Below are 72,089 nucleotides of genomic sequence, written 5' to 3'. Positions count from 1 at the left end.
TGTATCAATTTGGAGTATCTGTAAATACATTTGAAAATTAATGTTACTTTTTCCTTTCATGTAATGTTACGTGGGAAACCATCTTCGGTTTCGTGGAGGGAGAACAGGTGGAGGTGCGGTGGATCGATATTGTCACAGAGACGTAATCGTGAGTAACACATTAATATACTTGAATGGGTCAAATATGATAATGTTTTCCTTTATGTCACAGAAGCAAGCTGTGCTGTGTGATTATTTATAAAAATATCTTCTACGAATGTTTAAACAACAAGATTGCAACACAAATGTAGATAAGGGTGGCCACATGGCCATCCAGGAAGGAAACCGACCACACCCCTGCCCCTCCCCCTATCTGTTGCCTCATGACTAACTCCAAACCTTTCACCGCCCGACCTGTACCTCATTCCTATTCCAAGTGTCGTTTGCTCTTTATGTGAATAAATTCTTCCTGACATCTGTCTTCATTGCTCCTTTCGTACTTGGAGCCGCTGCCCCTACTATGATTGCTTACCTCCGTTGCGTCCCCAATCTTACATTTGCACATGATTTTTAATTGTCGGAGTCTTGAAGAGTTTTGCCATTTTCAAAGTGCTATTTGGAGATCACCACTGAAGATTTCAAATCAGGTACACTTGCAGAAAGGCAAGCAAACTTACCATCCGCTGATATTTGAATATAAATATTGAATGCCTTTCTGTTTGCCAGACACTGGTAGCGCAATAACTCAGATCCATTCATCAGGGAGATCCACAGAACACACTTGTGAATTTATCACCCAATATTTGCAAAATCTTCAGCAGGATATAAACCCCAGCGCACTGATTGCAATCAAGCTTTCAATGCATGTTTAAGGAATGTGGAGCCACTCAGCATGCCAATGCAGCACTTACATCAGTACTCTCCACGATGAGTACAAGAAAGGACAACCTTGAATTCAACACAATATGAAAGCTGCATGTGGCCTTCCTGTACCATATATTGCATTGCCTCGAGTAGTTTGAAGATAATTGTTGTAACTGCCAGCTTCTGTTAGACCTCCAAGCATAGGACGACGAGATGACCTAATCAGCTCGGTGCCCGAATGAATTTTACAGTGGGAACCACGGCTAATCCCAGACCGGTATCTTAACCCAGTGACTTTTGTAACTGTGATTAATGGACTTGACATCTTTATTCCCAAGCTTTTTGCTCAACCTCTGGCAAACATCTAACCACTAAATACCACAGCGATCATGGCAAAGTAAATTCACTTGACAGTGGTAGCAGTCTCCCCCCCACCCACCCCCCCACCCCCAAACCCCAACCCCCAGTAGCACTACAGCAGAATGTGAAATAACCCTGGCTAGATGATACCACTGAAATGCTACAAAATATTTGGAGCTGATGAACATGGATCAAATGTGAGCAACTCTAATATTGCATCCCATTTGAAGTTATTTTAAAACAGATAAGCGATGTTTTAAATATTTTGGGATCATTTAAGATGCTTTGTACAGAATCCTCAGGCTATAGAATCAATTCAGATGCTCATGATGTGCTAATGAACCACACGCCAAGGAAAAACAGTTTCTTGGGATAATGAATAAAGACTGAAATAAATAAGTTCGGTTCCAGAAATTACTATTGTGGAACCTTACTTCTCGACTGGAATTGAGGGGGCTCCTCCCGACCTCACCCACCCTCTCTCGGTGCAGATAATTGAAATTGGAAGATAATTAAGAGTCCCTGCGGACAGCAACAATTTGTGTTTCATGCCTGTAAAGGAGGAGAACTGTTCCAATCCTCTTTACAAGAACATAATTGGACAATGTTTGCCATCAAGACACATAGATAGATATTACAACAGGTCACAAAAAGCTTGGTCAGAGAGGTAGGTTTCACGGCATGGATTGAAGGTGAAGGTACAGGTAGAGGGAGATCCAACAATACTTTAGTTTCTGATTAGTTGCCAATCAGGTCCCCAGCATGTTCAGCTACAGGCAGCATGGGGGCAATTTTCCCTGGATATTTTAGGTGCAAACTAGTCTCCGAGGTGACCAAGATGTGATTTTCAGCCAAAGTGCCAGTTTAGCCTGCGTTTGATGCACGATACCATCATGGGAAAGGAATTTAAGCTTATGCTAAAAGCCCAGAGGATCATTAAAGCACCTGATTGATATTTAAAATGCCTGTTAGTGTTCATTAATGCAGCCGCACAAGATTATGGATGGTGCTAAGGTTTGGCCTAATGACCTTTCCTAATAGTGAGCAATTGATTTGGGATACATAAGTTGTCGAGATTTTGAACACTAGTTAAAGGTCCATTTCCTTTTCTTGTTCACTTGCTGCTTGAGCTTTGAAGAGGACTTTTAAAACACATTGGGAGAATATTAAGGGCAATGGGTTCAGATCGCAGGGCGGGGAAAGAGGGGAGATGTGTGTGGGGGGGGATTCCTTGGGGTATGGTGTGCCTCTGTTGGGCATAAGAAACACAGTCGGGTGGTATCTAGCATTGCCCATGGGATTCAACTGGCAACTGGACACTTGGTGCCACACTCCCCCACTCCAAGAACAGGAAGAGGCACTTAAGTAGCCATTAATTGGCTACATGAGACCACCAATTGGCCTGTGCATGAGTGAAATGTCTACGCTCATCCCCAGAAACTACCTGCAAAGATGGGTTTTGCATTTCGGGTAGGGGGGGGGGCGGGGGTGAGAGATGTAGCATGCAGGGTACGGTTGCTAACTGGTGAAAGTTCGAAGGTAGCTAAAGGACTTGGTAGGTACCAAGGTGTGCTGTTTAAAAGACCCACCTCAGTGCTCTGGGACTTTTTCTCAATTGTAATGGAAACAATAAGGCTCCCAAACCCTCGCCCAGTACACCCCCTCAACTCCCACATAGCCCCATGACCTCCTCATGGCCATCCACCATGGCTTCTCATAACCATATCAAGTTATGCCTATCCAACCACATCCAATGGCCCTTAATGGCCTCAATGCAATCTATGGCACTTGCATGTCCAGTTGCGCAATTATACACTCTGTAAGGAAACAATGAACCCTATAGTGACAATAAGGTGTTTTGAAAAGAACTGTAATTCATTAATAATTTCCCACTTTATTGAACAAAATCTCCTTTCACTACAGGCCAATAAAGGTGTCAATCATCCAGACCCTTTGAAGTATGAATAGCAGAAAGTGAAAGCACTTGAATATAATACAATTTATATAAATAAACATTATGCAATTGACAGAATAGATCAGAGCCAGAGCTCTCAGTCAAGCAATGATTTCCCTGGGATGCAGCTATTTCAACACTTTCAAGATGCCTGAGCTCTTATCCATGAATGCATAAAGGCTGTGGTTACATTGTAAGCATAAATCACTGAGGTAAACCAATTGTACACTCTGCCAGACTTTCTAATACGTCTATTTTTGAAGAATTCTACTATTCTACTATTTGCTAATAACCTGCATGAAGGTTAATTCTGAATGATAGTGCTGGGATAGAGCAAGGCAATGCCTTTACATTAACCCTTTGCCTCCTCTCCGGAATGCCAATGTTATTCTCACTGTCGTGGATATAGTTTACTGAAATGCATTCAGTAAATAGCCTGCTGTTAAACAAATTCATTTGACATTAACTTTACTCCCCCTAGGGGCAGCACGGTGGCATAGTGGTTAGCACTGCCGCCTCACGGCACTGAGGTCCCAGGTTCGATCCCGACTCTGAGTCACTGTCCGTGTGGAGTTTGCACATTCTCCCTGTGTTTGCGTGGGTTTCGCCCCCACAACCCAAAGATGTGCAGGGTAGGTGGATTGGCCACACTAAATTGCCCCTTAATTGGAAAAAATGAATTGGGTACACTAAATTTTTTTTTTTTTTTAACTTTACTCCCCCTGCCCTCCCACTTAAACACTGTCCTTTTAGGTAATTCAGCTAGCTTGGCGATCAATGTAATATTTGGAAAGAACACAGAACATTTTTGAACGATCTGAACACTTTCCTTCCACAGCCCATCAGAAGCAAAACGATGACCTCTAAAGCGCCCTGTTTCGCTTAGATGAGGGTGAAAGTCAATACACAACAAAACACTTAAATGCTGTGAATTTTCATCCCTGATCAACAAAAATCCTTCTTTGACACTTTGCATCACTACAATAGTTTAGTTGGCTGGACACCTGGTTCATGATGCAGAGCAAGGCCACTGGCAGGTTCAATTCCGGAACCGGCTGTGGTTATTCATGAAGGCTCCGTCTTCTCAACCTTGCCCCTTCCCTGAGCTGTGGTGATCCTTGGGTTAAATCACCACCAGTCAGCTCTCCCCCTCAAAGGGGAAAGCAGCCTATGGTCATCTGGGACTATGACGACTTTACTTACTATATCACAAGTATATGTCTTATATCTATTTATACCATTCACAGAAGTCCTTCTACAAGCATGAAATGGCTGCAACAGTCTCCATTCTCTTACATTAAAGAGGTATAAAAACGAGCAGCCGGAAAGTTGTGCCGAACCAGGGCTCCAATTTATTAGCAAGAACAAGAATGATCTTTTATTTTTGTTTTACAGGCTGGAGTTTAAAATGTGTTTTTTTGAGGAGAAAGTGGGACCTCCAGAGACAAGCAGGCCTTAAACATATGGGGCAAAACTCCTAAATAGGTGACATCCTTCATTTAGACCTCGGGCACGCGATGGTGGTGACATCAGGAGGCTTGCTAGGTTATGTCAAAGTGGGTAACGTGTTATTTGGGACTGCAGCTGGATTTGGCGCCTATCAGATCACTAGAGGCCCCAAGAACATATTGAAAAGGGAACATGGACAGATATTTAACAAATAACAGTAAAGGGGCACGGAGCTACTTCTTCTTTATTTTCACAGTTGATACAGTTGTGGTGAATATTCCTACAATGACCTTTCCAATTGATATCATAGCTGTGCATTTTGATATACAAGGTTAATGTCCTTCAGATTGGGTTGGTCATGGGGTGTATGGGGGATGCAATGCAGACAAGCACCGAGGCAGTCTTGGAGAGTCCAAGTGTGCTGTTAGGTTATTTTTCCTATAATGGGAAGCAGGGTTGGTGTGCAGCCAGTTATCCATCTAGTCTTGGCTCATCCCTCGAGCCCTTAGGTCATAAGGTGTACAGCATCAACAGAATCCAGACTGTTCGCACTTTTTCTCGTCCCACTGCCTCAGCAAGCCAGACATTTCAGCACTTCCCCAATGGCGTTTTAACACAGCCGCTGTATTTGCATTTAACTTCCAGGTTTACCCAGCAATCACGCTGATGACAGCCGGCAGTGGTTTTTTCTGCAGAAGTGTTTAAAGATTCCAGGGAGGTTGCAAATGTCAGCCATCACCTGATGTGAACCTCGGGGCACCCATTCATGCCCAGGAAGCTTATCCCATGTCTGTAAACCCTGTGTTGTGGCTTTTGCTTCCTGCGAGCTACAGGTTCTGAACTCATCCCCTCTGTGGAGCGGCAAGTGGGTGAGGAGAAGGTTGTTGCTGCTTCCCTTGTTCCTCAACTGAGATTCAAGTTACTCACAGTGCAGATTTGAAGATTGACAGCTGAGGAGTTCAGATCAAAGGCAATGAACTCCAAAGCAGTAGGCATAACATCAAATTATTGGAAATCACCTCCAAAGTCTCTTCGAACAAGTGAGCAAGAAAGAGAACATAGAACATAGAAAATACAGCACAGAACAGGCCCTTCTGCCCACGATGTTGTGCCGAACCTTTGTCCTAGATTAATCATAGATTATCATTGAATTTACAGTGCAGAAGGAGGCCATTCGGCCCTTTGAGTCTGCACCGGCTCTTGGAAAGAGCACCCTACCCAAACTCAACACCTCCACCCAACACCAAGGGCAATTTGGACATTAAGGGCAATTTATCATTGGCCAATTCACCTAACCCGCACATCTTTGGACTGTGGGAGGAAACCGGAGCACCCGGAGGAAACCCACGCAGACACGGGGAGGACAAGCCTTTCTTATGGGCAACAAAACGGATGTGAGACCTCATTACTTAAAGCATTCCTTGCCACTCAACCTCTAAAATCCCATTGCTACCTCACTCTGTTTGCACAGGCGAGCTCCAGGGAACAGAGAAAAGCCATGGTCACACAATTAAATTCAGAATTAAAGAAACAGATGACTGGAACTTTAAATATTTAAATAGCTGACCTCCCTGTCCACAGGGGGTATCACACACAATGTAGAATGCACTCAAGCAAAAGAAAGAAGTCAATGGGTTCCTGCCAGCTTCCAGAGGCACTGACAATTTCAGCCCTTTGAACTCGCCCCCACTCCCCACTATCAAGGTAAAATTCCCCTCAAGAATACAGAGCGAGCAGCCGTTCCTTCACGAGCACAGAGCTACACCTGGAGCGAAATTCTTCACACCCCTTGGGGTGTATTGCAGCAGAGGCCAGAAGACATTTTTGGGCGACCCTGTAGCGAGATTGAGCACTATGCTGCTTTGCAGTTACCAGTCTGGTCAGTGCGTGTGCCCACCCATCGTGTATTGTGAATTCCCAGCTCTCACTCCTTGCTTATCTACACACTCTGTGATGTGTGTAATCATGCTGGTATTTCTTCATTGATTGTAACCCTCTTCAGGCATTCGTGATTTCTGTCGCTGCATTGTACCATGAGGGAAACGGGCACCATATTAGCTTAAGTACCATGCGTGCCGAAATGGGAAGATCAATTGAGGTGAGGCTATTGCTGGAGTACAGTATGCAATTCTGGGCGACACATTATAGGAAGGATGTGATTGCCCTGGAGGGGGTGCAGAGGCGATTCACCAGGATGTTGCCTGAGATGGAACATTTAAGCTATGAAGAGACGTTGGATAGAATCATGGAATTTATAGTTCAGAAGGAGGCCATTTGGTCCATCGAGTCTTGGAAAGAGCATCCTACCTACGCCCACACACCCACCCTATCCCTGTAACCCAGTAACCCCACCCAGCCTTTTTGGACACTAAAGGCAATTTAGTGTGGCCAATTCACCTAACCTGCATGCCTTTGGACTGTGGGAGGAAACTGGAGCACCCGGAGGAAACCCACACAGGCACGGGGAGAATATGCATAGACAGTGACCCAAGCTGGGAATCGAACCTGGGACCCCGGAGCTGTGAAGCAACTGTGCTAACCACTGTGCTACCGTGCTGCCCTTGAGTTGTTTTCACTGGAGCTAAGACTGAGGGGTGACCTGATCGAGGTGTACAGGATTATGAGGGGCTTGGGCAGGGTGGACAGGGAGCAGCTGTTCCCCTTAGTTGAAGGGTCAGTTACGAGGGGACACAAGTTCAAGGTGAGGGGCAGGAGTTTTAGAGGGATTTGAGGAAAATCTTTTTTACCCAGAGGGTGGTGACGGTCTGGAATGCACTGCTTGGGAGGGTGGTAGAGACGGGTTGCCTCACATCCTTCAAAAAGTACCTGGATGAGCACTTGGCCCATTATAACATTCAAAGCTATGGGCCAAGTGCTGGTATATAGGATTAGGTAGGCAGGTCGGGTGTCTTTGTTGTGTCCGTGCAGACTCGATGGGCCGAAGGGTGTCTTCTGTGCTCTATTATTCTGGGATTCTGTATTATAATTGCTATTTCGCTCTCACGGCAGGCAACAGAGTTTGTTCTTCCAACTTCCCGAATCAAGCAATGTACAAGCCATTCTAGTGTTAACATGGCTTGTCACCTTCAAACAATCACGTTTTCAATGCATTTGTTTTCACAAAACTCAAATGAAAGTCAAAGCTGAACTCAATACTTCTCCTTTACAACTTCAGTTAATAAGACAGTTGATTTGAGGTTGTTATTAAGGTGACAGAAAGGGGTTGGCCATTAAAGGGTGCAGAATTGAACATGCTTTAATTGCTCATCTTGTATGATTGGTAGGATCAGAGGTGGGCAGATACATCATTGTCCTGATGTCACGAAGGAGCGATACTTCTGAGTACTCTGTAATAATTACTACTAAATTATAACAGCAGTTTTACATTGAGATTAGTTCGCATTTAGTTTAAATGAAGATCTTCCTGTTCTTGCTTTTCTTAATTACAAAGCTCTCAAAGCTCTCAAAATTCAGTGGCCCTCCATGTGACAGATCTGAGCAAATTAAAGGCAGCGTGATCATCAAACATTTCCCACACGGGAAATCTTTCAATATCCGACAGTCATTTCTCTCTATTTCTAGACAACCCATAATATTACCAGAAACTGAAGTAAAATCTTGGACTGCAGAGATTGTGAGTTACATTATCGATAGTTATTATCCTTTTGTAATTTATACGGTCATAATGGGAAATATTGCATTCATTTTTACTGAAGCAAAATTGATTTACTGTGATCACTTGGATAATCAAATCGATGATGTGAATGTTCATAGCCAAACCAAGGCTATATTTAATTTCCCAGATGCACAGAACAGCACAGCATCGTGAAACAGGACAAGTACTTGGCTCTACGCCACAGCAGAGTCTAGATAAAAGTATTTACAAGAAGTGAACTCCAAGTGCCAATAGAACAGGGGTTACTCGAGTACCGCTATGACCTTCACTAATCCGGGCGTCATGTAAATTATTTTAGTCCTTGCTTTTTCCCTTATTTTCCTGGATCCTGCCTGCCTCCTTGGCAGGACCATCGTGCGCAACAATTACCCGCCTTTGAATATTCTGTTGTCTTGACGACAATCTCTTAGGGAAAACAAATCAATCAGTCACTATCAAGTGCAGTCAATGAAGACCTTTCCTCTCTGTCATCAAGCACATTTCAGAAATTGGTTCAGCGTGTCGCACTCTGAGGGGGGAAAAAAAGTAAGAGTGGCTAAAATACAGGATCATTTCTTTTTCTTGTGCTATTTGTCCCCGACCACATTATACTTTCACTTATCTCTGCAATGTCTGCCCTGTATCATCACAGTCTTTGAGAAATGTGAGGTGCACATCCAGCCCGTTAGATCCAGCTGGCACAGCTCTATCATTTATCTGACATCTGTCCCTGTTCAGCAGAGCAGAAACACAGGCCCGATTGTTTTGGCCTACTGTTCTTGACTGTGGTGATGACTGATATAAATGACGGACAGCACGTCAATAGAAAAAAGCCTGTTTTAGCTTCATGTTGTCTGCGCCTGTAAATCTCTGGGCCTTATCAGCGGTGTGCAAGTGGCTCATTAAGGGGAGATCAGCAACTGTCCATCTCCCGGCAGCCTCTTGTCAGTGACATCTTTCAGATACCTTCGCACATTGCCTTTAAAATGTCTTTAAGCTCAATGTGAGCAGAGATTAACCATTAGATTGTGCAAAGACATGATTGAAGGCCCATCCCTGGAGGCTTGGGGCTGGAGTTAGCCCAGCTTAATTTTTGCACAGCAAAGAAGTGTTGCAGAAGAATAAAGAAAGAATTTAACCTGTTATCACAGCATCAGTTGGCAAAACTAACAGGAAGGCCTCACACAGTAAAATGCTAATAATATGTATGTATCATTTTAGTAGCTCTGCCTAAGCAGTAAGGGGCCTAGAAAATGTACAAATTCTGGTAATTAGATAGAGCTGCATTTAGAACAAAAATCAGAGGCTGACAATTCATAGTTACAGTTCAATAGCAATGTTGCCACAATTGCTTGTTCATGGCAGACCTGGATGTCAATGCAAATAGTTAGAGTGGAGGCAGCAAAATAAATTGGTCTCCTGTGTAAGTAAAGTGTACATTCATTGGCAGCTGGTTAATATTATCAATATTTCTAATTATATCTGTATCTATTCTGATGATTTTTTTGTTCCAATCTTAAACACATATTTGAAGTAACATCGTCCTTTGCTGAAGTATGTGTTTGTGGTCATCCAGAATTCTGGCCCAAATGGGTTTTCCCTTTTGGCAAAGTTGGATAGATGAAGCCAGGTGATGACGCAAGGATCATTGGACACAAGGACACAAGAACAAAGAACAGTACAGCACAGGAACAGGCCCTTCGGCCCTCCAAGCCAGCGCTGATCGCGTGTCTTATCTAGACAACCGCCTACATCCTTCTATACCCCGTCTGTTCATGTTTCTATCTAGATGCGTCTTAAAGGTCGCTAACGTATCCACCTCAACCACCTCACTTGGCAGTGCATTCCAGGCCACCACCATCCTCTATGTAAAAAACATGCCCCGCACATCTCCACTGAACCTATCCCCCCTCACCTTGAACTTGTGCCCCCTTGTAATTGTCATTTCCACCCTGGGAAAAAGTCTCCAATCGTTCACCCTATCTATACCCCAAATAATTTTATAAACTTCTATCAGGTCGCCCTTCTGCCTCCGTCTCTCTAGGGAGAACAATCCCAGTTTGTTCAATCTCTCCTCTTAGCGACTACCCTCCATACCAGGCTATAACCTGGTAAACCTTTTCTATAGTCTCTCCAAAGCCTCCACATCCTTCTGGTAGTGTGGTGACCAGAATTTGGGCACAGTATTCCAAATGTGGCCTAACCAAGGTTCTATGTAACTGTAACATAATTTGCAAGCTTTTATACTCAATACCCTGTCCTATGAAGGCAAGCATCCCATATGCTTTCTTTACCACCATTTCCATCTGTGCCGCTACTTTTAAGGAACTGTGGACCTGCACGCCCAGATTCTCTGTGTATCTATCCAAATAAGGCGCTGATGAAAGCTGCACAGTCTATTTTCCTAAAACCACAGTGATTCCTGTATTATTATTTACATAAGAACATGAGAGGTACAAGCAGGAGAAGACCATAGGGCCCCGTAAGCCTGGTGCACTGTTCAATACGAATATGGCTGATCATCAGTCTTAACTACACGTTCCTTCCTGCTCCCAATATCCCATGATTTCCTAGGCAACCTAAAATCTGCCGAACTCAGCCTTGAATATATTCAATGATGGAGCATTCACACCCCTCTGGGGTAGAGAATTCCAAAGATTCACAACCCTTTGAGTGAAGAAATTTCTGGTCATCAGATTGCCAAATGATTGCCCTCTTATCCTGAGGCTGCGGCCCAGAGTCCTAGATTTCCCAAGCCACGGGAAACAACCTCTCAGTGTCCACCTTGTCAAACTTCTCAATTTGGCATGTTTCAATGCGAGTACATTTCATTCTTCTAAACTCCAGAGATTTGAGACCCAATTTTCTCAGTCTCTCATCAAAGGACAATCCTCTGCTTCCAGTGAACATTCACTGCACCACCTTCTGTGCAAGTATATATTTCCTTAAAAATGTACAAAACTGCAAACAGTACTCCAGATGTGATCTCACCAGAGTACTTTACAATTTCGCAAGACTTCTTTATTCTAGTATTCCAATCTCTTGCAATTCAGGCCAACATGGCCATTTGCCTTCTTAATTGCTTTCTCTACCTGCATGCTATCTTTCTGTGTTCCTTGTACAAGCAAACCCAAATCGCTCTGAATGTCAACCTTTACAAGTTTCATGCCTTTTAAAGCATATTCTTCCTTTCTTACTACAAACGTGAATAACCTTGCACTACCCTGCATTGAACTTAATCTGTCACCTTGCTTCCCACACACAATCTTTATTGTGGTCCCTTCAATGTTTGCAATCCCACCTGGCTTTGTATCATCAGCACACGTAGATACATTACTCTCGGCCTCTTCATCGAAGTCATTAATATAGATTGTAAATAGCTGAAGCCCAGGCACTGATCCTTATGGTACTCCACTCGTCACAGCTGGCTAACTAGAAATTGCCCCACTTATCCCATCTCTCTCCTTGCTGTCCATTAAGCAATCTTCTATTCGTTACCCCCAACTCCATGAGCCCTTATCTTGTGGATTCACCTTTTGCCTCCTTTATCTTATTGCATACCTTTTTGAAATCTACTGGCTCCCCTTTATCCACCCTCCAAGTTTTTTTTATTTGTTCATGGGATGTGGGCATCACAGGCTGTGCCAACATTTAATGCCCATGCCGAAATTGCCCTTGAGGGGGCAGTTAAGAGTCAACCACAATGCTTTGGATCTGGAGACACATGTAGGCCAGACCAGATAAGGACAACAGATTTCCTTCCCTAAAGGATGTTAGTGAACCAGATGGGTTTTCACAACAATCGACAATGGTCATCATTAGACTTTTCATTCCTGATTTTCATTGCATTAAAATTTCACCATCTGCAGTGGTGGGATTTGAACGTTCACCAGTCCAGTGACAGTACCACTACGCCACCACCTCCCCTTAAGTTACAATCTCAGGAAGCTCTAATAAACTTGTCAAACACGAGTTCCCTTTTGTAAAACCACGGTGATTTTGTTTGATTATACAATGCCAAAATCAACATGGTTTTTACAAAAGGGAAATCCTCCAAACGTATCCCTGTGTTATGATGGTCCATCTCCGGCTGCAGTCACTCTAGGATCAACATTCATTGCACATTAGCCAAAACAAAACATGTAGCAACATTTTGTTCAGTTCCCTGTGACTAATTGCCTTGAAAAAGTGCACCTCAGCCACTGAGAATCAAGAGCTTAATGTCAACATGCAAAGCCAACCACAGGAGCTGATGCACCAGTCAGGTTTGGCGTGTTCACACATATTACAAAGAACATTGCCGTTCTCACGAATTATATTATTAGTCTATCAAATGTAAACCAAGTTGACAGCCTCAATTTCTTTACAAACCATGAAGCCATGTTTGTATATAAATGTAGGTGATGCTTAACAGAATTTAGTCTGTGTGTTAATAACTATGTGGTCAGGAGTGGGTATTCCACATGAAATCTACAGTGACAGCTTTGCCGTAAGTGCAGATGTGCAGTATGTTTACAGATGTCTTTTGCATTTAATCTGTCATCTGAGGTAGGTGCACGAACCATTTGAAAATGTGAACAATTTCTCCCATGGAGCAGGAGCAGTAACTGATTTTTCAGCCCAGGGGGTATTCCCAACCCTTCATCGATCTGATTCCTTCCCTCAGCAGTGGGAAATTGGGCTATATGTTCTGTCTGGCTCTCCCATCTAGACACACTGAACTGGAGTACGGATTCCAACCCCCCGCCCCCCCCCCCACCTCGAATCACGGATGAATTCTTCAGGACACTCTGCAAAGCAAAGCCAGGAGAATAATCATAAAGGCAGTAAAACAAGTGCATTGTTTTCATATTCTCTGAATTATTTATTAGTTATAAAAAAATATTGGAGATGTGGTAAAATAAAGTCTGTTTCACTTTATAGAGTAATCGACTCCCTACAGTGCAGACAGTGCAGAGGGAGACAGTTCGGCTCATCGAAACCTCACCGATCCACCGAAAGGTCCATGCCCCTGTCCACCCCGCCCTATCCCCGTAACCTAACTTACACATCTTTGAACACTAAAGGGAAATTTTAGCATGGCCAATCACCAATTCTGCACATCTTTGGACTGTGGAGGGAAACCGGAGCACCCGGAGGAAATACATACAGCCGTGGGGAGAACGTGCAAAATCCACGCAGTCACTCGAGGCCGGAATCGAGCCCAGCTCCCTGGCGCTGTGAGGCAACAGTGCTAGCCACCGTACTGCCCTTACAGTTAGTCTTCCAGTTTAAAAAAAATTTTTTTTTTAATTTTTTTAAAAGGTTTTTATTTAAAACAAATTTGTAACATTTACAGAGAAAAAAAAGGCCATATGCAAAGAGCCTTAACATAGTGAAAACGAACAGTGGGAAAGAATAAACATGTTAATAAGGCACTTCCCCTATCAGCTCTGTTTGCCCATGCCCCACGTGTTCAACTAAACTAATGTGGCTCTAACCCCCCCCCCCCCCCCCCCCGGGTGCTGCTGCTGTCGGTTTCCCCCCCCCCCCCCCCCCCCCCCCGGGTGCTGCTGCTGTCGGTTTCCTACGCTGTTCACTGCAAGCAACTTTCTCCCCCGGGGGATCCCTGGTCACCACCACCCCCCGTTGCCCACTTAAGTCTTCTCTGCTCTGCTTCCCGGCTGCCGCCCCCCCCTCCCCCCCCCCCCCCCCCCCCCCCCCCCCCCGCCCCCCGAGGCTTGACCTGCCAGGTCAGCCCTGCGCTTGGCCCTAGCCCGCCCCTTCTCCTACTCTCCCTGGCGCCCCCTGACCTACGCTAGCTACACTGACCCCTGCCCTTGGCGCCTGACTGTCTCCCGCCCGCGTGCTCGGGCCCTCCCCCCACACACCAAGGACCCATTAACCTGATTGTACCTCCCCGTGCCCTTTCAAGTCCCTTAACCAGCCCCTAGCCCATCCCCCCATCAGAGGCCCCGATCTCCCGCCAAAAGATACCAAGTGCAGGGCCCCCTTTGCAGGGCCCCTCTCTCCCCCCCCCCCCCCCCCCTTTCCCCCCCTCATTGCAATCTCCCAAAAACACCCTAAGCAGTGCGCCCTCCAGCCCCCGCTCTCTGTCCAGGCTGAAATCAATCTTAGATAAAATATTACAGTACAGGATACTTTAACAGACCGCCGCCACACAAAAGCTCTGTGAGCCCAGAGTCCTTTCGTTCAAGTCCAGCTTCTTCTTTTAATAAAAATCCACTCCTAGTCAGAGAAAGTTAGGTTAACAGACCGCCGCCGCCACTGTACTGCACTGAAAAAACTAAGTGCCCGTTAGTTCAAGTCCAGCTTCTTATCTTTAATGAAAGCCCAAACCTGTTCTGGTGTCTCAAAGTAGTGATGGAGTTCCTCAAACGTAACCCAAAGCTTTGCAGGATACAGCATTCCAAACCTCACCTGCTTTTTGTAGAGGGCTGCCTTTACCTTGATGAATTCTGCACGCCTCTTGGCCAGCTCCGTTCCCAAGTCCTGGTAGATGCGCACCTCGCAGTTCTCCCATCTGCTGCTCCTCTCCGCCTTGGCCCATCGCAGCACACGTTCCCTGTCAGCCAGCCGGTGAAAGCGGACCACCAAGGCCCTCGGCCGGTCGCCCGTCCTGGGCTTCCTTGCGGGGGGCTCTATGCGCCCCATCCAACTCCTGGGGTCGAGGGAAGGCCTCCGGTCCCATCAGCGCCTCGAGCATACCCATCACGTATGCACCCGCATCCGATCCCTCACAGCCCTCGGGGAGGCCAACGATCCTCAGGTTCTGCCTCCTGGCTCTGTTCCCAAGCTCTTCAAGCTGCTCCTGCATCCTCCTCTGGCGAGAGTTCAGCTCCTCCACCTCGTGCTCCAGCTCCGTTACCATGTCCGCCTGGCTGGAGAGCTTCACCTCGACCTCCCTGAGCGCCTTCTCTTGGACCGCCTGCGCCTCGACCATTCGGTCCATCACCGCCCTCATCGGGTCCAACGTGTCCCTCTTCAGTTCGGCGAAGCAATTCCTGAAGAACTACATCTGTTGCTCCCTTGGCCAGTGAACCTCCGCTCCCTGGTCCCTGCCGTCCGCCATGCTTCGCCACCCAGTCTTGGGTCCCCGCTGCTCCCGCTTCGATCCTTGCCGCTCCACTCAACCACTTTTGGTCCAGCTGTCCATACCCCGGGGGGGGGGGGGGGGAGCCTATTCCCTATCGTCTCCTCCACCGATTCAGGTCGCCATGTCCCAAAAAAATCCTTTGGAACAGGTCCGTTTGCCCATCGCGGGCGGGAGCGATCCAACCTGCGATCTGCTTCCTCGAGGGCGCCACCGGACGAGTTCTTATTCTTCCAGTTAAGATTCATCATGGGAAAGGGCTCGATGTTTGGCCTGTGCCAGGGCAGAAATTAAGTGGGTGGTTGTGGAATTTTGTGCCACTTGCATGATTGCCAGCTCCCCATGTCCATCCTGTGCCCTGAGATAGGATGTGTGTGAGGGGGGTTGGGGGCTGACAGAGCTATCCACCTGCAGGCGGTTTGTAGCCAATTGTCCCACTTATAGGCCGATTAAGGCTTATGAATGATGGCTGACTGGGATTTTCCTGTTAGCCTCCAGGTTCTTGGAGACAGCGGGGGTCAGTTCAGTTGCCTGGAGGTGGCCACTTAGTGGCAAACTGTGTTCATTGTATCAATTGTGATTCAGTACAAAAGAGCCATGATGTGGAAATGCCGGTGTTGGACTGGGGTGGTGTGGTATTATCAGGTATTACAGTACCTGAGAGGCTGAAGTACCATTGGTTAAACCTAGGGGTTTACCATAGGCTGTATAGTATGGTAGCTCTGCCCTGATAGGCGGGGTATAAGAACCCCTGCTGTCCCAGCAGCCCTCATTCTGTACCTGAGCTGCTGGGGAACAGTTCTAGCTTATTAAAGCCTTCAGTTGTACTACAACCTCATTTTAGTAGTTATTGATCGTGCATCAATTTAATAAGCTAGAACTTAAGTAGAAAGGATGGAGCTCCGAATCAAGCCGGAGTGTCTGCAACTCAATCCCCACGCGATGAACTCAGCGGCAATTTTTAAGCACTGGCTGGCGTGTTTTAAAGGCTACCTTGAGACGGCTGGAGCACACCCTCTGGGGAGCAGAAACTGCACGTCCTGCACTCAAGAGTAAGCCCAGAGATCTACACCCTCATCGAGGAGGCGGAAGATTTTGATGCAGCAATCAAACTTTTAAAAGGACACTATATTCGGCCAGTAAACCAGGTCTACGCTCGTCACCTGCTGGCAACAAGGCGACAAAACCCCGGGGAATTGTTGGAGGAATTCTACCGCGCGCTATTAGTGTTGGGCAGAAGCTGTGGCTGCCCGCAAGTTTCGGCGAGCGAGCACACGGAACTCCTAGTCCGGGACGCCTTTGTAGCAGGTATAAGCTCTTCAGAAATCTGCCAGCGTCTTTTAGAGAAAGACACCCTGGGACTTAGGGAGGCACGGGCCCTTGCAGGGTCCATGGACGTTGCCTCCAAGAACGCCCGATCCTATGTGCCCCACCGCACGGCAGCCCCCTGGGCAGCGTGGAATCCTGCAGCGGCCGCCCAGAGACCTTCCCCATTTCCCCGCAGGCCTGCGCTGTAAGGCGGCCTGCCAATCCCGATGGGCCCCGCTGTTTCTTTTGTGGGCAGGCAAAGCACCCCCGCCAGCGCTGCCCGGCCCGCACATCCATCTGCAGGGGGTGCGGCAAAAAGGGCCATTTCGTGTGGGTCTGCCAGGCATGAGCGGTGGCCGCGGTCTCCAGTGGCGACTCCGGACTGCCACAGCGAACTTCTCCACGGGCCCCATGCGGCCAGCGGTCGCCGCCACCCCCGTATCCCAGGCCCACGTGCGGACACCGGGCGCCGCCATCTTGTCCCTCGGACACCCGCTGGACGGATGGGTGCCGCCATTTTGTCCACCCCCTGACCATCATGTGCGACCAATGGGAGACGCCATCTTGGATGCCCCAGGACCCCAGCTCGGCCGACCACGCACTGCCTGAACGAAATGCACAACTACTGCGTCTGGCCTCGGTGACCCTGGACCAAACTCGACCTCGAACACTCTCAACAGCAACTGCAACCGTCTTCATCAACGGCCACGAGACGTCCTGCCTGATCGACTCTGGGAGCACAGAGAGCTTTATACACCCTGACACGGTAAGGCGCTGTTCCCTCTTTATCCACCCTGTTAATCAAAGAATCTCCCTAGCCTCCGGTACTCACTCTGTAGAGATAAAGGGGTTCTGTTTAACAAACCTCACAGTCCAGAGAAGGGAATTCAAAATTTCCGCCTTTATGTTCTTCCCCACCTCTGCGCGGCTACACTCCTGGGTTTAGACTTCCAGTGTAATCTGCAAAGTCTGACCTTCCAATTCGGCGGCCCTATACCCCCCCCCTTACTGTCTGCGGCCTCGCGATCCTTAAGGTCGACCCGCCTTCCCTGTTTGCGAACCTCACCCCGAATTGCAAACCCGTCGCCACCAGGAGCAGACGGTACAGTGCCCAGGACCGGATCTTTATTAGGTCAGAGGTCCAAAGGTTACTGAGGGAAGGGATCATTGAAGCCAGCAACAGTCCCTGGAGAGCTCAAGTAGTGGTGGTAAAGACCGGGGAGAAGCATAGGATGGTCATCGACTACAGTAAGACCATCAACAGGTTTACGCAGCTGGACGCGTACCCTCTCCCCCGCATATCCGACCTGGTAAACAGGATTGCGCATTATAAGGTCTTCTCCACGGTGGACCTCAAGTCCGCCTACCACCAGCTACCCCTCCGTACTAGTGACCGCAAATACACTGCCTTCGAGGCAGACGGGCGGCTCTATCACTTCTTAAGGGTTCCCTTTGGTGTCACTAACAGGGTCTCGGTCTTCCAGCGCGAGATGGACCGAATGGTTGACCGGTACGGTTTACGGGCAACGTTCCCATATCTCGATAATGTCACCATCTGCGGCCACGACCAGCAGGACCACGACACCAACCTCCGAAAATTTCTCCAGACTCCTAAAATCCTTAACCTAACATACAAGAAGGATAAATGCGTGTTTAGCATCGACTGTCTAGCCATTCTAGGCTATGTAGTGTGAAATGGAGTTATAGGCCCCGACCCTGAACGCATGCGCCCCCTTAATGGAGTTCCCCCTCCCCCACTGGCCCAAGGCCCTGAAGCGCTGCCTCGGGTTTTTCAGTTACTACGCCCAGTGAGTCCCCAACTACGCAGACAAAGCCCGTCCCCTGATCCAATCCACAACCATCCCTCTGTCGACAGAGGCCCGCCAGGCCTTCAGCCGCATCAAAGCAGACATTGCAAAGGCCATGATGCACGCCATCGACGAGTCCCTCCCCTTCCAGGTAGAGAGCGACGCGTCTGACGTAGCTCTGGCCGCCACCCTCAACCAAGCGGGCAGGCCCGTGGCCTTCTTCTCCCGTACCCTCCATGCTTTCGAAATCCGCCACTCCTCAGTCGAAAAGGAGGCCCAGGCCATAGTAGAAGCCGTGCGACATTGGAGGCATTACCTGGCCGGCAGCAGATTTACTCTCCTCACTGACCAACGGTCGGTTACTTTCATGTTTGATAATGCACAGCGGGGCAAGATAAAAAACGACAAGATCTTGCGGTGGAGGATCAAACTCTCCACCTACAACTACGAGATCTTGTATCGTCTCGGGAAGCTAAACGAGCCTCCTGACGCCCTGTCCCGCGGCACATGTGCTACCGCACAAGTGGACCGCCTCCGAGCCCTCCACGAGGTCCTCTGCCACCCGGGGGTCACTCGCTTTTTCCATTTTGTTAAAACCCGCAACCTGCCCTACTCCATCGAGGTGATCAGGACAGCCACCAGGGACTGCCAAATCTGCGCGGAGCGCAAACCACACTTCTACCGACCTGAGGGGGCACACCTGATTAAGGCTTACCGTCCCTTTGAACGTCTCAGCATGGACTTCAAAGGCCCCCTCCCCTCCACCGACCCCAACACGTACTTCCAGAACGTGATTGACGAGTACTCCCGGTTCCCATTCGCCATCCCCTGCCCCGACATGACCGCAACCACTGTCATCAAGGACCTACATAGCATTTTTGCACTGTTCGGTTTCCCCGCGTTCATACACAGTGATAGGGGGTCCTCCTTTATGAGCGACGAACTGCGTGAATTCCTGCTCAGCAAGGGCATCACCTCGAGCAGGACGACCAGTTACAACCCCCGGGGAAACGGACAGGTAGAGAGGGAGAACGGAACCCTAAGGTCCAGGAACCTCCCAGTCGCCCGCTGGCAGGAAGTCCTCCCAGATGCCCTCCACGCCATCCGGTCACTGCTTTGGACGACCACCAATCAGACACCTCACGAACGTCTCCTTGTCTTCCCCAGGAAGTCCTCCTCCGGGACCTCGCTCCCGACGTGGCTGGCAGCACCCGGACCCATCCTGCCCCGAAAACACGTGCGGGCGCAGAAGTCGGACCCGTTGGTCGAGAGAGTCCATCTCTCAACCATGAGAGATGGTTGCTACGCTAGCCCCCAGTACGCCTACGTGGCGTTTCCTGATGGCTGACAAGATACGGTCTCCCTACGGGACCTGCCGCCCGTCGGAATCCACGTACACCAGTCCCACCAATCCACAGTAGCATTATGGATAGCACAATTGCTTCACAGCTCCAGGGTCCCAGGTTCGATTCCGGCTTGGGTCACTGTCTGTGCGGAGTCTGCACGTCCTCCCCGTGTGTGCGTGGGTTTCCTCCGGGTGCTCCCGTTTCCTCCCACTGTCCAAAGATGTGCAGGTTAGGTGGATTGGCCATGATAAATTGCCCTTCGTGTCCAATATTGCCCTTAGTGTTGGGTGGGGTTACTGGGTTATGGGGATAGGGTGGAGGTATTGACATTGGGTAGGGTGCTCTTTCCAAGGGCCAGTGCAGACTCGATGGGCCGAATGCCTCTTCTGCACTGTAAATTCTATGTAAATTCACCACAGCACCTTACAGGAGGATCAGTGCTCCCGCCGCCCCTGCCTAGGCCCCCCACCCACCAATGCCCCCTACAGGCGCCCCCTTCCCAGGTCAGACGTTTTTCCCACCAGCTCCGTCTAGGGGTGACGAAGCTGCCATGGAGGATGAAGCCACGCTCCCGGAGTCGCAGACGCCCGGACCCCCACCAGAATCGCCACTGAGGCTCAGACGATCCCAGAGGACAACCAGGGCACCCGGCCGACTGATTGCTTCATTTTAATGAATGTATGTACCCGCCATGCTTGTAAATATTCGCTGTAAGGAGGTATCACGGTACCTCCATATCTGATCATACCATGTTGTTACATTTTGTTGTTACTGGCCACCACCTCCACCGGACTCTTTTGTGAATGTGGTATTATCAGGTATTACGGTACCTGAGAGCCTGAAGTACCATTGGTTAAACCTAAGGGTTTACCATTGGCTGTATAGTATAGTAGCTCCGCCCTGATCGGTGTGGTATAAGAACCCGTACCATCCCAGCAGCCCTCATTCTGTACCTGAGCTGCTGGGGAACAGTTCTAGCTTATTAAAGTCTTCAGTTGTACTACAACCTCATTTTAGTAGTTATTGATCGTGCATCAGGTGGGCACAGTAGGATGTCTTACAACACCAGGTTAAAGTCCAACAGGTGTGTTTGGAGTCATTAGCTTTCGGAGCACAGCTCCTTCATCAGGTGACTTCAATCAGCTGACTCACAATCACCTCTGCCAATACTGTCATGGATAGATATATCTAAGACAGGTAAATTGGTGAGGACAAGGTCAAATAGGTTTTGTCCTAATGATGGTTTACTTCACTGCCACAGGTCCAGTTTCACAGCTGTGTCCTTTAGGACGCTGCCACCTCGGGCAGTAAAGTTACTGCTGAGCCACTCTTTATGAACATTGAAGTCCATCATCCAGATTCTGTGCCCTTGCCACCCTCCATGCTTCCTTCAAGTGATGTTCAACATGGCGGAATCTTGATTCATCAGCTGAGAGAGATCGATATGTGGTAATCAGCAGGTTTCCTTGTCCATATTTGGTCTGATGCCATGAAACTTCATGAGGTTTGGAGTCAATGGTGAGGACGGCCGGGGCACTCATTCTCCACCGTACCAGTTAGCTGTAAGGCTTGTCTCTGTAAGTATGATTATGTCAAGTTCCTGAGCGGCTTAGGGTAGTCATAGCAGGAGAGCTTGCCCCCATGATATGCTCCTCCTGTGCTATGTGGAAAATCATGGAAGCTTCAGTTGTCCCCGGTGACCATGTGTGTGCAAGAAGAGTGTCCAACTGCAGCTACTGGCTAACCGCATTTCAGAGCTAGAGCTGAGGGTGAATTCACTGTGGAGCATCCGCGATACTGAGCAAGTCGTGGAGAGCACGTTCAGTGAGGTGGTGAAGATTGAAAAGGCATGAGTGACCACCAGGCAGAGCAGAGGACAGCAGTACTAAGAAAGAAGTAGGAAGTAGTAGAAAGCAGAGTCCCTTGTGGCCACCCACTTTCTAACAGTTGTACCGTTTTAGATACTGTTTGGGGAGATGACTGTGTAGGGGAAAACAGTGGCAGCTGACTTCATGCCATGATGTGGGGGTCTTCTGCACAAAAGGAGAGGAGGAAGAATGGCAGGAATATAGTGGTCGGGGATTCAATTATACGGGGAACAGACAGGTGTTTTTGCGGCTGCAAGCAGACTCCAGGATGGTAAATCCCTGGTGCCTGAGTCAGGGATGTCAATGAATGGCTGCAGGGCATACTGAAGGGGGAGGGCAGACAAATATTGTGTTAAACACTGGTACCAACGATATAGGCAGAAAAAGGGATGAGGTCCTGCAAGTAGAATTTAGGGAGCTAGGAAACATATTTACAAAAACAGGACCCAGAAGGTAGTTATCTCTGGATTACTTCCGGCGCCACATGCTAGTGAGTATAGAAATAGGAGGTTAGTCCAGATCAAGGTGTGGCTGGAGAGATGGTGCAGGATGTGGGCTTTAGATTTCTGGGACATTGGGACCGTTTTGGGAAACAGTGAGACCTGTACAAGGTGGATGGGTTGTAGCTCAACCAAAATGAGACCAGCACCCTTTCAGGGAGATTTGCTAGTGCTGTTAGGAAGAGTTTAAACTAACTTGGCAGGTGGCCTTAGAAAAGGCTCAGCAAGGGGAGACGCACAGGCAAAATTGGAAGAAACAGCAAGTGATGCAGGAAGGCATACAAGTCATCGGCCAATTAAGTCACAAGGGAGTTTGACAAGATTGCATGGTATTTATTTCAATGCACGGAGTATGATGAACAAGGCAGGTGAACTGAGGAGACAAATTAAAACATGGGGGTAGGATGCCATTGCTGTTACTGAGACTTGGTTGAGAGAGGAGCAGGATTGACAGCTCAATATTCCAGGATATAGGATCTTCAGGGAAGGAGGTAAAAGAGGAGGGGGTGTCGCAATTTTGTCAGGGAATCAATTACATCAGTAAGGAGGGATGACACCTTAGAATGCTTTCAAATGAAGCCAAATGGGTAGAACTTAAAAACCAAAAAGGAGCAATCACATTGCTGGGAGTGTTCTTGAGGCCCCCTAACAGTCCGAGAGAAATAGAAGAGTAGATATGTAGGCAAATTTCGGAGAAGTGTAAAAGTAATAGGGTAATGATAATGGGGGATTTCAACTTCTCCAATATTAGCTGTGGCAGTCATAGTGTGAAAGGTTTAGAGGAAGCGGACTTCTTAAAATACATCCAGGGGGACCTTTTCAACCAGTACGTAGCAGCTCCTACAAGAGTGGCAGCGGTCCTGGACTGAATTTTAGGTAACAAAGCCAGAAAAATGGTTGAAGTATCAGTGGGGTGTATTTTGTGAATAAGGTCCCACATGGGAGATTGAAAGCAAAGGTAAGAGCCCATGGGATCCAAGGATATTTAGCAAATTGGATCCAGAATTGGCTGAGTGACAGGAAGTAGAGGGTGATGATCGAGGGATGTTTTTCTGACTGAAGCCTGTGTCCAGTGGGGTCCCTCAGGGATCAGTGTTGGGGCCCTTCTGTGGTTTTTATAAATTATTTAGACATGAATGTAGGAGGGTTGATCAGTAAGTTTGCAGATGATACGAAAATTGATGGGGGGTAAACAGTGAGGAGGATAGCCTTTGATTACAGGAGGATATAGATTGGTCAGATGGACTGATCAGTAGAAAATGGAATTCAATTCGTATAAATATGAGGTGATACACTTGAACAGGAAAAAATGAAAATGAAAATCGCTTATTGTCACAAGTAGGCTTCAAATGAAGTTACTGTGGAAAGCCCCTAGTCGCCACATTCCGGTGCCTGTTCGGGGAGGCTGGTACGGGAATTGAACCATGCTGCTGGCCTGCCGTGGTCTGCTTTAAAAGCCAGCTCTTTAGCCTTGTGCTAAACCAGCCCCTGAACCAGGATAAACAAGGCAAGGGAATACATGATCCACGGCAGGGCCATGGGAAGCACCGAGGATCAGAGGGACATTGGTGTGCATATACATTGATCCCTTAAGGTAGCATGTAGCCATGTAAAATGGCTGCGTTCCGATTAATCTGGCCAAAACCCAGTTTAAAATGGCTAACCCGAAAGACTGCTGGGAAAAGCAGCCAAGAAGACACAAGCAGGCAGCTGCAGACAGGTTTGCATATTCAGTTCTGCGAACGTAGCCCAGATCGATACTCAGGGCTATCAACAGCCCATCAACCCAGGTTTCCGCAGTTGCATTCAGGAATGTTTACACCTAATCTACTCAGACATCCACAGTTAAATCGGCTATCCCCGGGAAAAATTGCAACATATTAGCAATTGAATACCGGGCCAGACCTGTCGGCGCCTGCAGTGGCCAAAACAAAGACAGGTGAGCGGCCACCCCCCGATCGAGGAATCGCCTCACCATTGGACACATCGACCCCAGAGATTGGGGACAGAATCCAATCACTTGGGACTCAGGGTCAAGGGCCGCCCCGGGAGGCGGGAAGCCCCTGGGCCCTATAAAAGTGAGGGTCCAAGTTCAGATCTCGCTCTCTCTCATCTTCGCCTGCTCAAGACCTTCGCAAGACCAGCCACCGGCAGTGTAAGTTTGAATCCAGCGATCGCTATCCGGTAGAGACATCTAGCCACCGACCTGTAGCAGCCTTTTGAATCCCGCGGGCCAGATTTGATTGGACAAGCCATTCGTTTCCCTGACCTGGTGGGCTCTTCCTAAGTTAAGTATTGGCCAGTAGTGATAGGTTTATTATATAAATAGTAGTATTAGGGTATTAATATCGCTTGTTGTATATAATAAATGACCGTTGTTTTAATCCTTACTAAGCGGTGTGCTGTGTTATTAATCATAACCTGAACTTGAACCACGTGGCGGTATCATAAAGATACCTGGCGACTCATGAGCAAAGGTGACCTAAACAGAGCAAATAGACTAAAGCTAAAAAGAGCAACATAATTGGCGACTCCGCCGGGACCCGACTTAGAAGTGGAAAACCACTCCAGGAGAACCCCAACATTTTGAATTAGAATCCAATCGGAAACAAAAAAAAAAAACCCACAAGTGTTCAAGCGGTTCTGGTTAATAATTCACAATTCGGAAGTGTGTGTATGCATGCGTAACTAACAGGGTTATAAGGCAAAACTGATAGATTTTTTGTTGCGTCAAAACTATCGGCAGTTGGTATTTCGGAAATTAGCGCAAGCCGTACCCGTATCTACCACACCACCTTAGCCCCCGTTCCAAATTCGAACGTAACGAGCAGATAAGAGAGAGCCATGCAGGCAATGCAAGCGATGCAGTGCCTCATGAACCCCGAAGATTTTGCTGTTGCACCAGTCAGCAGCGTAGGAGCGGGACAGTGTCCCGTTTGGGAAGTGGAAATCCGCAAATTTCTGCAGGGCAAAGGATGGCCCATGTGGGAGGATTTCTGCAGTAACGACGACTCAGGTTCTGGAAGTATAGGACATACTTGGTGGGAGAACCTGAGTGAGATCCACAGAAAGAGTTTAGCAAAAGCGCGCAAGCCGATGGCAATTGTGTCCTGTCTGGCACAATTGCGAGGCACAGAGGAGGTCGTCAGGACGCTCCGCAAGGAAATAGAAGGCATACATCGGATAAGTAAAACCGATATATGCGAAATTGAGAAAGAGAACCTAGAATTGAAAGGGAAATTAGCAGCAAAAGACGAAGAGGTGGCTGACGCCAAACGGGGTCACCAATCTTGTCTGGCGCACTTGAGTAGTTTCCAGTCACAGTATAAGAAGGCTTATCAGGACCTGCAGCGTGCAGTCCTGGTAAAGAAAGAAACAGAAACCAGTTAGAGGCGCTCCAGAAACAATGCAGTGATCTCAAGGCAGCCTTGCGAGCGCTCCACGCCACAACAACGGAACAAAGGCAGAGTACTTTGGACCATGCAAAGTGCCGAAAGCAGATTGCAGACTTGAAAGCACTGCTTTCTGTCCAAAAGGGATTTCAAGAAACCTTTGGGGAAAGTTTAGACCAGGAAGACGGCCCTGATTGGGAAGAATTGCAAGAGACAGCGCAGAGATATGTTCAGGGAGCATGTGCGCAGGGAAAACCCAAAAGGAGGAAAGCACCCCCACCCCCCACACAACAGATAATACAGGCTCCCATGAACCCTGTAACAACCCACCGCACCGCCACAGCAGACGAGGCGGAAGTCTTATATTCCACCCCCCTCACAGTGACCCAATTACGGGACGCGTGTGCCAAAATCACACCGTTCCTCCCCGCTTCAGACCCACATCATTTCTTTGCCACCGTCAAACACCAGGCGACCATGTACGGCCTGGATGAGAAAGAGCAGGTAAAGCTCACGGTCCTAAGCTTAGACCCATCGGTCGCAGCAGCCCTTCCCGACCCACAGAATGTAGGAGGAGGCACCCTTGCAGAAATGCATACCGCGATCCTGGATGCGACCGTAGACGGTCTGAATAAATGCAGACAGAATAAGTCTGAACACCCCACAGCGTTCGCAGGACGCTTGTGGATTCATTTTGAAGCCGTTTTCGGCAACGTAGATCGTGCCCATTTGTCCCCAGACAATATGGCCAAGTGGATCCACACCCTTATCTCCCATGCCACGGAAGCAGGACAGAATGCCTGTAGCAATTATGACCCCTCGGAGGAGGCTCATAATGAGAAGTGGGTGGTCAAGAGATTGTCCCGCCTTTGGGAACAAGCGGCTCACGGTAAATCAGGCACTCGAACCCCTGAGGAAAACCAAGCCGCCGCAGATGTGCAGGCAGTAAGAACCACTCTTCACAACCCCGCCTGGGTAAACGAGGGAAAGAACAGCCCCCCAGCCAAACCGCAAGAGTGCTACAATTGCGGACACTTGGGACATTTTGCTAAGGAATGCAATGGCCCTAAGAAACCACAGAGAGCCCAACAAACAGGCACTCCCAATAAGAAAAAGGCAGAGCCCATACATAGCGTTAGCGCCCAGTCCGATCAGACAGACGCGACCGGAATGGCATGACGGTGTATAGGCTCCCCCAGCTGGGTCTGCGATACCCTTTGGGATAGGTCAGGACGACCCGTAGTCGCAGCAAAGGTTAGGGGACAGCCGATCGAGTTTCTCTGGGACACAGGAGGGTCCCGCACAACCTTAAATTCCTCCACCCTTGGTAAGGACACGTGGCCCACCACATCCACTATCACCCTCAGCGGCTTCACAGGCCACTCACAACAGGGGCTTATCACGACCCCTGTACCCATCCAGATCGGAAAGATTAATACAAAACACCCCGTAGTGTTAGTCGACCTGCCCCCACCAGCAGAGCACATTTTAGGGAGCGATTTTATGAACTCACACCACCTCTCCTTCGATCCAGTCAACCAGTGTGTCTGGAAGATGGCGAAATCCGCTAGAGCCCCCGCAACACTCAATATAGGGGACTACATTGTGGTAGTATGTATTGGGGGGTCATGTGGGACTGGAAGCCCTAATGTCATTGGCTGACAGATCCCGGGTCCTGGTTGGCCGTTGACCTCAAGCTCCGCCCTGAAGGCGGAGTATAAGAAGCCGGAGTCTTCCCCCGCAGGCCAGTTTACTATCGAGCTGCGGGGGAACAGACACGCTTAATAAAGCCTCATCGACTTCACTCTATTCGTCTCACGGAGTCTTTGTGCGCTACATACACGAACAAAATCAGCGCCGTAGGCGAGTTTTGGTTTAACCCCAGCACACTCAGCACGGACAGACAAGTTAGGGCAGTCCTGCAGAATAACAGGGCAGCATTTGCAACCCATAAACACGACTGTGGACGGATGACCGGCTCTGTACAGATAACCGGACCGGACCCAAGACCCCAGAAACAGTACGGATTTCCCCGAGAAGCAGAGGGAGAAATCCTAAAGGTCATAGAAAGCTTGTTAGAACAGGGCGTCCTAAGACCGGTAGCCTCGACCAACAATGCCCCGATTTGGCCAGTAAGGAAACCCGACGGATCATGGCGTTTAACCATTGATTATCGGGAACTCAGTAAAGTCACCCCCGCAGCAGCCCCCACCGTTGCAACAAGTCCCGAGACCATGCTCAAACAGGGACTTGTGGTGGTATGTATTAGGGGTCATGTGGGACTGTGAAGCCGTGATGCTATTGGCTGACAGATCCCGGGTCCTGGTTGGCTGTTGACTCCTGGCTCCGCCCTGAAGGCGGAGTATAAGAACCAGAGCTTCTCCCCGCCGCTTCATTCTGTTGCTGAACTGCTGGGGACAAGTCTCGCTTAATAAAGCCTCATCGACTTCATCACTACTCGTCTCTCTCGTAAGTCATTGTGCGCTACAATTTATTAAGCGAGCTTAAAGGACTATGGAGCTCCGGATCGCCCCGGAATGCCTACGGATCAGCCCCCACTCTGGATCAATCACGGCCCCGGACGCTCCAGACGACGACAACAACGGTGCTGATCAACGGACACGGGACATCATGCTTGATCGACTCCGGGAGCACCGAAAGCTTCATTCACCCAGACACGGTAAGACGCTGTTTTCTGACCATCCATCCAAGTACGCAAAAGATTTCCCTAGCTGCAGGATCCCACTCCGTAGAGATCAAAGGGTTCTGCATTGCCAACCTAACGGTGCAAGGGAGGGAGTTTAAAAACTACAGGCTCTACGTCCTTCCCCAACTCTGCGCGCCCACATTACTGGGATTAGATTTCCAGTGTAACCTGCAGAGCCTAACATTTCAATTCGGCGGCCCAATACCCCCACTCACTATCTGCGGCCTCGCAACTCTCAAGGTGCAACCCCCGTCCTTGTTTGCAAACCTCACCCCGGATTGCAAACCCGTCGCCACTAGGAGCAGACGGTACAGCGCCCAGGACCGGACATTTATTCGGTCTGAAGTCCAGCGGTTGCTGAAGGAAGGCATAATCCAGCCAGCAATAGCCCCTGGAGAGCCCAGGTGGTAGTAGTAAAGACCGGGGAGAAGCAAAGGATGGTCATAGACTATAGCCAGACCATCAACAGGTACACACAGCTAGATGCGTACCCTCTCCCCCGCATATCCGACATGGTAAATCGGATTGCCCAGTATAAGGTTTTCTCCACCGTGGACCTCAAGTCCGCCTACCACCAGCTCCCCATCCACCCAGGTGACCGCAAGTACACAGTCTTCGAGGCAGACGGGCGTCTATACCACTTCCTAAGGGTCCCATTTGGTGTCACGAACGGGGTCTCGGTCTTCCAACGGGAGATGGACCGAATGGTTGACCAGCACGGGTTGCAGGCCACGTTCCCGTATCTCGACAATGTAACCATCTGCGGCCACGATCAGCAGGACCACGACGCCAACCTCCAAAAATTCCTCCAGACCGCTAACGCCTTGAACCTCACATACAACGAGGAAAAGTGCGTTTTTAGCACAAACCGGTTGGCCATCCTGGGATACGTAGTGCGCAATGGGATAATAGGCCCCGACCCCGAACGCATGCGCCCCCTTATGGAATTTCCCCTCCCCCACTGCTCCAAAGCCCTGAAACGTTGTCTGGGGTTCTTTTCATATTACGCCCAGTGGGTCCCCCAGTATGCAGACAAAGCCCGCCCGCTAATACAGACCACTACCTTCCCCCTGTCGACAGAGGCTCGCCAGGCCTTCAGCCGCATCAAAGCGGATATCGCAAAGGCCACGATGCGCGCCATCGACGAGTCCCTCCCCTTCCAGGTCGAGAGCGACGCATCCGACGTAGCTCTGGCGGCCACCCTTAACCAAGCGGGCAGACCTGTGGCCTTTTTCTCCCGAACCCTCCACGCCTCAGAAATCCGCCACTCCTCAGTGGAAAAGGAAGCCCAAGCCATAGTGGAAGCTGTGCGACATTGGAGGCATTACCTGGCCGGCAGGAGATTCACTCTCCTCACCGAGCAACGGTAGGTAGCCTTCATGTTCGATAATGCACAGCGGGGCAAAATTAAAAATGACAAGATCTTAAGGTGGAGGATCGAGCTCTCCACCTTCAACTACGAGATCTTGTACCGTCCCGGAAAGCTGAACGAGCCGTCCGATGCCCTATCCCGTGGCACATGTGCCAACGCACAAATAGACCGTCTCCAAGCCCTCCACGAGGACCTCTGCCACCCGGGGGTCACTCGGTTCTACCATTTCATAAAGTCCCGCAACCTCCCATACTCTGTTGAGGAGGTCCGTACAGTCACCAGGAACTGCCACATCTGCGCGGAGTGCAAACCGCACTTTTTCAGGCCGGATAGAGCCCACCTGATCAAGGCTTCCCGCCCCTTTGAACGCCTCAGTCTGGGTTTCAAAGGGCCCCTCCCCTCCACCGACCGCAACGCATACTTCCTGAACGTGGTGGACGAGTACTCTCGTTTCCCCTTCGCCATCCCCTGCCCCGACATGACAGCGGCCACAGTCATTAAAGCCCTTGGCACCATATTCACACTGTTCGGTTGCCCCGCATATATCCATAGCGACAGGGTGTCCTCCTTCATGAGTGACAAGCTGCGCCAGTTCCTGCTCAGCAAGGGCATAGCCTCAAGCAGGACGACCAGCTACAACCCCCGGGGGAACGGGCAAGTAGAGAGGGAGAACAGCACGGTCTGGAAGACCGTCCTGCTGGCCCTACGGTCCAGGGATCTCCTAGTTTCCCGGTGGCAGGAGGTACTCCCGGATGCTCTCCACTCCATCCGGTCGCTGCTGTGTACCACCACTAACCAAACGCCTCATGAGCGCCTCCTTGTCTTCCCCAGGAAGTCCTCCTCCGGAACGTCGCTGCCGACCTGGCTGGCGGCCCCCGGACCCATCTTGCTCCGGAAACATGTGCGGGCGCACAAATCGGACCCGTTGGTCGAGAGGGTTCACCTTCTCCACGCGAACCCGCAGTATGCCTACGTGGCGTACCCCGACGGCCGACAGGACACGGTCTCCCTGCGGGACCTGGCGCCCGCCGGCAACACACACACACCCCCGACACCGATCATCCCCTCCCTACCCGGACCGCCCCCTTCCCGGGAGGATCGGTCCTCCTCCCGTGCCCGGCCAGGAGTGAAACAGGAACGAACACCGAAACGCTCCCGGAGACGACAACGCCTGAACAAGCACCTGCACCACCACCGGGGCTGAGGCGATCGACGAGGAAGACCAGACCGCCCGCTCAACTCGTGGCATCGGCGTGACACCAAGAATGTTGTTGGACTGTGTAGCGCACAAAGACTCCGTGAGACGAATAGAGTGAAGTCGATGAGGCTTTATTAAGCGTGTCTGTTCCCCAGCAGCTCGATAGTAAACTGGCCTGCGGGGGAAGACACCGGCTTCTTACACTTCGCCTTCAGGGCGGAGCTTGAGGTCAACGGCCAACCAGGACCCGGGATCTGTCAGCCAATGACATTAGGGCTTCCAGTCCCACATGACCCCCAATACATACTACCACAGACTGTAACAAAAAAAATGTTTCTCTTACTAATATTGTAAATAGTTTCACAAGCCTTGTACATAGCCCAGTGTAGGGCTAAAACTGTAGTATCATGCCCAAAATTTTCCTCCCAGGACCAGCCTTGTAAACCCCTACCACCATGCGAACCACCACCCCGCCGGGTTCCTTTTTAACAAGGGGTGAATGTGGTGGTATGTATTAGGGGTCATGTGGGACTGTGAAGCCGTGATGCTATTGGCTGACAGATCCCGGGTCCTGGTTGGCTGTTGACTCCTGGCTCCGCCCTGAAGGCGGAGTATAAGAACCAGAGCTTCTCCCCTGCCGCTTCATTCTGTTGCTGAACTGCTGGGGACAAGTCTCGCTTAATAAAGCCTCATCGACTTCATCACTACTCGTCTCTCTTGTAAGTCATTGTGCGCTACAGGACTCCATGCCCAATATTTCACGGTTTTGGACGTCAGTAATGGGTTCTGGTCCATTCCATTGGCAAAGGCGTGCCAGTACAAATTTGCCATCACTTTCCGAGCTCAACAGTACACGTGGACATGCCTGCCACAAGGCTTCCACAACTCCCCCTCCATTTTCCACCGACAGCTGGCAAATGGACTAGCAAAATTTTCTCGCCCCGAATGTCTGGTACAGTATGTAGACGATCTACTACTGCAGACAGACACAAAGGAAGAGCACATTGAGCTTCTGTCCGAACTCCTGGAGTTACTACACTCCATTGGCCGTAAAGTAAACCCCAAGAAGGCCCAAATATTGGAAGAAAAGGTGATATATTTGGGTACTATCATCACACACAGCAAACGCGAGATCGAGCACAAAAGAATTGACTTGATCGCTAAATTGCCCCTTCCCCTACATGTTTCAGCCCTCCGGTCAGTTTTAGGACTGGTTGGCTACTGCCGAAACCACATTCACGGTTTCGCCAGCAAGGCAGCGCCCCTCTCAGACCTCCTAAAGAAAGGAGCCCCCTGGGAGTGGCTTCCGCAGCATATGGAGGCTGTGGAATCACTAAAACAGGCGCTCATAGCCACCCCCCGCACTACAAGTTCCCGACCCGCTTTCCCCTTTTGCCATAGAGGTAGCGACCACAGACCGCACCCTTTCAGCCGTGCTCCTGCAGGAACGGCACGACCAGCTAAGACCCGTAGCTTATGCCTCCCGAATTTTAGATGCTGTGGAGCAGGGATTTTCAGCCTGTGAGAGGCACCTGCTCGCAGTTTTCTGGGCAGTCCAGTACTTTTCCTACATTACCGGACTGAACCCCATCACCATCTTGACCGAGCACACCCCCACACAACTTTTACTAGACGGACGACTTAAAGACGGTACCGTCAGCCAAATCCGCGCTGCTAGGTGGACCCTTCTCTTACAAGGACGGGACATCACAGTCAAACGGACAAAGACTCACACATACTTAGCGGACAATCTACAATACCCCGGAACCCCCCATGAGTGTGAAATCATCTCGCCCCACCATAATACAGGCCCCTTTATAGCCAGAACACCCCCCAGGAAACTGGCCACTCCATCTCAGAACCCCCCTCACCCGGACACGTGTGACCCCATCAGGATCTATGTGGATGGATCTTCCACAAACCTGGATGGGCAACACATAACAGGTTGTGGGATTTATATGGCGGACGCGCAGGGACGTGCCCTCGAAGAAATCGCATTAAAAATGCCCGGGCACTTAGGCGCACAGGCTGCAGAGCTTGCGGCCATCGTCTACATCGTAGACCACCCAGATTCCTTCCCCAGCCCAGCAGACATATATTCAGACAGTCTATACGTCTGCAACAGCCTCACCGAATTTCTGCCCCTCTGGGAAACAAGAGGATTTGTTTCAGCGGATGGAAAACCCCTCCCCTCAGCCCCATTACTCCGCCATATTCTGGAAAAGGCCAAGAACAGGACTTTTGGCATTATAAAAGTCCGCAGCCACCATCGTTCTTCCCCCCCTGGAAATGTAAAAGCCGACGCGCTGGCTAAGGCAGGATCCAGGCATGGGTACTTTTGAAAGCCCCCCGGGAGCGCCCCAGTGAGTGCGCCAGTGAGTGCAGTTCAGGTCGCGCAGACTAGGATCGAGGATCTAGTAGCGGCCCAGAAGCAGGATAGCGCTCTCACTGAGATCGTGAAAGGGAAGTTTCCAGCCTCATACGAGAGTACAGGTCCACAGGTCATTGAAAGGGGCAACACAGGTGGAGAAGGTAGTCAAGAAGGCATACGGCATGCTTGCCTTCATTGGCCGGGGCATTGAGTATAAGAATTGGCAAGTCATGTTGCAGCTGTATAGAACCTTAGTTAGGCCACACTTGGAGTATAGTGTTCAATTCTGGTCGCCACACTACCAGAAGGATGTGGAGGCTTTAGAGAGGGTGCAGAAGAGATTTACCAGAATGTTGCCTGATATGGAGGGCATTAGCTATGAGGAGCGATTGAATAAACTCGGTTTGTTCTCACTGGAACGAAGGAGGTTGAGGGGAGACCTGATAGAGGTATACAAAATTATGAGGGGCATAGACAGAGTGGATAGTCAGAGGCTTTTCCCCAGGGTAGAGGGGTCAATTACTAGGGGGCATAGGTTTAAGGTGAGAGGGGCAAGGTTTAGAGTAGATGTACGAGGCAAGTTTTTTACGCAGAAGGTAGTGGGTGCCTGGAACTCGCTACCGGAGGAGGTAGTGGAAGCAGGGACGATAGGGACATTTAAGGGGCATCTTGACAAATATATGAATAGGATGGGAATAGAAGGATACGGACCCAGGAAGTGTAGAAGATTGTAGTTTAGTCGGGCAGCATGGTCGGCACGGGCTTGGAGGGCCGAAGGGCCTGTTCCTGTGCTGTACATTTCTTTGTTTGTTCTTTGTCTTTGTTTGAGAGGTTCCGGAATACCATAACCACACATGACGGTGTGGTGCTAAAAGACAGCCTTTACGTGGTTCCTGTACAAGATAGGAATCAGATGATCTGTCTATTCCATGACGGCCATGGACACCAGGGAATAGAACCCACCGCAGCCCACCTCAAGCAGCTTTGTTGGTGGCCAAATCTTAAAGAGGATGTATCCCATTACATCGAAAATTGCCTCATCTGCGCGCAAAACAACCCAGATAGGTATGCCAAAAAGGCAAACCTCAGCCACACCCGACCCGTTAACGGCCCCTGGACTAACCTCCAGATCGATTTTATAGGTCCATTGCCCCCTTGCAGGAATGGCTATAAATATGTTCTGGTGGTCATTGACACTTTTACAAAGTGGGTGGAAGCATTTCCAGCCCGCACCAACACCGCGAAAACCACCGCCAAAATCCTAACCCACCACATCTTCACAAGATGGGGACTCCCCCGCAGTATTGAATCGGACCAAGGTTCTCACTTTACGGGACGGGTCATGCAGAACATCCTCACGATATTTGGCATAACCCAAAAATTTCACATTGCGTACCACCCTCAGTCGAGTGGTATAGTGGAGCGCATGAATCGGACCCTAAAAACCACCCTTCGAAAAATGGTCCAGCAGAACCACACCACTTGGGATTCGGTCCTCCCCTTCGCGCTGATGTTTTTGCGTAACACTGTTTCCACCTCCACAGGTTTCACCCCACACACCCTCATGACCGGGCGCCCCATGAAAGGGACAGAATACTTGCTAGGTTTAGACCTAACCAGCCCCGAAGTCACGGCCCTCACCCACGAGAAGGCCGTGGAACAACTACTTGCAAATATAGAAACGGCTCAGCTAGCAGCCGCTGTTAAATTGGGCACTAAAAGAAAACAGAGCAAGGCCTGTTTTGCTAAGGCAGTACATGCCACGGAGTACAACATAGGACAGCAAGTAATGTTGTCCGTGTACAACCCCAGCATGTTTCTGTCTCCAAAATACTCGGGTCCCTATTCAATTACGGACAAAATAAGCCCGTCGGTATATAAAATTAAATACCAAAATGGTAAGACTGCATGGTTTCACATAAACCAGCTCAAGGTTTATGGACCACAGTCAAACCACTCCCACCACGTCATGCTTGATGCAGCCGACCAAACCCCGCTCACATCCAACGTCACCACACCCACCCCTTCCACGTCCAGCCCAGACACGGACTCACCACCGATTCCACCCACCGACTTTACGCTCCGCCGCGGAACGCCCACAGACTGCAGCAGCACAGACAGCGACTGTGACTCTGACGACAGCCACAGCACGCCTCCCTACTATCCTGGTCCCACACCCAGCGACTCCGACCTCGACTCCAGTGACCCCTTCCTCATCACCTACTTAAATAAACCCCACCACCGACCACCAAACTACACGGACGACCCCGACTTTGTCCCCACCCAATTCGACACCACTCATTGGCACCGCGACAACTCCTGCAGACTCGTCCGCAACGACGAGGACGATCCCAACTCACACCACGCAGCCCTTTCCGCCCTGATCCACTCCAGAGTTTGGCACCCGGGAGACGGTGACGACCTCGGGCCTGACTCCGCCAACCCTTTTGCGACCCTGTTCGCAACCGAGAACTGAGGTGTCCACATGATGATTTAAAGGAGACACTTGGTGAAAAGGAACCTGCAGAATGTTTTATGTTGTCTGTCTGTTTGTTAAATGTTGTTCGTCCTACAGGAGAATTCACTCACCGCCCCACACCCATTCACCTGAACTTTTAACTTTTCCCACTGACCCGCACCGCGGCCACACGCCCATTCGGCCGATACCTCTGAGGACTTGCCTCAGACACCCAACACCGCCACACGCCCATTCTGCTCGAGACCAGACGCCCAATCGTAGCTACTCTTCTGATTTGATGGTAGAATCAGAACAGTAACCCCACCATGATGACTACATTTTTGTCCGTTCTTTGGTCGCTCAGGCAGTGGAGAAACGGCGTGAGACCCGCCCTGCCTGGGGACCCCCCCGTTGGTCAAAAACGCTCGGGTAGGGAAGATACGGTATTGGTAGCCGTCCTACCCGGGGACTCCACCCAAATCGTACCCGTCGCGGCCCACACGCACCTCATTCGACCTTTTCTTTCAAAAACAGTTTTATTTTATTTAGGCAACCTTTGGGTTGCTGCCACATGCTATTTACATCCTGGAACATTTGGATGATAAACTTAGCACTGGTCCACCATTGGGAAGTGTGCCGTGTCCAAACATTTGTTTTGAAAAAAAAATGGGGGGGGAGAGTCACATACTGTGACCAATTCTAAGGGTTTAATTGGCCCCAAGAAGGACAGACACACTAACACACCAGATATTAAACCGAAGTATTTACACACACTACGCTTGCCTTACAGAACTCCAGAAGCTCCAAGTCTGGAGAAAACCAGCAAAAACAGGAAAAGGAAAGAAAGAAGACAGCCATGAGGACTCCTTTCTTCGTGCTCAACATCTTTGTGGACATTTGGTTGCGCGGGAACGCGGACCCCATTACTCCAAACCCCCCTGCCGTTAACGCTTCACTGCCCCGTAGTACCGAGGGCCCAGTCACCAACCATGCTGCATTATCCTGGCGTGCCAAGTTCATAACTTGGTACTCTCTATCGTACATCATTGAGGCACTGTTGGCATTGGCTATACTCAGTTGTGCAGTACAGACCATGCGCCTCCGCAAGTGGAAAAGGAGAGCGTACCGCGCTCGAACCCCGGTCTATCGGATCCAATCCCCGATATTCGGCTACAATCAGACCCCAGACCCCCGCGACATATGAATAATAAAACATGCACTGGCGGTTTGTTTTTTCCTGTAAATAAAAAAAGAGAATGTGTGGAAATGTATGATCGTGAGATTGATTGCCAAGCCAGGAAAGAATATATTAAATGTTGTAATTGTCATTGTATAGAGAGATAAGACTGTAAGTTTGAAGAATTGTTTAGGTAAAATTAGAGGTTCCCAGTTTATTTTTTTCCAGACACATGCCCCTGCCTGACATAGCGCCCTCAAGAATTGTTTAGGTAAATTTTTGTGCATAGCTAGGGTCAGAGTAGTGGCCATGTGGGAGGTGCCCCCCCCACCCAGTCGGGAAACGAAGAGGACAAAATTTATGTGATCCTTCACGCTTCGCGTTAGGATCACAAGGCGGGAATGTAGCCATGTAAAATGGCTGCGTTCCGATTAATCTGGCCAAAACCCAGTTTAAAATGGCTAACCCGAAAGACTGCTGGGAAAAGCAGCCAAGAAGACACAAGCAGGCAGCTGCAGACAGGTTTGCATATTCAGCTCTGGGAACGTAGCCCAGATCGATACTCAGGGCTATCAACAGCCCATCAACCCAGGTATCCGCAGTTGCATTCAGGACCTGAACTTGAACCACGTGGCGGTATCATAAAGATACCTGGCGACTCATGAGCAAAGGTGACCTAAACAGAGCAAATAGACTAAAGCTAAAAAGAGCAACAAGCAGAGCAGATGAAAACATTAAGAAGGTATATGATATTCTTGCCTTTATTGGCTGAGGCATAGAGTTTAAAAGGAGGGAGGGTACGCTGTAACTGTGTACAACATTGGTTAGGACGCAGCTAGAGCATGTGGAGTTCTGGAATCCACATTCTCAGTGGGATGTAATAGCTCTGGAAAGGGTGCAGAGGAGACTTACCTGGATGTTGCCTGTTAGTTATGAACAGGGATCGGATAGACTGGGATGGTTTTCCTTGGAGCAGAGGAGACATGATTGAGATGTATAAAATTATGAGGGGCAAACATCGAGCAGACAGGAATAAACATTTCCCTTTGACGGAGGGATCAGTCACCAGAGGCTTAGATTTACAGTAAGGGGTGGGAGGTTTAGAGGGGATGTGGGGAAAATCTTTTCACCCAGGGGGTGGTGGGAGTCTGGAACTCGCTGCCTGAAAGGGTGGTGGAGGCAGTGACCCTCATAACATTTAAGAATTATTCAATTGTGCACTTGCGATCCCAGGGCAGACAAAGCTATGAGCCAAGTGCTGGAAAAAGGGATTAGAATAGTTAGGTGGTGGTTTTTGACTGGCGCACACATGATGGGCCGAAGGGCCTTTTCTGTGCTGTAGATCTCTATGACTCTATTCAAATGTGAGCTCATCCAAAACTTTGTTTCCTGTATTCTAACTCAGACCAAGTGTTGAATTCAATTGGACACTATGCTCCCTATGCCGCCTCCCAGCTCCTGGTGGGGGGAGAGTGGAGGGGTTTGAAATGACCTGGTGAAGCAGGACATCCATTGGTCCCAGAGGGCACCCAAAGGAGGATTCTTCATTGCCTGACAGCTTTCAGACCTTCCCGCACTGCGGGTAAGTACAGATGGGAGACCCTTCGTTAATGGGCCACTTAAGGGCAGCACGGGCGCATTGTGGATAGCACAATTGCTTCACAGCTTCAAGGTCCCAGGTTCGATTCCGGCTTGGGTCACTGTCTGTGCAGAGTCTGCACATCCTCCCCGTGTGTGCGTGGGTTTCCTCTGGGTGCTCCGGTTTCCTCCCACAGTCCAAAGATGTGCAGGTTAGGTGGATTAGCCATGCTAAATTGCCCTTAGTGTCCAAAATTGCCCTTAGTGTTGGGTGGGGTTACTGGGTTATGGGGATAGGGTAGAGGACCTTGGGTCGGGTGCTCTTTCCAAGAGCCGGTGCAGACTCGATGGGCCGAATGGCCTCCTTCTGCACTGTAAATTCTATGAAATCTATGAAATCTTAAGGGTCTCAACCAACGACACCTGACGTCTCCTCCCCTCCCAGCAAATTTACAGACATGTCAGAAGCAGGAAGGTAGGCAGTGAGCAGGCCGCCACTAGATTTTTACAAGCGCACCACCTCCCCCCGCCCCACACCACCTCCAATCCTAATGATGGAGGAGCGTAAAATCCAATGCCAAGTCCCAATTGCCTCTCTCACTGTTTCTGACTTACATTTGCTCCAGACCAGGCCAACCCCCACTTTAAAATTCTCAGCCATGTTTTTAAATCCTTCGCTGGCCTCACACCTTGCTATCCCTGCCACGTCCACCAGCCCCAGAACCAGACAATATCACTGCAGCTTTGGTCACTCCCACAATCCCTATTTTAATTGCTCCACCATTTGTAAACTGTCTTCAACTGCCTAGGCCCTAAGGTCTTGAATTTCATTCCTAAACCTCGCTTTCCTTCGCCAGGGGTGCTTTAAGACCTACCTTTACAGCCACCTGTCCGAATGTCTCCTTAGTGGTTTAGTGTCAAACGTGACTCAAACAACACGCTCTCCAAAGTTGCCTCGGGATGTTTCACCACATTAAAAATGGTATATAAATGGAAGCTGTTATAATTCTAACTACCCCTTTAATTCTTATTGTTACCTCTCATTATAAAGCTTGTAATCCGGTGAAAACAATTTATCACTACTTGCCTTATCACAAACCTTCTCAGCCTTGAAGACCTCAATCAAGCCACTCCTTAAAACCTCAGCTCCAGGGAAAGAAGTCCCAACTGCCCAGACACTTATCGTAACTATATTGCCTGATCCCTGGCAGTGCGCTCATGAATCTGCACGTCGTCTCTTTCAATTTCAGGAGCTAATCTCAGTCAAGTGCTAATGGCGCAGTGTAATCACAATTTCTAAAATCTCTGGGCCTCCACTTGAACTGCCAGATGCTTTGGGCTGTCACAAACCCTTCACTTACGCTCAGCTCTACACCTGAAAGATTAACCTACTTCACCCCCCTGTGAGTTGTTGTCTGACCCTGCTGTGTATTTCTCTCATTTTTATTCTGGAAGACTGTTCTGTCCAGTCAGCCTTCAGATGGATTACTGAGTAGCAGCAGACCATTCTCAGGATAGCACTCTATCAAGCAAGAAAAAGTATCAAACTTACAAAGCTCCTTTACCTGTTGGAATTATGATCGAATACTAATGTCCGTAGAGCACAGCCCAGTCCACTGTGTTCGGCCGTCACAGGATAAAGTACAGCGTTGGCAGCTCAGAATGGGAGTGGAACGTGGGAAAAATGGACAATTTGTGGTGAATCCTCCAAGAAACGATCTTCTTATCCCAGCTGATGACTATTCAGGTAGTTGTCATGGAAATTAGTAAGCTAACAAGTCTATTGAAATTCTTCTCATAACAATTGTTTTTTAGAATTTAAAACATTTCAACAGATTAACAAAGCAACTGCGCAATTAACCAAGTTGTGGCAATTTTAATGTAGAATTCCATATCTTGTGCAGAATCCATCCAGATATTGATGTTGAAACTGATGTGGGCTTTGCTGTGCTCAAATTGCTGACCGTATTTTGCCACAGAACAGTGACTACACTTCAGATGTATTTTGGGATGTCTTGAGGAGATGGCTGGGATTTCAGGAGCGTTGGGTGAGGGGTTGGCTGCGGTGGGTATGTAGTACAAGGGTATCTGGCACGGCAAGTGTTAATGTGGGACTAAGAAACAGCACCTCCCACAGTGTGATGTAATGAGACACATGACCTCAAACTAGGGTCAGTTATAGATTGGACAGAGACCTGTGTAGAAGCAAGCATGGATTTAGCTCATGGCTCAGGATTTAGTCACGGCTTAGGCTATACCCTGTATATATGGACATAGTTATGTGTTATTAATGAATGCTCAACCATCCAAGACTCTGACCCTCTTTGTGAGACCTTCTGAACATGCAACATGTTAGAATTCTTGAGGAAGTAACGAGGAAGGTGGACAAAGACGAACCAGTGGACATTATCTATTAGGATTTCCAGATGGCCTTTGACAAGGTGCTGTACAGGAGGCTGCGAAATACAATAAGAACCCATGGTGTTAGGGGCAAGGTACTGGCATGGATATAGGATTGGTTGATTGGCAGAAGGCAGAGAATGGGGATAATGGAGTCCTTTTCAGGATGGCAGCCGATAACTAGTGTGTTTCATAGGGGTCAGTGCTGGGACCACAGTTATTCACAATATATATTAATGATCTGGAAGAAGGAACTGAGGATTAGTTGTGTAAGTTTGCAGATAATACAACGATATGTAGAGCGATAGGTAGTGTTGATGAAGCAGGGACACTGCAGAAGGACCTGGATAGGCTAGAAGAGTGGGAAAATAAGTGGCAGGTGGAATGCAATGTGGAAAGGTGAAAGGTAATTTTGGAAGGAAGAATGAAAGCATAGACTATTTTCTAAATGGGAAAAAGCTTCAGAAATCAGAAGCACAAAGGGACTTTAGGAGACCTAGTTCAAGATTCTCTTAAGGTTAACATGTAGGTTCAGTTGGCAGTTAAGAAGGCAAATGCAATGTTAGCATTCATGTCAAGAGGGTTAGAATACAAGAGCAGGGATGTACTTCTGAGGCTATAATCAGTCTCTGGTCAGACCCCATTTGGAATATATGAGCGGTTATGGGCCCTGTATCTAAGGAAGGATGTGCTGACCTTGGAAAGGATCCAGAGGAGGTTCACAAGAATGATCCCTGGAATGAAGGACTTGCCATGTGAGGAGTGGTTGAGGACTCTGGTTTTGTACTCGTTGGAGTTTAGAAAGATGAGAGGGGATGTCACTGAAACTTACAGAATACTGAGAGGCCTGGATAGCGTGGATGTGTCGAGGATGCTTCTACTTGTAGGAAAAATTGGAACCCGAGGGCACAGCCTCAGCCTGAAGGGATGATCCTTTAAAGCAGAGGTGAGGAGGTATTTCTTTAGCCAGAGGGTGGTGAATCTGCGGAACTCTTTGCTGCAGAAGGCTGTGGAGGCCAAATCATTGAGTGTCTTTTAGACAGAGATAGATAGGGGATCAGGAGTTATGGGGAGAAGGCAGAGGAATGGGGATGAGAAGGATATTGGCCATGATTGAATGGTGGAGCAGATGGGCTGAGTGGCCCAGTTCTGCTCCTTTGTCTTATAGTCTTATGTTCTTTTGAGCTCTGGCAGCTGCAGACTCAGTAAGACTCGGACCCAGGATCCCCCGTTAGAAGAAAAAAGAAAGACCATAGCTACCAGAACTGACCCTCTCCCAAGGGAAACAACAGGATACTCACAGCGAGGCCAACAGAGTGGGTTCGATTCCTGTGCCGGCTGAGGTTGTTCATTTCATATAGAATTTACAGTGCAGAAGGAGGCCATTCAGCCCATCGAGTCTGCACCGGCTCTTGGAAAGAGCACCCTACCCAAGATCAACACCGCCACCCTATCCCCATAACCCAGTAACCCCACCCAACACTAAGGGCAATTTTTGGACACTAAGGGCAATTTATCACGGCCAATCCACCTAACCTGCACATCTTTGGACTGTGGGAGGAAACCGGAGCACCCGGAGGAAACCCACGCACACACGGGGAGGATGTGCAGACTCCGCACAGACAGTGACCCAAGCCGGAATCGAACCTTTGACCCTGGAGCTGTGAAGCAATTGTGCTAACTACTATGCTACCGTGCTGCCCCATGAAGGCCCCGCCTTCTCAACCTTGCCCCTCGCCTGAAGTGTGGTGATCCTCAGGTCCTATGGTGCAGACACACCATAATGACAATTATGGCCATTTGGAAAGCTAATGAATTCCGTCCGTGTCAATGATAAAGTCAGCTATGTGAAGGAATGTTTGTGTTTGTGTGTATTTATTAGTGGATATGTATTTGTGTGTGTGTATATATATATAAATGTGTGTATATGTGTTTGTGTGTATTTATTAGTGTATATGTATTTGTGTGTGTATATATAAATGTGTGTATATGTGTTTGTGTGTATTTATTAGTGTATATGTATTTGTGTGTGTGTATATATATAAATGTGTGTATATGTGTTTGTGTGTATTTATTAGTGTATATGTATTTGTGTGTGTGTATATATATATAAATGTGTGTATATGTGTTTGTGTGTATTTATTAGTGTATATGTATTTGTGTGTGTATATATAAATGTGTGTATATGTGTTTGTGTGTATTTATTAGTGTATATGTATTTGTGTGTGTGTATATATATATAAATGTGTGTATATGTGTTTGTGTGTATTTATTAGTGTATATGTATTTGTGTGTGTATATATAAATGTGTGTATATGTGTTTGTGTGTATTTATTAGTGTATATGTATTTGTGCGTGTGTATATAAATGTGTGTATATGTGTTTGTGTGTATTTATTAGTGTATATGTATTTGTGTGTGTATATATAAATGTGTGTATATGTGTTTGTGTGTATTTATTAGTGTATATGTATTTGTATGTGTGTATATATATATATATATATAAATGTGTGTATATGTGTTTGTGTGTATTTATTAGTGTATACGTATTATGTGTGTGTGTATATATATAAATGTGTGGATATGTGTTTGTGTGTATTTATTAGTGTATATGTATTTGTGTGTGTATATATATAAATGTGTGTATATGTGTTTGTGTGTATTTATTAGTGTATATGTATTTGTGTGTGTGTGTATATATATATAAATGTGTGTATATGTGTTTGTGTGTATTTATTAGTGTATATGTATTTGTGTGTGTGTATATATATGTGTGTGTGTCTTTATCTGTGCATGTCGAATGTAAGAGGGAGTTTTATTTTGCAAAATGTTCATCATTACAATACTGGAATTAGCTGAACAAAATGTTTGCAAGCAGAAGACCTAATTTGGTATTTTCAGGGTGACTCTCTGCTGGTAACTAGGCAACAAATATTTTTTTTCTACACATTAAATAGAGCATAAGAATGTGGTAACTACTCGGCCTTTTTGTAGATTTTTGTTTTAAATCAAAAGATTGAAACCAGGCAGAGAATCAGACAGATTGAGTAAAGGGTGAACTAGACCCCACATTTAATAGTCTGATACATGCTCTTCTCCACTTCAGGAGAATAGAATTAGAAAATTATCCCTTCTAGGCTTCATTGAAGCAGAAAATGTGCCTGCAAAAACTAAATATGTAAACTATTTTATCTAGATATGATGAAATATATTGTCCGACAAGGCTGAGTCATGTGATTCCCACCGCCTCGGCAGCGAGAAGCGCTCCCAGTCTCCACCCCTGCCACGGGACCTATTCCCAGAATGGAAAATCACAGATTCGGGGGTAGGGCTGAGATGAGAAGAAATTTCTTCACGCAGAGGGTGGTGATTCTTTGGCGTTTTCGACCTCAGGGAGCTGTGGAGGCTCAATCATTGAGCATATTGTGTATCTCTTGCCGCCACCCTCAATCAGGCAGGCAGACCCGTGGCATTCTTTTCCAGCACCCTCCATGCCTCCAAAATTTGGCATTCCTCAGTCGAAAAGGAGGCCCAAGCCATCGTGGAAGCTGTGCGGCATTGGAGGCATTACCTGTCCGGCGGGAGATTCACTCTCCCACTGACCAACGGTCGGTTGCCCTCATGTTTAACAATATGCAGCGGGGCAAGATCAAAAACGATAAAATCTTAAGGTGGAGGATCGAGCTCTCCACCTACAATTACGAGATTTTGTATCGCCCCGGGAAGCTCAACGAGCCCCCCGATGCCCTATCCCGAGGTACATGTGCCAGCGCACAAGTGGACCGACTCAGGGCCCTACACGATGGTCTCTGCCACCCAGGGGTCACCCGGTTCTTTCACTTCATAAAGGCCCGCAACCTACCCTACTCAGGGCTGTCACCAGAGACTGTCAGGTCTGCGCAGAGTGCAAACCGCACTTCTACCGACCAGACCGAGCGCACCTGGTGAAGGCCTCCCATCCCTTTAAACGCCTCAGCATGGACTTCAAAGGCCCCGCCCCTCCACCGACTGAAACACGTACTTCCTGAACGTGGTCAATGAATACTCCCGATTGCCCTTCGCCATCCCATGCCCCGATATGACGTCCGCCACCGTCATTACTACACTCAACAGCATCTTCGCCCTGTTCGGTTTCCCCGCTTACGTCCACAGCGACCAGGGATCCTCCTTTATGAGTGATGAGCTGCGTCGGTTCCTGCTCAGAAAGGGCATTGCGTCGAGCAGGACGACCAGCTACAACCCCCGGGGAAATGGGCAGGTGGAGAGGGAGAATGGGACGGTCTGGAAGGCCGTCCTGCTGGCCCCATGGTCTAAAAATCTCCCGGTCTCCCGCTGGCAGGAGGTCCTCCCCAACTCGCTCCACTCCATCCGATCACTACTCTGCACTGCAACTAATGAAACCCCCCATGAACGTCTCCTTGCCTTCCCCAGGAAGTCCACCTCTGGGATTTCACTCCCAACATGGCTGGCAGCCCCTGCACCCGTCCTCCTCTGCAAACACGTGCGGATCCACAAGGCAGACCCGTTGGTCGAAAGGGTACAACTACTGCACGCGAACCCGCAGTATGCCTACATGGCGAACCCCGATGGGCACCAGGACACAGTCTCCATCAGGGACCTGGCACCAGCTGGATCCCCACCCATGGCCCACCATGCGACACCGCCCCCCCTCCGATTGCCCCGGTGCCACCCACCCTCCCCCCAGCGCACCTCACTACAGCCCCCGCCCCAGGACGATCCATCCTCCCACTGGTTCCACCTGGGAATGAAGACGAGGACAACACGCTCCCGGAGTCACAGGCGACCAAGTTGCCGCCTGCATCACCACCGGGACCGAGGTGCTCACAGCGGAGGATCAAGGCACCCGACTGGCTGAATTTGTAAATTTTCACCAAACTGTAAACTTAAATTTTTCACAAACCTGTAAAATTATCCACCATCCCCGCTGGACTCCTTTTTAACAGGGGGTGAATGTGATAGTCACCACTGATTGCATAATAGTTGTTATTAGAGGTAATACATTAAGGCTCCTGTACTACAGGTACAGGAGTAAATCCCTGCCTGCTGGCTCCGCCCAGTAGGCGGAGTATAAATGTGTGTGCACACCGAGCTGCTCCCATTCTGATAGCAGCTGCAGGAGGCCACACATCTCTGCTTAATAAAGCCTCGATTACTCTCTACTCTCGTCTCATCGTAAATGATAGTGCATCACATATTCAAGGCAGAAATCGACAGATTTCTAGATATCAACAATATCCACGGATATGGGGATAGTGTGGGGAAAATAGCATTGAGGTAGAAGATTAACCATGATCTAGTTGAATGGTGGAGCAGGCTTGAAGGGCCGAATGGCCTTCTCCTGTTCCTATTTCCTATATTCTATGTTCAATATGATTGTAAAAGATGTGGAATAGGATATTCCTTGATTTAGCAGATAGCTTGGAGGGACAGCTCATTTCTAAAGCTCTGATCTGAATGAACCACAACCGAGCACTTCAAACAATGTTACAATCCACCATTCCTGCTGACCTTTTTAAAAAAGTCACTGACATTAACTCCACAGATGATGATGTGCTGAGAGTTTCCAGCATTTTGTGTTTAGATTTAAGATGTGGTTAAAATGTATTATTGTACTCCTACCAACTCCTCAAACGCATTTACTTTATTTATCAAAACTTTCGTAACCCTTCACACAATGGGCTGGAGTCTCCGGTATCCCCGGCTGCCTGTTTCGCGGCGGCACGATTCAATCTACCCGCCGTTGTCATTGGGATTCCCCATTGAAGCCGCCCCACGCCGTCGGGACACCCACGGGCAGGGGTGCGCTGCCAGCGGGAAAAGTGAATCCCAGTGGCTGGAGAATCCTGGTCATTATTCTGCTGGTAAGCTGTACCACATCCTCTTTAAGGACCTTTACTTTATTCTTTCTTGTGCATGTTTGACTGTGAGATCGGCTTCTTTCCAACTTCGAAAGCGGAAGGCTTGATCCACCGCCCCCCCCACCCACCCACCCACCCACCCAGAGAGAAGAGCCAGCTGAACCAGAATCTTAAATTTTTAAACAAAATTCAACAGTGATCAGGCAGCTGCTGATAGGTTTGAGCAGTTCATTCATAGAATCATAGAATTTACAGTGCAGAAGGCGGCCATTCGGCCCATCAAGTCTGCCCCGGCACCCGAAAAGAGCACCCACCTGAGCCCATTCCTCCGCCCCATAACCCAGTAACCCCACCTAACCTTTTTTGTACACTAAGGGCAATTTATTATGCCCAATCCACCTAACCTGCACATCTTTGGACTGTGGGAGGAAACCGGGGCACCCAGAGGAAACCCATGCAGACACGGGGAGAACGTGCAGACTCCGCACAGACAGTGACCCAAGCCGGGAATTGAACCTGGGACCCTGGGGCTGTGAAGCAACTGTGCTAACCACTGTGCTACCGTGCTGTTCAAACCCTGTTTCCTACCTTGGGTTAAAAGATGAAAGTATTCACTCAAACCCTTCCCCTGTTTCACCTTCCGTGGAATAAGCTTCTCTATCATAACAGAAGAATGACGCCTTTTGACGGGGGAACTTTCGATGAGAACAGGAGAGCCACAAGTTATATAAAGGCATGTCCTGGTCTTGTATATCGGTCCTTCCACAGTGCAGGGACACAGTCAAGTGTATTGCGAACTTGAGGCCAGTTCAGTTTGAGGTTGAGCTTCAAGTCATCACAGCACTAACATTCCCTGCTGCCTTTATTTAATTATTTGTAGCTTGTATTTAAGATGTGTAACCCTGAACACCTGCATTCTGAATCACCATGGGCTACCCATGCTTATCGTTTTTCATGATCTGATAGCATGACTGCTATTCAGTGCTTACACAGTGAAATTCAGCTGCGGGTCAATTCAGGAATAACCAATACGAAAAGCAGGATAATTTTCCCAGATAATATCAGAAGCTATGATCTATCAATTAGTTCGTCGATTACGCAAACACCCTCCCCCAAAAAGAGTTTAATGGTTAGATAAAAATAAAGAACCTGCTGGAAAAAGGCTGCATAGGATTTAGCAGTCACTTTGATGAATGACGTGTTTAAACAGACACATTGGGCTGGGTGACCTGCTCATCGAATTATAATTATTTTTTAAAAATTTAAAGCCGATATTCGATGGGATGCAAACCAATTTGCGCAGAATGCATTTAATGGATGTCAAGGTGCTGGGGGTCTATTGATTTAATTTGCGCAATTGAACAACAAATAGATACGGCGAAAAGCAATTTGGAGCTCGATTTGTAAAGATGAAAATAAACATGCGGAGCTGCCTATGATGGGACAATGAATGTGGTATAAACCCCACATGCACTCACTGAGCATCAGTACAAGATGCTGACGTTTATACCTTAGGAAGGGGCTGCATGTCAACCATGATATTGTTTTCCATGATCACTCAAATATTTAAGTCTGAATTTCACCACTTCAGTCAATTTCTTAGCCCAGGGAATAATTGTTTGCTGTCTAAAATATATTTTGGGGCGGCACGTGGCGCAGTGGTTAGAACTGCTGCCTCACGGCGCTGAGGACCCGGGTTCGAATCCCGGCCCTGGGTCACTGCCCGTGTGGCGTTTGCACATTCTCCCCGTGTCTGCGTGGATTTCACCCCCACAACCCAAAGATGTGCAGGTTAGGTGGATTGACCACGCTAAATTGCCCCTTAATTGGGAAAAAAAATAATTGAGTACTCTAAATTAAAAAATATATATATTTTGAAATACCTTGGGCTGGATTCTCCATCGGTGGGATCCTCTGCTTCACCGGCAGCGCATTCACGTACACGGATTACCCGACGGCATAGGGGTGGCCCCAATGAGAAACCCTGGGCGGTATTCTCCCCCACGCCGAGTGGGAGAATCGCTGGGGCGCCGCACGAGTCGCGCCACGCCGCCGCGACACCCGCACGCGATTCTCCCAGCCCGCCGAAACGGGCGCCGCGAGAATCGCGCCGGGCCGCTCGGAGAATCGCCGCAAACGGCGAGCGGCGATTCTGCGCCCCAGATGGGCCGCGCGGCCAGCGGAAAAAATTGACAGTCCCGCCGGTGCCGTTCACCCCTGGTCGCTGCCGGTGGGAACTGTGCGGGAACGCTGGGGGGGGGGGGGGGGGCTGTGGGCGTTGAAGGGGGGGCTCCTTCACCGGGGGGGGGGGGCCTCCGATGGGGTCTGGCCCGCGATCGGGCCCCACCAATCGGCGGGCCGGCCTCTCCCCCCCCCTCCCCGGGCCTACCTCCTTTCGCGGCCGGCCCCAGAACCCCCGCGCCATGTTGGTGAGGGGCCGGCGTGCGAAAGAAGTTCCCCACGCATGCGCAGGATGGCGCAGCCCAACTGCGCATGCACAGGTTGGCGCGGTGCCCATTTTGCGCCACGTAAGGAGGCTGGAACGGCGCAAACTGCTCCAGTGCCATGCTGGCCTCCTGTGGGGGCCAGAATAGGTCGTGCCAGGGCCCTGTTCGCGCCCTCGTGAAACGCGACGGCGTTCACGACGGCCCCGGCACTTAGTCCCGGGAGCAGAGAATCCCGCACTTTGGCTGCCGGGATGGAGGATCCCGCTGCTGAGGGGGGTGCGCCGCACCAGAATCCTGCCCCTTTTCTGCCACTTATTCTAGTCTCTAAGATTTGTAACTGGCTCACCTTTTTGGCCTCTATTTTTTTTTTGCAGATTGAGGCACTATGCTCTACTGTCAATAAGCCCAAGTTTAAGAGGAGGAATGTGAAATATTAGACACAATAAGCATAGTGAGAAAGAAGTACTGGGGGGTCTGGCATCTGAGAAGGTGGATAAGTCACCATGGCCAGATGGGTTGTATCTCACACTGTTGAAGGACAACCAGGGAGGAAATAACAATAATCTTTATTAGTGTCAAACGTAGGCTTACTTTAACACTGCAATGAAGTTACTGTGAAAATCCCCGAGTCGCCACGTTCTGACGCCTGTTTGGGTACACCGAGGAAGAATTCTGAATGTCAAGTTCACCTAACAAGCATGTCTTCCGCGACTGGTGAGGGGCAACGGGGGGGCGGGGGGGCGGGGGGGGGGGGGGGGGGGGAGGGGCCAGAGGATTATTTCCAATCCTCACTGTGTACAGGTGAGGTACCAGAGGGTTGGAGGTCAGTAAATGCTGTACTATTATTTTTAAAAGATACAATGGGAAGGCCAGAAAACTGTAGGCCAATCAGTCAGACTTCGGTGGTGGGCAAATTACTGGAAACAATTCTGAGAGACAGGGGTCGAGATTTCGTAATCAGCGATTGGGCGGAGAATCCCTTTTTACAAAATCAGGGGCGGAGCCTGTTTGGCGCAGGTTTTGCATGCTCCGCCTCCTCTGAAACGGCATCATCATGCGCCGCACGCCGTTGGGACGGGCTCAACGCATAATCTGAACGCCCTCCCCCGATGCTCCACTCCCGATGGGCCGAGTTCATGATGGCACATTTCACTTCTCGTCCCAGCCTCGCGGGAACCCGGCGTGGCGGCTGCGGACTGTGTCCAGCGCCACCATAGCCAGGCAGGAGCCGTGTTGCTGGCCAGGAGGTCTGGGGGACAGATGGGGGGTGGCTAGGGGGTGGCAAGTGGGTATCCAGGGGGTACTGTATGGCAGGTCGGGTCTGTGCATGGCCAGTGCCATGTTTTACGGCACGGCCGTTTATTTCGTGGCGGCCGTGAGTTGGATTGGATTGGATCTGTTTATTGTCACGTGTACCGAGGTACAGTGAAAAGTATTTTTCTGCGAGCAGCTCAACAGATCATTAAGTACATGAGAAGAAAAGGGAATAAAAGAAAATACATAATAGGGCAACACAAGGTATACAATGTAACTACATAAGCACTGGCATCGGATGAAGCATACAGGGTGTAGTGTTAATGAGGTCAGTCCATAAGAGAGTCATTTAGGAGTCTGGTGACAGTGGGGAAGAAGCTGTTTTTGAGTCTGTTCGTGCGTGCTCTCAGACTTCTGTATCTCCTGCCCGATGGAAGAAGTTGGAAGAGTGAGTAAGCCGGGTGGGAGGGATCTTTGATTATGCTGCCCGCTTTCCCCAGGCAGCGGGAGGTGTAGATGGAGTCAATGGATGGGAGGCAGGTTCGTGTGATGGACTGGGCGGTGTTCACGACTCTCCGAAGTTTCTTGCGGTCCTGGGCCGAGCAGTTGCCATACCAGGCTGTGATGCAGCCCGATAGGATGTTTTCTATGGTGCATCTGTAAAAGTTGGTAAGGGTTAATGTGGACATGCCAAATTTCCTTAGTTTCCTGAGGAAGTATAGGCGCTGTTGTGCTTTCTTGGTGGTAGCGTCGACGTGGGTGGACCAGGACAGATTTTTGGAGATGTGCACTCCTAGGAATTTGAAACTGCTAACCATCTCCACCTCGGCCCCGGTGATGCTGACAGGGGTGTGTACAGTACTTTGCTTCCTGAAGTCAATGACCAGCTCTTTAGTTTTGCTGGCATTGAGGGAGAGATTGTTGTCGCTGCACCACTCCACTAGGTTCTCTATCTCCCTCCTGTATTTGGACTCGTCGTTATTCGAGATCCGGCCCACTATGGTCGTATCGTCAGCAAACCTGTAGATGGAGTTGGAACCAAGTTTTGCCACGCAGTCGTGTGTGTGCAGGGAGTAGAGTAGGGGGCTAAGTACGCAGCCTTGCAGGGCGCCGGTGTTGAGGACTATTGTGGAGGAGGTGTTGTTGTTCATTCTTACTAATTGTGGTCTGTTGGTCAGAAAATCGAGGATCCAGTTGCAGAGTGGGGAGCCAAGTCCTAGGTTTTGGAGCTTTGATATGAGCTTGGCTGGAATTATGGTGTTGAAGGCGGAGCTGTAGTCAATGAATAGGAGTCTAATGTAGGAGTCCTTGTTTTCGAGGTGCTCTAGGGATGAGTGTAGGGCCAGGGAAATGGTATCTGATGTGGACCGGTTGCAGGGGGTTGCGAATTGCAGTGGATCAAGGCGTTCTGGGAGTATGGAGGTGATGCGCTTCATGATCAACCTCTCGAAGCACTTCATTACGACTGGAGTCAGTGCCACTGGTCGGTAGTCATTGAGGCACGTTGCCTGGTTCTTCTTTGGTACCGGTATGATGGTGGTCTTCTTGAAGCAGGTGGGGACCTCGGAGTGGGGTAGGGACGGGTTAAAGATGTCCGTGAGTACCTCTGCCAGCTGGTCTGCGCAGGCCCTGAGTGCACGACCAGGGATCCCGTCCGGGCCCGTCGCCTTCCGTGGGTTCACTCTCAGGAAGGCCAATCTGACTTCGGAAGCTGTGATGGCGGGTATGGGTGAATTATGGGCTGCTGGGGCACTCGACAGCGGATTGTTGGTTACCTGCTCGAACCGAGCATAGAATGCATTGAGTTCAACGGGGAGGGGTGCGCTGCTGCCAGAGATACTGCTCGGCTTCCCTTTTTAGCCTGTTATGTTGTTTAGTCCTTGCCACAACCGCCGAGAGTCTGTCTGTGACTCTAGCTTGGTTTGATATTCTCTCTTGGCATCTCTGATGGCTTTGTGGAGGTCGTACCTGGATTTCTTGTATAGGTCAGGGTCGTCTGCCTTGAACGTCTCAGATCTGTCCATCAGTAGGGAGTCAATCTCGCGATTGAGCCATGGTTTCCGGTTGGGGAACGCACGTACTGCTTTCTTTGGCACGCAGTCGTCCACACATTTGCTGATGAAGTCTGTGACGGTGGTGGCATACTCATTTAAGTTGGTCGCTGAGTTCTTAAATATGGACCAGTCCACTGTCTCTAAGCAGTCACGTAAGAGCTCTTCTGTCTCCTCGGACCAGCACTGCACGACCTTCTTAGCTGGATTCTCCCGCTTGAGTTTCTGCTTGTATGCCGGGAGAAGGAGCACCGTCTTATGGTCTGATTTCCCAAAGTGCGGTCAGGGGATGGAACGGTAGGCGCCCTTGATTTTTGAGTAGCAGTGGTCAAGAGTGTTGTCGCCCCTGGTGGGACAGGAGATGTGCTGGTGGAATTTTGGCAGTCCACTCTTCAGGTTGGCCTTGTTGAAGTCTCCGGCCACGATGAACAAGGCCTCCGGGTGTTCTGTTTCGTAGTTGTTTATAACTGTGTATAGTTCGTCCAGCACCTTCCTCACTTCTGCCTGGGGTGGGATGTAGACCGCCGTGATGATGGCTGAAGTGAACTCACGTGGATGATAATATGGGCGGCACTTCACGGTCAGGTATTCCAGGTCTGGGGAGCAGTAGGTCGCCAGAGTCGCCACATCCAAGCACCAGGAGGAGTTGATGAGGAGGCAAACCCCTCCACCCTTCGCTTTGCCTGATGATGCCGTGCGGTCCGCCCGGTGAATTGAGAAGCCTTCAGGTTGTATGGCACAGTCCGGTGAGGCGGGGGTGAGCCACGTCTCTGTGAAACAGAGCACACAGCAGTCTCTTACTTCCATCTGGGAGGTAAGTCTGGCATTAAGTTCATCCAGCTTGTTTTCGATCGCTTGGACGTTTGCCAGGAGTATGCTGGGGAGAGGGGTCTTGAAACCACATTGCTTCAGTCTAACCTGCAGACCGCTGCATTTCCCTCGCTTCCTCGGTCGGCGGCTGCTGCTGGATGATCCTGGGATCCGTTGGCAGATGTCAGCTCTTATGGACGGTAGGTGGTTGCGTCTGGCGGGGTCCAGGGCGCTGGCGGGGAACAGGGCGCTGTTTACGTATCTGGGGTCACGTCTGGCAGGGTCCCGGGCGCTGGTTGAGGTAGAGGGGTTGCTAGGGGGGCATGTTTGCGGTCTGGATAGGTCCCGGCGTTCTGCGGGCGCGGGAATACCTTGCAGCGCGTTCGGGTCCTCGCACGGGGTCTCTGCCATTTCGGGGGTCCTGTGTCGTGGGCAGGGGCTTCCTGCAGCAGGTTGGGCTGAGTCCCGTGGTCTGTTCCCTCCCTGGGCGCTCCTGGGGTCGGATCTTGAAGTAAGCCCGGTCGAGCCTCCACGTGGATTTTTCTTTCTTCCATCACCAGGTAGGTTGGGTTGTTGGGGGGCCTCTCCGGGTCGGGTCGCTGGGCGGGTCTCTGGGGGTCGCGTTGGGTCTGGTCTTGCCGTCGGGGGTCGGGTTGGGAGCTCCGGGGACCGGGCAAGGCGATCCGGGGGTTGGCGTCGGTAGTTAGGCCTGGTTGGGAGCTCCGAAGTCCGGGTCGGCTCCAAATCGAGGTCAGGGCTTCACTTCCGGTTTGGGCCCGATCTTCTTCCAGGTCGCAGAGGTCAGGTCGGGTCGGGTCAAAAGGTCTCCACGGGCCTCGGAGGATGTTCAAGCCTGCAAGAGAAGATAAGAGAGAGAGGTTAGTAATGTTAGTTTTAGAGTTAAATTTTTAAAAATTAGAACGAGTATAGGTTAAGTAAAAAGTTTCATGTGAAGAGGATGCTAGCCCCTCACCGGTCGCAGGATCCACGCCTAATTACTCCCTCTCATAGGACCAGATTTAAGCAGCATTGGGCCGACATTGGAGACCTTTAAAAATGATGGGCGGGACTTGCGTGAGACAGTCCCGTGCCCATTGCCAATCGATCCCATTTTTCCTAGCGGAGGATGAATCGCACACGTGGGAAACCCAAACTTCGGGCCATTTGAAATTGGCGCTGAGTTCAAAAAGACTCCACTTTCACTATTCTAAGGCCCTTAACCCACAATGTGGGAGTCATTAACTTATGAAGTGGTTATAAAGCTCTTAAGGGCGGACGAGGCCTGTTTGAGTGTTATGGTCGTAGGTTATTAAATTTCCAGGCCTTTAAAAATGTGCGTAAAAGGTTGAAGGTGTCAGTTAAAATTAAAGGAAACATCAGCTGCCGGGCTCTTTGATTAACATGTCATCTGTTGTAGGTCAGAGAAAACCATTACCATCTGTCCCTAAAGTCTCAGTAAAGTTCATTGTCAACCTTGCCCAAGGGCTGCTATTATAGCCAAGGCCATTATGAATACTTGGCTGAGTTTCAAAATCTTGAAAAGCAATTAGCTCAGTTGGGGGGAGGGAGGAGGGCTGAGTTCATGGGCGGTATTCTCCCTCCCCCACGCCGGGTGGGAGAATCGCTGGGCCACCGTGCGAGTCCCGCCACGCCAGCCCAACACCCGCACATGATTCTCTCCCCCCCCCCCAAACCAGCGGCGCAAGAATCGCGCCAGGGCGCTCGGAGAAACGCCGCTCGCCAATTGCAAAAGGCGAGCGGCGATTCTCCGGCCCGAATGGGCCGAGCGGCCGCTCCGACACGACAGGTTCCCGCCGGCGCCGGCCACACCTGGGCGCTGCCGGCGGGAACTGTGCGGGAATGCTGGGGTGGCGGCCTGTGGGAGGAGGAGGGGGGTTCCTTCACCGGGGGAGGCCTCCGGTGGGGTCTGGCCCGCGAATGTGACTTTGTTTGTAACTGTTCTGTATCTGAAGGAAATTAATGATTTGTTTGCAATAGGTTGTAAATTCTGAGGGATCCAAAGATACAAGGGCCGAACACTTGTCTTTACTTTATATCGTTCTAGTTACAGAGGTGGGGTGACATGAGATGACTTGCATCCTAAGTCAATGGAATGGGTGAATTTGAATTATTTCCAAGTAAGGGAAAAGGAATAAAAGTTGGAAATACATAAAGCGGGATTCTCTGTCCCGCCAGACCCGCTTCCTTGCGCGGCACATCCCCGTCGGCAGCGGGAACCTCCAGCCCGGCAGCTGGCCAATGGGGTTTCCCATTGTGGCCAACCCCACGTCGTCGGGAAATCCGCGAGCGTGAGTGCGCTGCCGGCGAAGCAGAGGACCCCGCCCACAGAGAATCCCGCCCATAGTCCTTATTGGCACAGTGTTACCTGAGAAAGGTAAAGCTGCCGTAGTCCCAGGTGACTCTAGGTTGCTTTCTCCTTTGATGGGGAGAGCAGACATTTGTTGATTTAACCTGAGGATTACCACACCTCAGGCGAGGGGTATGGTTGAGAAGTGGGGCCTTCATGAATAACCTCAGCCAGTACGGGAATAGAACCCGCACTGCTGGCCTCGCCCTGCATCACAAACCAGCTGTCCGGCCATAAACAGTATTGCCATGGCTTCAGCAATATGGGGTGGGATTCTCTCAGCCCGGGGCGGGGCCAGAGAATCCCCAAAATCACGCCACCTCGCCCCGACGCCGGCACACGATTCTCCACAGAGCGGAGAATCGGCGCCATTGGCACTGGTGTGGTTGGCGTGGCGCCGGTGGGGGGCCGCTCTACACAGCCGGCCGGCTGATTCTCGGCCCGGGATGGGCCAAGCGGGCGTCGTAAAGACGCCGAGTCCCACCGGCGCCGTCCACACCTGCTCTCAGCCGGCGGGAACTCGGCGTTGATGAGTCCGGGGGCAGCCTGTGGGGGGAGAGGGCTCCGGCCCCGGGGGGGGGGGGGGGCCTCCGATGTGGCCTGGCCCGCAATCGGGGCCCACCGATCGGCGGGCCAGCCTCTCTGGCTGGGGCCCTCCTTTCCTATGCGCCGGCCCCTGTAGCCCTGCGCCATGTTGCGTCGGGGTCAGCGCGTTGAAGGAGGCCACTGCGCATGCGCGCATTGGCACCGGCGCCACTGCACATGCACGGATCCCGCGGCGCCCAGTTCGCGCCGGGATCGGCAGCTGGAGCGGCGTGAACCGCTCCAGTGCCTTGCTGGCCCCCTGTAGGGGGCAGAATTAGTCCTCGGCTCAGCCCGTTCACGCCGTCGTAAAACGCGACACCGTTTACGACGGCATGGACACTCTGCTGCGGGATTAGAGAATCGCGCCCATGACTCTTTTGGACACATTTCAGCATCACTTCAAAGAGAAGAGAAAGACAATATGCTGACAACGCTCTAACACTCCTGGGAGCTTGAGAGATGAGAAATTTCAATGTTGTCTCCACTGCTTTGTGTTCAGTATATCACTCTTGCTTAATAAATTCTACTTGATTAATACATACCAGTTATTCGTACCTTGTAGGTCAAGCACAACTGAGGACCCTCGTGTTCAGAATTAAAAATTCAGGTCTTAGAGTTTTTAATTAAAGAGTTTTATACCTCAAAACTCTGAAATCTTACACACTGAAAATTACTTTTGTAAGCGATTACAGGGTCTGTCACACGGACTTGAAATGTTAAATCTCTCTCTCTCTCTCTCTATACAGATGCTGCCAGGCCTCCTGAGCGTCTCTATAATTTTCTGGTATTATTGATGGCATTGTATTGGGTCTGGTTTAAATTACGGCTGGAGATTTAAAACAAAAATAAAATAAAAAGATATCATTTTAACTTTCTTTCTCTGTCTTTTCTTTGAAATATATTTATTGAAATTTTACAATTTAGAAATAAGGATGGCAAAATAAAAGGCTCAAAAAACGTGGGCACAAAGTGAAATAGGACATCACAATTGGCTGGGTACAATCACTGGGCAAAACCGAATACTCCCGCAACCCCACCAGACACCAAGCGAAGAGCAGGATTATGACATTAAAATATGACAGGATGGTGTGCATCATCCCACGTTGCACTGCTCCCAGCGAGATAACGCACACACACCCACACCCCCCTTGGCTCCAGCAAAGCCACAGGCATCAGCCACCCAATCCAGCCATCTCTTGCAGATATCAAGCCCAACTGCACCCACGCAGAGCCAAGAAAGAATGCATTACGGCATCAAAGAGCCCCAGCAAAAGTGGAGTCAATGGGAATCTGGGGGATGACTCTCCACTGGTTGGAGTCATACCTACCACAAAGAAAGATGGCTGTGGTTGTTGGGGTCAGTCATCTCAGTCCCGGGACACCACTGCAGGAGTTCCTCAGGGTAGCGTCCTAGGCCCAACCATCTTCAACTGCTTCATCAATCACCTTCCTTCCAACATGAGGTCAGACGTGGGGTTGCTTGTTGATGACTGCACAATGTTCAGCACCATTCATGACTCCTCAGACACTGAAGTTGTCCACTTGAAAATGTGGCAAGACCTGAACAATATCCAGACTTGAGGGGCAAGTAACATTCGCTCCACACAAGTGCCAGGCAGCGACCATATCCATCGCCCCTGGACATTCAATGGCATTATCACCACTGAATCCCCCATGATCAACATCCTGGGGGTTATCACTGACTAGAAGCGGAACTGGGATAGCCATACAAATACTGTGGCTACAAGAGTAGGTCAGAGGCTAGGAATCCTGCGATGAGTAACTCACCTCCTGACTCCCCAAAGCCTGTCCGCCAACTACAAGGCACAAGTCAGGAGTGTGTGGAATACTCTCCACTTGCCTGGATGAATGCAACTCAAGCAACATGCAATAAGCTTGACACCATCCAGGATAATGCAGCCCGCTTGATTGGCACCCCTTCCACAAACATTCACTCCCTCCACCAACGATGCACGATAGCAGCAGTGTGTACCATCTCCAAGATGCACTGCAGGAACTCACAAAGGCTCATTATTGCGACTTGGGAATATATCACCCTTTATTCACTACCGCTGGGTCAAAATCCAGGAATTCGCTCCCTAATAGATCAGTGGGTGTACATACACCACATGGATTACAGCGGTTTAAAAAGGCAGCTCATCACCACATTCACAAGGGTAATTAGGGATGGACAACAAATGCTGGCCTAGGAGCGATGCCCACATACCATAAAAATTAATTTTTAAAAAACATCCTGTCCGATACTACAAAAAAAAGTCCACAGAAACCTCAGCTCCAAGGGGAAGTTATAAATGCATCCAAAACAAACCCCAATCCAGGCCCAGAACAGAACCAAGGTCAATCACATCATCACAAAATAATGAAGTGGTTCTCTTCAGGTTAACGTGCAGGTTCAGTCGGCAGTTAGGAAGGCAAATGCAATGTTAGCTTTCATAATGAGAGGGCTAGAATACAAGACCAGGGATGTACTTCTGAGGCTGTATAAGGCTCTGGTCAGGCCCCATTTGGAGTATTGTGAGCAGTTTTGGGCCCAGTATTTGAGGAAGCATGTGCTGGCTTTGGAAAGGGTCCAGAGGAGGTTCACAAGGATGATGCCTGGAATGAAGAGCCTGTCATATGAGGAGCGGTTGTGGACTCTGCATCTGTACTCATTGGAGTTTAGAAGAATGAGGGGGGATATTATTGAAACTTACAGGATCTTGAGAGGCCTAGATAGAGTGGATGTGGAGAAGATGTTTCCACAAATAGGAGAAACTAGAACCCGAAAGCACAGCCTCAGACTGAAATGATGATCTTTTAAAACTGAGATGAGGAGGAATTTCTTCAACCAGAGGATGGTGAATCTGTGGAACTCTTTGCCGCAGAAGGCTGTGGAGCCCAAGTCACTGAATGTCTTTGAGACAGAGATAGATAGGTTCGTGATTAATAAGGGGATCAGGGGTTACGAGGAGAAGGCAAGAGAATGGGAATGAGAAACATATCAGCCATGATTGAATGGCGGAGCAGACTTGATGGGCCAAGTGGCTTCATTCTGCTCCTATATCTTATGGTCTTATGGTCAAAAGGACAGTGGTGTAATCAGTGTGTGTGTTGAGCATGTGTAGGTGCAAAGTAATTTGTGTTTAAAAATAAACGATCGCAGAAATGCTACAGAAAATCAATACAGGATAGTAAATTAACAAAGAACATTTTCTCTGCGGTGTGTTATTTCTATCAAAGGAGATAAGCACCAGAGCGTGGCGTTGGGCACAACTTCGGCATTTCCCACATTGTAGCTCGTCCCTCCATCTTCACCCTTTGATAAAAGACATCATATAGTCCGTGATCTAACAATCTGATCTGACCAGCAATAACAGTCCTGGAATTCGACTGATCGGGTAAAGCAATTTCAGCTTCATACTCCAGTCTGCTACGTCATCAGATTCGTTCAAGTGTGTCATTGCGCGCTAGACTTGTTTTAAGATTCTTTACCCCTGGTAAAAAGAGGGAGAAGGTCCCTCACACATTAGTGACAGGAAGGACAAACTGTTTTGATAATGTTGTGCACATTTATGGCCTGTAATAAGCCCACTGCTGCAGTCTGATTGGCTGGTGTCCCTGCTTTGATTTATAATCTAATAGAACAGATTTCATACACCATTGCAACCTGCAGTGCATCCTCAGTATATCATGTCATCTATCTGAATCCATCGGGACTAACATCTAAAACCAGAGACTTCTGGCTATGCACTGGCTGGTAAACACGCAGTACAGTCTGGGGACCCAGTGACAGTTAATTGACAACTTTAATGTTCAACTCGGAGTAACACTTAAATGTTGCCAGTAATTCTTCACGTTTGGACTGCATGTACAGTTGTATCACTTGTCTGTTCTGAAGGGAACAAGGCACAATTGTAATCTTGATGACAAAATCATTGCTTATCAAGAGTCCAGCAATTAAATAGCAGTCAGCGGCCAACATCTTCCATTGTGTAAGTGTAAAGAAATGTACAGCCTTTGCGAAATACAAACAGTTTTAATGTCTTTCCTATGTATGCTCTTCATTTAAATTTACATGCAGACTTTGCAAGATCATTAGTCGATTATTGCAGTTTCCTGACAATATTGTGCTAAGGTCAGAATCTTCCCTTTATAAACTCAGCACTCCTTAAATGCTGGTTAAAAGCCACAGTGTACAGCAGCCTGGCGAAAGGGCATGGTACTAGCTTTCCTGTTTCTGAAGTTATAACAGAGCAGCATAACTGTTCCATTCCTGATACCAAAGATGAGCATTTAAAGAAATTACCTGTTTTTTTTAGTTTCCTTTTTACTATAATAATAATCTATAATCTTTATTAGTGTCACAAGTAGGCTTACATGAACACTGCAATGAAGTTAATGTGAAAAGCCCCCAGTCGCCACACTCCGGCGCCTGTTCGGGTACCTGGAGGGAGAATTCAGAATGCCCAATTCACCTAACAAGCACGTCTTTCGGGACTTGTGGGAGGAAACAGGATAACGCGGAAGAAACCCACGGAGACACGGGGAGAACGTGCAGACTCTGCACAGGCAGTGACCCAAGCCAGGAATCGAACCCGGGACCCTGGCGCTGTGTTGCAACTGTTAATCACTGTGCTACCGTGCCGCCCATTAGTCTGCTGATGTACCATCTAATCCGTTTTCCGAAAGACGGAAGGGAAAGGCCTATCACATACATCCAGGGCCTTTTCGGATGTCAAGCAGAGGTGTTATCAAATTGAGAAGGAGGGCTTGGTAGTTGTGTTTGGTGTAACAAATTTCACCAACACGTCTACAGTAGGCGTTTCACAATAGTAACCGACCACAAGTCCTTATTGGGTCATTTTAAACAGGAAAAGGCAATTCCCCCTCTTGCCTCTGCCCAGATACAGCGTTGGGCCCTGTTACTTGCAGCTTATGAACATCTTTTCGAGCACCGCCCTGGAACGCAGATAGCTAACGCCGATGCCTTGAGTCGCCTTCCATTTCCCACAAGCCGAGCTCCTTTGCCAGTATTGGAAGATGTCAAGGTGACTCCACATTTTTTAGAGACTTTGCCAGTGTTTGAAAGATAAATTAAGGCCTGGCACAATAAAATAATAATAATAATCTGATAATAATCTTTATTCTTGTCACAAGTAGGCTTACATTAACACTGCAATAAAGTTACTGTGAAAATCCCCTAGTTGCCTAACTCCGGCGCATTTTACGACGGCGTCAACGGGCCCCCAGGAGCAGCTATTGCGAGCCCGACTGGGGCCCAGCGCGGCACTGGAGCGACCCACGCCACTCCAGCTGCCGATACTGGCCTCAAATGGGCGCCGCGGGTCTGCTCATGCGCGCTGAGACCGGCGCGCATGCGCGGTGGCTTCCTTCTCCGCAACGGCCCCGACGCAACAGGGCATAGGGCTACATGGGCCGGCGCGGAGCAAAAGAGGCCCCCAGCCCGAGAGGCCGGCCCGCCGATCGGTAGGCCCCGATCACGGGCCGAGCCACAGCGGAGGCGCCCCCCAGGGTCGGATCGCACCCACCAGGCCGCCCCCGAAATGGTGCACGCCGAGGCCCCGCTGGGTAAGAACACACGTGGACGGCACCGGCGGGACTCGGATTTTTTTTTGCGGCAGCGGCCCCCGACCAGTGCCGCGCAGACTGCGCCGGTGCCAATGGCGCCGATTCTCCCGCTCACTGGAGAATCGGCGGATTGGCGTCTGGGCAGCGTTGCGCAATTTGCGCCCGGCCCGCCGTGAGCTGAGAGAATCCCGCCCATGATCCTGGATGGTAGAGTCTGAGGACAACCCTCAGAGGAAATAAAGGCTTATCTGACCAAGGAATATGAATTCAGTGTTGAGGACGGTATTATTTTTTGGAGGGTCCCGGGTAGCTGCCCCTTTCCCAGAGCAGTGCCCGGTACTCATGGAACTACATAATGACCATCCTGGGGTGTGAAAATTGAAAATGCTCACTCGGAGTTACACCTGGTGGTCTGATTCAGATGTCGCCGATTTGGTGAGAATGTGCGACCTTTGCCAGGAGAATCAAAAACTCCCTCCATTAGCCTCCCTACATCTGTGGGAATGGCCATGCAGGCCCTGACTGTGAGCTCACATCGGCTTTGCTGGGCCTTTTATGGGTTCCGTGTTTTTGATCCGGGTGGATGCACACTCCAAATGGTTAGTCATGAGCTCCATGACCTCACATGCAACAATGGAGAAATTGCGACAAAGCTTTTACATACATGGAATAACAGGGGCGCGATTCTCCACTCCCACGCCGGAAGGGAGAATCGCCTGGGGCGCCGAAATTTCCGGGGACGCCGGTCCGACGCCCTCCCGCGATTCTCCCGAGCAGCAGGAACGGGCCAGTCGAGTTTCGCGGGCCGCAGGCCGGAGAATCGCCGGAGATACCCAAAATGGCGATTCTCCAGCACCCCCGCGATTCTGAGGCCCGGATGGGCCGAGCGGCCAGGCCAAAACGGCGGGTTCCCCCCGGCGCCGTCCACACCTGGTCGCTGCAGTTGTGGGCGGTGCGTGAACGCTGGGGGGGGGCGGCCTGTGGGGGGGGGCGAGGGGGGATCCTGCACAGGACTTCACCTTGAATGTAGGGTGGCCCGCGATCGGTGCCCACCGATCGTCGGGCCGTCCTCTCTGAAGGAGGACCTCCTTCCTTCCGCGGCCCCGCAAGATCCGTCCCCCATCTTCTTGCGGGGCGGATTTGGACAGGACGGCAACCACGCATGCGCGGATGACGTCCGTTATGCGGCGCCGGCCGCGTCATCTATTCGGCGCCGCTTTTACGCGGGCGACAAGGCCTGGCGCGGGTAGATGACGCGGCCCCGATACTGGCCCATTGTCAGGGCCTGAATCGGTCGGGAGCGGGGCCGTTCCACGCCGTCGTGAACCTCGACGCCGTTCACGACGGCGCGGCCACTTCAGCGTGGGAGTGGAGAATCGCGCCCCAGAAGTCCAGGGCCAGGATTCTCCCCCAACCGGCGGGAGGGCCGTACCGGCGCCAAAGTGCGGCGTGAGCCACTCCGCACATCCGGGTGATAGGCCGGCGCTGGAGTGGTTGGTGCCGCGCCGGCCATGGCGGTGCTTTACAGAGGCCGGCGCGGAGGAAAAGAGTGCCCCCATGGCACAGGCCCACCCGCAGATCTGTGGGCCCCGATCGCGGGCCAGGCCACCGTGGGAGCACCCCCCCGAAGACTCCGTAGGCCACCCTCAGAGCCAGGTCCTGCCGGCATGGACCATGTGTATTTCGCGCCGGCGGGACCGGCCGAAAACGGGCGGCCGCTTAACGAACAGTGCAGACTTTTAAAACTGGCATGAAGAAAGAACTTGCGGCATCCATTGAGACCAAATTGGCCTATTATGTGTTCGACTATCGGACCACTCCTCACAAAACAACAGGAATCACCTCAGCGGAACTGTTAATGGGACGGCGGCTTCACCTACTATTCCCGAACCTGGTGGGAAGGGTGGAATCCTATCATGAGAACTGGGAAAGAAGTTGTGACTCTGCAAGGACCAAAAGAACATTCAAGACACGCAATCTGTTTCACATAAGGGACTTTGGGGATGGTCCCAGCTCGGACCCTGAGGCCATAATGGAGAAAACAGGGCAAGTGTCATACAAAGTGAGCTCCAGGATAAGGTTGTAAAAACCACCTGGTCCACCTGAGGAGGAAGGGAGCCCACCCCTGAGCAAGCCTTGTTACTGGCGATGGAGATGGCCGCAGCCATTACCAGACAACAGATCAAAGGCAACCCTGCGTCGGATAACGAGGATATGGACTCCAGGATGGAAGCTGTTGTCCTGACTTCAGCAGACCCTGAAAAGGAATCTACGTGGTAACCCTTCAGCGTTCCCTCTGGAAACGAAGGGCTCCAGTTCGGTTCTCTCCTCCAGAACTGGTTCCACCTTCAACCGACCTCAGACTGATTGCCAAGCAACATCCACGTAGAAAGAGTACCGGGGGGGAGAAATGGATTTAAGTTGGGAGGAATGTTATGGTGACCACAAAGGACATGGGAGATCATCAATCGATTCCCCTATTAAGCAGATGGGAGCTCACCCAATAGGGAATGAGCAGCGGGAGCTTAAACCCCGCTGCTTCTACGCAGGCCGGTATTCGGTAGGTCTCCGGGCTTGGACTCCCATGATGCAAGCCACGCAATGGCCTCTTTTGTCACTTTAATGAAGGGTTTGCACCTGGAAGACTGGCCTCGGTGAGGGTATTACACTATCTTAGCTGACTTCAGGGAATCTGTCTGGCCGGGGCCTGACCTGCATTCTCACTTCATTGCGGGCCAACTGGAGGACAATTGACTGAACGATAGGCACAAAGATCGCTCATCGTGACCGAGCATCTCAGTCGTGACACAACCAGCAGTAACCTTGTGTGAGCTGCTGTGCAATCTCCCTGTGCGCTTGCAGCACTCGGTCACTGACACACTACCAACACCCAAAATCCTGATCTGCCCATCACCCAGGAAGAACCTCCTCCTTTAATTTACTTCCAAATCACTGGACAAAAGCCATTGAGTGTGACACCAGTGTAATCTTTTCCGCTGACTGCTCTCCCCACCCCGTCACTCCAAATTCTGCCAAGCAAGGTAAAAACACTTCAAATGTGTCAAATAACAAAATAGAAATGGCAACAGCTTCCTGCATGGGGGGGTCATTGTTTTACAATTACCCCATATATAGGACAGAGATGAGGGGAAATAAATACAGAGGGGGAATAAATACAGATAGGAAGGGGCTGTTTAGCACAGGGCTAAATCGCTGGCTTTGAAAGCAGACCAAGGCAGGCCAGCAGCACGGTTCGATTCCCATAACAGCCTCCCCAAACAGGCGTGGGATTGTGGCGACTAGGGACTTTTCACAGTAACTTCATTTGAAGCCTACTTGTGACAATAAGCGATTTTCATTTCATTTCATTAATAGTACTAACTTAACTTGCTGAATGAAAGAGTTTTTTTTTAAATTAAGGCATTGTTTAGAAGGAAGTTAATTGCAGCACCACAACCAAAGGTTTGCAAAATCAGGAGAGAAAATCGGTGGAGTGGAATAGTTGCAACAATAATCCTCGAAGAGTTCACCAAACCATTCAATGATCGCAATCTGTTCCGAAGAGAATTCCGTTCTTCGATTGCTCATTGTCTTACTAACTTTAGCATGCAGCCATTTATTTCCTGAACAGCTGGACTAAATATAAGCCACGAAAAAATTGCAAAGGTCATTATCGAATTTGCTGTTGATAATGTTATCTAGAAATATTCCCTTATTTACTGTCAAGAGCCAGGATTCCCTCTGTGCATTTAGGCGTAGCAAAATCTAAACACATGTATTGTTATAAATGCATTAACAGATTTAGTGCAGATAACAAGGTGAAGACATTACAACCCCCCCCCCCCCCCCCCAACCCGCCCCCCCACTACCCACATCTGAATCTTCCAAAAGCGAATTTCATGAGCCTTTGATGTATCGGACTCCTTTTTTGAAAAAAGAATAAAGAAGAATTTGACAATAATAGGATTAAGCAGAAAGAAAATTATGTCCAAGAGTCGAAGCAGTTTAGCAAAATGTTCTCAGTTACGCTGGCAACTGTGTCAGAGAGTTTTTGAGGGTGCCGCAAAATCTGGAGTTCTCCCTCTCTCTCAGAAAGCTGTTCAGAGCAGAGGCCAATTGAAAATTTCAGTACTGAGATTGATAATATTTTATTAGGCTCGATTATTGAGAGTTTACAGAAACAAGACAGATAGATGGAATTGAGGCGAAAATCATTTGTGATCTCATTGAGTGCTGAATCATGTTCGAGGGGCCGAATGATCCTGTCCCTATGTTCAAGGTTTCAGTTTCCATTTGCATGCACTCTGATTCAGTTCATGTGCCAAATTATATTCACGGTGACTGTCACAACTTGTGAAACAATCTGTCGTGTTGGGTGTTCTGATGCACAAATTATCCAACACGGCTGTAGATGGTACAACTCTGTTTTATTGTCTTAACAACGGTTACAACTAACTGCTGGCTTGGGTACGTGCTTCACCAGCTAACCTGTGGACCCAGCCCTATCACTATCTTAGTGAGGCACTCAGCACATGGACTATGTCTGAGTGGCACGCTGTGAGCTCTGTGCTCTGAGCTATCTCCTGATAGAATGAGCGGAACTGTGGTGTTCCCTGTTTTATAGTGCGTGTGCTCTCACTGGTGATTGGCTGCGATGTTATGTGTGTGTTGGTTGGTCCAACTGCCTGTCCATCAGTGTGTGTGTGATTGCACCATGATATGCTGATGTGGATATCATGACATCCCCCACTTTCACAAAGGATATGTGCCTACATGCTAATAAATAGAAGTGTGTACTGAGTGCATCTGAGTATCTGTGTGCAATATTTACAACATGTACATGAGGCTAAACTATATACAGAGGAAGGTGTCAGGTGCAACAGGAAAACGAGGTTGTACCAATAACAGAACAAATGCAATCAGCAAACGACGAGAGAAAACTTCTGGAACAATGAACGACAAGAAAAGAAACACGTTAACAGTACTGTAAAACAATTCAGTGAATCCAATGTGCTAACAGGCTCATAAGTCAAGCCTCTCAGGTGGGCGACGAATTCGGGTTGACCGTTAGGGTGGCACACCACTCATCGCCCGGATCAATGTTGTGCACTGGCAGCAGCTGGTGGTTCCGACTTGGGGACATCCGTTTCTTGTGGATTACCGCAACGGGGAAGGGCTCTCTGTATTCGGTATCGCTGGTCTGGATATGACTCAGTGTAGGGGGGCTGAATCGCCCGCACGTCCCTGCGAGGCTGGCGGAATTGTTGGGAGTTGGCAGGTTGAGCTGCTCGACAGCAGGCAGCGTAGTGGCCCATCCTGTCACAGCGGAGGCATTGTCACGCTTTGGCTGGACATTGCCGCTTTAAGTGGGTGGAGCCACAGTTGCCGCATGTCGTGATGTCATGGCGTTCGTTGCGCTACCGCACATGCATGGTGCGGTCCTGCGTAGAGCGCACCTGCGCATCACGTCCCTCTGCGTCAACGTCCCCTCTTTTGCCGCGTACAAGCGCGGGAGGCCTCGGAAAGCGTGTAAAATGGCCTCCCTCATCCGGGCCGCGGGCCGGGAGGAACTTGATCGACTGGACCCGCTCCGCCTCGTAGGACCGCTGCCGTGCCGTTTTTGGCCGCCTGGATTTGGGAGTACCGGCTGGTCGCGTTCTCATGGAGGACGCAGGTCTCGATGGTAGTTGCTAGGGTGAGGAGCTTTATTTTAAGGAGCTGCTGGCGTAGGGTGTCCGAGATGACCCCAAAAACTATCTGATCCCGTATCATGGAGTCGGAGGTGGCCTCATAGCCGCAGGACTGCGCAAGGATACGGAGGTGTGTCAAGTAAGTTTGGAAAGGCTCATCCTTACCCTGCAGGCGCTGCTGGAAGAGGTACCTCTCGAAGCTCTCATTGACTTCCACGCTGAAGTGTTCCTCGAACTTCAGAAGGACCATCTTATATTTTGTCTTGTCCTCGCCTTCCGCGAATGCCAGGGAGTTGTAGATGTGGATGGCGTGTTACCCTGCCGTGAAGAGGAGGAGGGCGATCTTCCTGGTGCCCGATGCATTCTCCCTGTCTGTGGCTTCTAGGAAGAGCTGAAAGCGCTGTTTAAACAGCTTCCAGTTGACGCCAAGATTACCAGCGATTCGGAGCGGCTGCGGCGGGCTGATGGTTTCCATGGAGCAGGATGGCGGATTTCTGAAAGGGTGCAGGTAGGTCTCACAGTCGCTGGTTTGCGTCCACTACTGGTATCATGTCATGTTGGGTGTTCTGCTGCACAAATGATCCAACATGGCTGTAGATGGTACAACTCTGTTTTATTATCTTAACAATGGTTACAACTAACTGCTGGCTTGGGTACGTGCTTCACCAGCTAACCTGTGGACCCAGCCCTATCACTATCTTAGTGAGGCACTCAGCACATGGACTATGTCTGAGTGGCACGCTGTGAGCTCTGTGCTCTGAGCTATCTCCTGATAGAATGAGCGGAACTGTGGTGTTCCCTGTTTTATAGTGCGTGTGCTCTCACTGGTGATTGGCTGCGATGTTATGTGTGTGCTTTTTGGTCCAACTGCCTGTCCATCAGTGTGTGTGTGATTGCACCATGATATGCTGATCTGGATATCATGACACAATCTACCTGCCACTTTATCACCTGCCAGGTTATCTCCATTTGCAATGCAATGGAGGTAGGTTATTGTAATGCAAGCATTGTCATGCCTTCTGTACACTTTCTTCCTTCGACTAAGAGATAAGGATCCTTAAACTATTGATTTCCTCTCACTGATTCCTGTGATCTGGTGCTGGCATTAATGTTTAGCCAGGCACTACTCTAATGTGTTGCATGGCGTCATAGAATCACAGACTGCTGGCAACACAGGAAGAGGCCATTCAGTCTGCTGAGCTCAAGTCAGCTCTCTGCAGCAGCAAATTAGCTAGTCTCACACCCTGTGGCACCGTGTGGGCAGCACGGTAGCATTGTGGATAGCACAATTGCTTCACAGCTCCAGGGTCCCAGGTTCGATTCCGGCTTGGGTCACTGTCTGTGCGGAGTCTGCACATCCTCCCCGTGTGTGTGTGGGTTTCCTCCGGGTGCTCCGGTTTCCTCCCACAGTCCAAAGATGTGCAGATTAGGTGGATTGGCCATGATAAATTGCCCTTAGTGTCCAAAATTGCCCTTAGTGTTGGGTGGGGTTACTGGGTTATGGGGATAGGGTGGAGGTGTTGACCTTGGGTAGCTGCTCTTTCCAAGAGCTGGTGCAGACTCGATGGGCCGAATAGTCTCCTTCTGCATTGTAAATTCTATGATCTATGAATTCCTTTTTTGAAAGCCACCACTGAATCAGTTTCCACCACCCTTTCAGGCAGCGCGTTCCAGACCCTGACCACTCAGGTAAAACACACTTTTCTCATATTTGCCTTTGGTCCCATTGCCGAGCACGTTAAATTTCTATTGTTAGCTCTCAACCTTCCCGCCAATGCAACAGTTTCTCTCTGCCTTCTCTGTCTGCGTCTCTCATGATTTTGAACGCCCCTATCAAATATCCTCTCACCCTCCTCTCCTCTGATGAGAATTAATGTGTTGGGTGCTCTGGATCTGTGGAACACATACAGGCCACCAACACTTAAAATAGTGCAACAGTATTTTATTAAGTTAGAAACTGTTGAACATACTTTCACTGTGGGTTAACACGATGTTAGATTAAACTAAAGACCTATGCCTGTCCTAACCAGTCTATGCACTCAGCATATGGTGAGGATCTGTGCTGTAAGCTGTAAGCTCTGTCCTTGTAGGAGGCTGCATCCCGAATGAGCGGGAACTCTGATGCCCCCTGTCTTTATAAGTGAGTGTGCTCTAACTGGTGATTGGCTGCGGTGTTGTGTGTGTTGATTGGTCTTGCTTTGTGTCCATCAGTGTGTGTCTGCACCATGATATACTGGTGTATATTATGACAAGAATAACCCTTAACCAATCCATCCATGTAATGGAAGTCACTCCCACCCTGGTGGAAACGAGGTCCCAATTGTCAGTCACTTGCCGTTTTTGAACTAAAGCCACACAACTAAAACAATCAGGAAGCCTCGAGTGAGATTAGAAGCAATTCTTTTGCTTCAGCTTGTTATAAAATAACATATTGCTGAAACATTTTCACAAGACCTCGAATAATATCTGGTTAATAATCTGATTTAATTCAATAAGGGTTAATATAAACATATTGTAACATTTATGAGACATTATTATCTCATTTTAACAGGAGGGAAGGGATAAGGATGGAACCCTCAGTGTGTGTGCCAGGCTCAACCCAGCTCACTTTAATTCCCAGGCCCCAGTTAAATATGTTAAGCCTGACTCGTAAACCAGCATTAATGATGTGGTGTTGAAGGTGGGAGTGGGCAGATGTGACTTAAGTTCACACTTGGGCATGAGCCCGTGATGTGTTAAGTAAATTGGTTCAACATTGACTGCAACTGGATGCAGTGAAACTAGAAACAGGCTTCTGACACAGGAGATGGTCCAACACTGTTTTATTGAACTTCCTGATTGCTGTACATAGTCTGCTGTGAGTTGACACTCTATCAATCTAACTGATAACCTTCTACTGGCTTGACCAGACTAACTCTCTACCTCATGGTGATAGTGCTCACTGGCTTGTGCACTCTTACTATCTCAGTAGCTGTGTCTTGTAGAGAGAGGGAGAGTCTTAATGCCCTGTGTGCTTTATAACGGTGGTGTCCTGTCTGGTGATTGGTTGTTATGTGTCGTGTGTGTTCATTGGTTATCCTGTGTGTCAATCACTGCCTGTCTGCATCTCATTATATACATGAGTGGATATTATGACACCCCGCAGAAATGTAAATCTTAAGGGATGGGGTTCCAGAGGTAATCACCTGGGAGAGGGAAGCTTTGGGCGCGGGAAGCCCGAGGTTTCCATCTGCAAGGAACAAGTTGGTAGTGTGCTGGAATACTCTCCACGTACTTGCACTCGCTCTAGAGCTGGAACATCCTTCCACAAATAAGTAGGCCAAAACTGCACACAGTATTCAATTGCAGCAAGACATCGCTGGTCCTGTACTCAAATTCTCTCGCTATGAAGGCCAACATACCATTTGACACCTGCTGCACCTGCATGCTCACCTTCAGCGACTGGTGTACGAGGACACCCAGGTCTGGTTGCACATTTCCCTCTCTTAATTTATGGACATTCAGATGATAATATGCCTTCTCATTTTTGCTACCAGGTGATCACTTTGTGATACACGTTTAAAATAGCATTAGGGTGAGTAATATCAGCAGGACCGCGCTTTTGGATCTCAATGAGGCCCCCACCAATTTGGGGCAAGGGGCTCACTGGCAGATAAAATTGTATCTGCTAAAATAGCACGTGGCGCAAAGTTGATGAGCAACACATGGCAGCAATGTTAACCCCTCCGCGCACACCATCTCATCAGGTGCAGAGGCTTAAAATCAAGCTGCGAGGCTCTCGGAAATACCAAGGGATGGGGGAGTGGGGTGTAATTTGCACTCTAATCGTTTTGCGAAAAATACGTGACAGCGGTTCAGCAACCTGCTTACACCGACCTTATTATCCTTTTCCTCATTGGAAAAGAAAAACAGGGTTGTAGGGGAAAGGGGGCCATCGCAATGGGATGATGAAGGGGGTGGGGAGGGGGGGGAGGGCAGGGAGGATCTGCAAAACAGGCTGGAAATGCACTATTGCTCTTTTTTACCAAGTAATGAAAGTTAAAAATACCATCCACGTGGTTCCAGCCAGTCAGGGCTGAATAATAAAGATTCGAAGGTCAGACTAATGTGATGAAGATTTTATTCAATAATCCTGGTTATTGGCTTAGCCTCTTGCAGCTTTTAATTATGGTTACTTATCCACCTGAAAAAAGGACGTAAGTACATTTTACAGAATCGATTGCATTGAAAATTGTACATGGCCTATTGGGAAAAATAGAGGGCTGAAATATCCTTTTATTGATCCATACTTTGTTACACTCTTATGTCCAGGACTCTGTGCCAAGGCACCAGTGGTGAAACGCAAGTTTATCAGTCAAATTCCATTTATACAACATTATAATTTGGTAGTGCTTCCTTATCGGTAGTTGTGGACATCACAGAATCATAGAATTTACAGTGCAGAAGGAGACCATTCAGCCCATCAGGTCTTCACCGGCTCTTGGAAAGAGCACCCTACTTAAGCCCACGCCTCCACCCTCCTCCCCGTAACCCAGGAACCCCATCTAAACTTTTTTGGCCACTAAGGACAATTTATCATG

At 49.5% G+C, this 72,089-nt stretch overlaps 1 long non-coding RNA gene across 1 annotated transcript; it reads left to right on the top strand.

Moving 5' to 3' along the window:
* Nucleotides 1–38,270: 38,270 nt before the first annotated feature.
* Nucleotides 38,271–57,081, top strand: LOC140427267 (uncharacterized). The gene is made up of 3 exons (XR_011948418.1): nt 38,271–38,441; nt 39,893–40,184; nt 56,977–57,081. It is a non-coding gene; the product is annotated as an uncharacterized lncRNA (long non-coding RNA).
* Nucleotides 57,082–72,089: the final 15,008 nt, after the last annotated feature.

The sequence above is a fragment of the Scyliorhinus torazame genome, chromosome 7 (genome assembly GCF_047496885.1).
Source record: "Scyliorhinus torazame isolate Kashiwa2021f chromosome 7, sScyTor2.1, whole genome shotgun sequence".
Taxonomy (NCBI): Eukaryota; Metazoa; Chordata; class Chondrichthyes; order Carcharhiniformes; family Scyliorhinidae; genus Scyliorhinus; species Scyliorhinus torazame.
Note: the sequence above shows the minus strand (reverse complement) of the source record. Positions and strands in the feature narration are given on the sequence as shown.